This window comes from Ursus americanus, chromosome 30, assembly GCF_024610735.1.
Source record: "Ursus americanus isolate L20-20 chromosome 30, mUrsAme1.1.p, whole genome shotgun sequence".
NCBI classification, from domain to species: domain Eukaryota; kingdom Metazoa; phylum Chordata; class Mammalia; order Carnivora; family Ursidae; genus Ursus; species Ursus americanus.
Genome location: NC_142156.1, coordinates 28,608,822 through 28,678,245, shown reverse-complemented (window position 1 = coordinate 28,678,245; position 69,424 = coordinate 28,608,822). Strand labels below are relative to the sequence as shown.

General features: G+C 53.5%; 2 protein-coding genes across 5 annotated transcripts; one reads left to right on the top strand and one right to left on the bottom strand.

Annotated features, from left to right (window-relative positions):
• Window positions 1-17,647: 17,647 nt before the first annotated feature.
• On the top strand, window positions 17,648-45,104 carry PRODH (proline dehydrogenase 1). Of its 3 annotated transcripts, none has more exons than XM_087857500.1 (14): window positions 17,648-17,707; window positions 23,331-23,539; window positions 28,968-29,002; window positions 29,499-29,648; window positions 31,171-31,235; window positions 31,440-31,556; window positions 32,013-32,092; window positions 32,854-32,935; window positions 34,378-34,470; window positions 34,560-34,706; window positions 35,547-35,722; window positions 36,847-36,945; window positions 40,404-40,492; window positions 40,567-45,104. In XM_087857500.1, exons 2-14 carry the CDS (start codon window positions 23,382-23,384, stop codon window positions 40,752-40,754), a joined length of 1,479 nt encoding a protein of 492 aa, XP_087713626.1. In that variant the 5' UTR covers window positions 17,648-17,707; window positions 23,331-23,381; the 3' UTR covers window positions 40,755-45,104. The 3 variants fall into 3 exon arrangements, with proteins under 3 accessions (XP_087713626.1, XP_045671060.1, XP_087713625.1); XM_045815104.2 differs by lacking the exon at window positions 17,648-17,707 and adding an exon at window positions 18,577-18,901; XM_087857499.1 differs by lacking the exons at window positions 17,648-17,707; window positions 40,404-40,492; window positions 40,567-45,104 and adding exons at window positions 18,577-18,901; window positions 37,775-40,396.
• DGCR6L (DiGeorge syndrome critical region gene 6 like) lies at window positions 42,256-48,515 on the bottom strand. 2 transcript variants are annotated; one of them, XM_045815106.2, is made up of 5 exons: window positions 48,348-48,512; window positions 48,109-48,269; window positions 43,832-43,932; window positions 42,885-43,025; window positions 42,256-42,393 (listed from the first exon to the last, which is right to left on the bottom strand). In XM_045815106.2, exons 1-5 carry the CDS (start codon window positions 48,455-48,457, stop codon window positions 42,310-42,312), a joined length of 597 nt encoding a protein of 198 aa, XP_045671062.1. In that variant the 5' UTR covers window positions 48,458-48,512; the 3' UTR covers window positions 42,256-42,309. The 2 variants fall into 2 exon arrangements, with proteins under 2 accessions (XP_045671062.1, XP_045671061.1); XM_045815105.2 differs by having other exon boundaries at window positions 42,266-42,412; window positions 48,348-48,515.
• Window positions 48,516-69,424: the final 20,909 nt, after the last annotated feature.

Below are 69,424 nucleotides of genomic sequence, written 5' to 3'. Positions count from 1 at the left end.
TTCACGTCCATACCCCTTGCCAAGGAAGGTGGGTGCAAAGCCCAGGCCTAGGGGAGCTAGCCCAGGGTACAGCCAGCTCTCCCACCTTTCTCTGGCTTCCTTCTCTCCATCTGTAAACTCCTGGGGAAGTGCCTGGTTGGGCCAGCCTGCCTGGGGTTGGGGGCAAGAGGAAGGTCTATGACTAGTCACCCTCACCAGAGTTCCAGGATTAGAGCAAAGGGCCAGAGTCTCCCCAAATAAATGGGGCATCCTGCTCCTGGGCCCACACATCTGTGGACATTTGTTAAAGGGTGGACGGCCACTTCCATATGCAGGAGAGGCTTGAATTCCTCCCAGATGTGCCTGAATGCTGCACTGAGTGGCAGTGAATCCCAAATGGCCGCCTCTCCCTCTGCCACGCCAGAGTGGGTGGGAGGGAGTGGCTGCAACCAGCAAATTCTGCTGTAGATTTTTCTAGTTGTAGGAGTCAGAGAAGATGATTAGAGGTGGATTGCGGGGAGATAAAAAGTATGAATGATGCACAGGACGTAGAGAAAGTGAGAGAGCCTCAAAGACCCCGCTATGCTCTCGATGGGGTGACTCAGAGACAGGCTTCACACAGGGAACTTGGAGGAGCGGAGGGACGGGCTTGGTCCCGGATCAGAGGCCCCCCCGAGCCCAGTCCCCTGACAGCCCCAGGTCGTCCAGTGCTGTGGGCATGGAGGAGGGGGCAGCATCTCCTCAGGCCTGTGTCCCAGAGCCTCGGGGACCCTTCGGGACCAGGCAGACAACAGCGCACCGTACAGATGGTAAATTGGGCTGGGGGATGGGGAGGGCACATCCAGAGTTACACAGTCACCATCATGTGGCAGGCTGCATCCTCCATGTGCCAAGCAGCAGGCCAAGCTGCAGATAGACCAAGGGGAGCAAGGTCTCACCAGGGCTCAGCATGTTTCAGGATCCCCATGAGAACCAACTTTGAAGAAGGTCCCTGTAAGAGCATGCCTGTTCCCGGGTGGGCCAGTCCGCCACCCACACTAGAGCAAGAGGTAGCAGGTGCCCTCCCCCTGTCAGCGCCGGGCCTCTAGCTGGACAGAGAGAGGGGACAGCGCCTGCAACCATTCCAGCTACCCCTGCCCCAGGCCGGCCCACCAGGAGAGGAGGGAAGCCTTGAAGTGCCAGGCCTTTGAATCGCTGTCTCCATGGCAACGCGTGGGCACAAAGGGCCGGGCCAACAAGCAGGCCGCGGCTGCGCAAAGCTAGAAGGAGGAAGGGAATCTTTTATTTATGGGGAGGGTGCGTCGGGGAGCTGGGCTGTGCCCACACCCATAGCGAGGCCAACGTCTCGAGGTTGTGCTTTCTGCCCCATAGCAGGCCCCTGACCTAGCACCCTCCAGCACCGCTGAGATACTCTGCCTGGTTAGGAGGATAGAATGTGGGCAAATGGAGGGCAAAGCCAGGGGCAAGAGTCCAGCATGCACCCAGCCCCAGAGGTCCCCCGGGGGCAAGGGAACCCTTTTCTCCACTGTACCCCAATCTCTATAGGGCACACGTGTTAGGGCAGGTGCATGCCAGGTGTTAGGGCAGGCACAGGCAGTGAGGAAATACAACCGAGTGGGATGCTGCAGAGACAGAGCTTGGGGGGTGGGGGGGCTGTTTTACTAGGCTTTCTCAGAAGAGACCAGAAAGAGGCAGCCAAGAGCAGAAGTAGTAGTGCAAGGGCCTGCGTCAGGACAGAGCTGCCAGTGAGAGGGGGCAGGCCCACCCACTGCAGCTTTTCCTTCCCCCACACCTGGCCACGGGCTCCATGCCTCGGGCACCAGAGGCCTTGGGCACCAGGTGCCTTCGGTCCGGACGACTTCAGGTGCAGCTGTCACCCACTCGTGGGGTCTAGGGGCCAGCCCCACCTTCTCCTCAGTTTCTCTGAGCCCCCAAGTTGCAGGAAACTGCACACGGGGTGCCGTGAGAGGGAGTTCTGACCCCAGAGACCCGGGCCACAGAGCAGAAACCACTATCATGCCGCAGAGATGTTCATTTAAAAAAATATGTGAGCCAGATTGAAGAGAGAAAGAGAAAGAAGGGGGGGGGAGAGAAAGTGAGCAAGAGAGAGAGAGAGAGAGAGGAAGGGAGATGAGTGTCATAGCCCCATAGTTGCTCCTCCCAGACCCACCCACAACAGTCCCACTTCCTTTCCTTGTAAATGTCTCGACTGGGGCATTATCTTGTGAAATTGAAGGAACCACACTGGAAATTCAAAACCAATCATACCGTGAGCCACACACACATTTTCTGGTTTGAGCTGAGGGAGGGATGTGGGAGGGGGGCCACCCCCGTGGTCTTCAGAGTTTATTGGGAAGCCAAATCATGGAGCTTGAGAGAGGCTTGTGGGAAATGCTGTGTCCCCTCCACCTGAGACCTGGCTTCAGGATTCTGAGAAGTTGCAAGTCTTTGGGGAGCCTGGAGCCCGGAGTCCGAGAGCTGTGTGGCCGGCCTAAGTTTCTGGGACCTTCTACAGTGTTCCCCCAACTCCTGACTCCTCTGGAGACAACACTTGGCCACTCCCACTGCTGCCCTGTGCTAGGCTGCCTCCCTTCTTGGGGGTCAGTTTGGTCTCTCATGCGTTTGACTTTGGAGTCTGAACCATGCGGCGGGGGAGGGAGAGCTCCAGGGGACCAGGCAGGACCAAGGGGAAAGGGAGAGGAGAAGCTAGCAGACAGGCCAGGGGACACGGGCTCAGCGAGCACAGATCTGCACACAGTGGGAGGAAGGTGGCCAAGGTGGCGTGGGCAGCTAGCCCAGAGCCCATTCTACCCATGGGCACTGTGTCTGGAAGAGCCCCTGGCCCCTTCATTCCAAAGATGGTACCCTCCAGCCCAGGGAACCTAGAGGATGTTCCCCAAATCACACTTCCAGTGGCAACAAATGGTGTGTCCCGGCTGTAGCCACTGCCCACCACTGCAGGGCTCCAGCCCAGACAAGCCCAACTCCTCCTGATGCTCAGAAAAAAAGGCTTGTGGCTGCCAAGGCTCCCAAAAGGCTTGGGGCTTCCCCCCCTCCCAGTTCCCACCCACCCTTCTCCCATCCCCACTGGAGGCTTTCTCTTGCCAGACCACAGATATGGTGGGGGGACTGTCACTGTCAATGCCACCCAGGGCTCACCACACCCCTGTTGGCCTTTGGGTGGCCAGACTCTCCCTTGGACAGCCGCAGGCCCCCCACACCTCCTCTTGCAGAGGTGCTGCTGACGGGCTGCCAGGGTGGGCGGTCTTGCCTCCTCTCCACCCTCCCAGAAGCCACCCTGCCTGGAGATGCTCTCAGCTGCTGGGAGACTGTGGCCACTGCCCTGCACCAGCCAGAGTCCCCTGTTGCCAGGGGCGGTGGAGGACGACCCACTGCCCGGGACAGTGGAGATGAGGGGGGCCAGGAAACCCAGTGACAGGATAAGAGGCCCAAGGCTGGCACCAGGGGCAGAGGGGGACAACAGGGTTACCTTACCTCCTCCAGAGAGCAGAGCCAGGTAGGAGGCCTCTGTCTGCATGCAGAGCCTGTAGTGGGGACTCTATTCAATTTTTTGTATGTGAGAAGTTGTTTCTGTTACTCATCGAACCCTTTCATTACAAAATGCTCTTGTCCTTGAAAACACTGTGCTTTGGAAGGAGCAAGGTGAAGCTGGGTTAGATTTCTACTCCCTGTGGAGAAGGCTTGAGGTGACCACCCTGCCGAGCCCTCACTCTACGGGGCTGGCGTCACCAGGATCAGGGGCCTGGACTGGGCCCCAAGGTGCACCTCAAGGCTCATTTACCACCATGGGCTGTTACTTACTCTGCAAATGTTTGCCCAGGGGCCCCATGTGGGGTGGGGGTATCAATCCCAACACCCCGAGGAGGGGGGCAGGCTTCAGAATTTGTACCCATTCTTAGAGGGAGCTCATAGGTTTTTCAAATTCATCAGAGACCCAGCCAAGGCCATTGCTCCATTGACCTGCCCGGCCACCAAGTGCCGCACACAGGGCACACCAGGCCTGGCCTGTCTTCCTGGTGCTTCCCATGTGGGGTAAGGGGGCTGCAGACTCTTGGTGTGGGCCCAGGAGGGTAGACAAAGGGTGCTGTGGGGCTGTGGGCCCTTGAGGACAAGGGTGTGGACCCAGGTGGGGCAGTGGGAACGGCCAGGGGATGTGGAAGGGCGGCCTTCCCTGGGCAAGGGAGCAGGATGGGGGGGACAGTAAGGGTCCCTCCAGAGTCTGGACCCGAGGATCTGGATTGAGGGCATTCTCCTCTTCTATGCAGTGACTTCCAGATGGATATCCCTGTTGGTTGGCACTGGGCCCTTAGGTGCCAATGGGCACTTCTGGGGCTCGTTGTGGGCCAATGTGATTGTCTTGGGGTGGGCACCACCCAGCCCGTCCCTCGCCTGCTTCCTCCGAAGGCAGAGGACCTCACAAAGAGCTGCAGGGAGCCAATTATCTCCAAGGCAAGCTGGCTGCAGATAATTGGGAAGACAGGCTTTTAACGAGGCAGGCCCATGGAACCGAGCACTGGCGTGCGTCCTCCCAAACTGGGACTCGGGGATTCAGTGGCTCACTGTGCCCCACGGCTAATTGGGAGCCCTGGTGTACCACTGTCAGCCTAGGGAGGTGTCATTTTCTTGGCAACTGAGGTGTGGAGGAGCAGATTGCCCGGGGACCCTGGGAGTGAAGTCGGTACCCCCATACTCTCCTTTCTTCCCTCCAGAAGCCTCCACTCTGTTCTTTGTCAGAGAACTACAGTGATCCTTAAACCAGAGCTCACCATGGCCTAGAACAGCCCCTTTTCTGTGCAGGGGATGTTTGCATTTCACCCTGCAGACCATGGGGCCAGCCGCCACACTCCCTGCTAGGCCTCCTTACTCCTAATTGGGAAACAGAAAAGGAAAAACCAAAACACAAGTTTCCTATTCAAACAGATGGAACCCTCATCCCCTGCCCTAACATGATTCCCCTGAACTGTCACAACACCCCCATGTCCCCAAGAAGAGAGAAGACCAGCACGGTGAATCCCAGGATGGTTGGGGGAACAGTACATTGGGAACCTCTGACTGCAAAACCCGGGGCTCCAGGGTGGGGTGCAGTGCCCCAGCTCCCTCTACCTCTTGGGGGGCATGGCTCTCCCAGGGCAAATCCAGTCACCTCTGACTTGAGAGGGATGTGAGAGATAAATAATGAGTGACCAGCACTCAGCAAAGACCCTGGCCAGAGTGGGGGGAGAGTGGACATGGAGCCAGTTGGGTCTTTGGGCATACTCCAGACAGGGACAATAAGGGCAGGTATTGCAGTTGGAGCTCACTTGCCATGCTGCTGAGGGAAGAAGCTTTGGCCTGCGGTAGGGGTGAGGTGGGGGTGGATGGTGATGATACAACCACAGTGAGCCTTTGGCTCCAAGGAACAGAAAACTCACTGCAAACTGAGTGGGATGGTGAAAGAAACTTGTGGGCTTATGTAACTGGGAGGATTTGCAGAGGGTGGGCTTCAGGTGTTGCTTGATCAGGGCTTAGTTCTGCTCTTTGGGTTCCCCTCTGCTGTGTTGTCCAACTCATCCCAGTAGCCCACAGTCTAGCCATCCAGTAGCCACCTTGGGCTCCATTCTCATTGCACCAACCTGGACCATCACCGTACCCAGGGCAGGACACAGTGGCTTGGCTACCCTGATTTCTCCTGATCTGGACCAACTGCTGTGACCAGGACAAGTCTGTGCTGATGAGCTGAGCCAGCCAGGCCCTGGTCCTCATAACAGGAAAGGGTCAGGCCCAGCTATGTCACAACTGCTGTAGGAAGGGTAGTGGTGGTGCTGATGTGGCTGGGAAGGGGGCAGCTGGGGGCAGGTGGCCCTGGGAGGTTTATCAGGCATAGGTGGGGGCAGGAGGACAGTTAGAAGCTTCTGTCCAGAACAGAGGCCAACCAAGTGTGGAGGGGGGGAGGGAGGAGAAGAGGGGTTGATTGAAGGAGAATGGGGGGGGGGGGCAATGTCTCTAGGGCCAGTAGTGCTGTTTAGTGGCTGGGGAGGACAGGGCCAGGGCTAGTTTTAGAAGAGTCAGGTGTGGGGCCAACTGAGCCCAGAGGTGGGTCTTTCAAGGAGCCAGACTAGAGACAGGACTGTGGACCTCACTAGTAATGGTGGTGGCTCCTAGTTAAGGCCAAGACACTGGATGTATTCACCACCGAAAGAAGGTGGACATTGAAGGGCAGGGCCTAGGACCGAGGCAGGGCCAGCAGTGGAAGCAGGGAGGAGAAGGAGAAGGACTTGAGGGTATTAACAGCAAATTCTGGAACACCATCCCTGAGGCTGAGGGATCTGACAGAGCAGATCCTGGGTTGATGGGAAGGAGCTATGGAAGGTCCTGGAACCAGGAGCCTCAAAAGGGTGAGCTCCCCATCACTGGAGGGTGAGAAGGGACCAATCATCAGCTGAGGCAGCTAAGTTCTGCCTCCCTCAAGATGTTGGGCAGGAGGGAGACTCACGTGGGCCCAGCCGTGCTTACCTCTGTTGGGACGCCCCCTGGCAGAAGTTGGACCCGTGGAGGCTGTCTTGCTACGTAAAGTTGCACCCCTGCCTATGGAGGAGAACCTATGTCTCTCTACAAATACCACTGTTGGTGCCACCGGCTCGCCTGCCAAGCAGAGGTCTCTGTGCTGTGGAAACTACGTGCTTTGGGACGTGTGGTGCAGCAGCAATGCAGATGTGCTGTATGGCCCCAGAGACGTGTCCGTCATGAGCACCACCTGAAACATGCTGGAGCCTTACCCCATCCTCTGGGACTTAGGAGTGCAGGAGGGAAATCCTGAGTGGGGCTCCAGGCTTGGCCAGGACAGGGTCCAGGAAGGTGATCCGCGAGCACGTGTGTGTGTGTGTGTGTGTGTGTGTGTGTGTGTGTGTGTGTGGTGTGATGGAGGAAAGAGGCAGAAGAGGAAAGATACCAAGAGCCTTGTGTGGGGGGCAGGCAGCAGAATGACCTAAAGGGGAGGTAGTCCCCAGCCTAGCAGCTTGCCTGGGAGCGGAAAGGGAAAGGTGAGGCTTGACATCCCCTCGGCAGCTCTGGGTCAGGGTCTAGGTGTCCTGGAGGAAGGACAAAGTCCCAGGGGGCAGAGGGGGCCTGTCAGGGTGGCTCCATAACCCTCTGCTGCCCTCTGCCGGCCGGCTCTGTCATTGTGGGCCTGGACTCTGCCCACTGTGGGCCTGGATCCTTGGAGCTGGAGCCCAGGCCATGCTAGGGGCCAGTTGGGGTTGAACTGCTGAGGTCTGAGGGGGTTGGGAACCTGTGCTAACTCTGTACCCAGCCTCACTCCCACCAGGAGCTCCTGATGGATTCTCTCTGGCAGACAACAGGGGCCGACCTGGCATGTGCAGCAGGAGGACCTCTTTGTGGCCAGAGCCCCGGGACAGGAAACATCACCTTGTGTGCCCTGCACTACGGCTTCTCATTCTTGGTCCTTGAGCGGGGGTCTAAGGGAGGCTGAGGTCATGGCCTCCTGCCTTCTGCCCTCTACTGCACCCTGAACTTGGGCCAAGATCCTCCAGCCTCTTCCCACCACAAGGCTCGCCACCCAGACCCACTGTGTGAAGGGCAGCATATTGAGGGGAATATGTTTGTGTGCCCAGAGCTCTACGCATGAAAAAATGAAATCCATCAATCTTAATGGTGCTTGGTTCATAATTTTAAAAGGCCCGTGGGCTGTTCCAGATGTCCGGTGACTTCGATGCTGACCCTGGTGCCCCGTTGTTGTGCACACTCAGTGGGTGGCAGCTGTGGTCCCAAGGTAGTTACTACTGGTCTCCATCTGTGTCTGTGAGGCTTGGAGGCTCTCAGCAGCCAGATGCTGAGCCAAGGCTGGGTCTCTACCTGTGGGCATGGCGGTGGGGTCTTGAAGGGCTCAGGGGAAAAGCACTGGAACTCAGACAGAACCCATTTGCTGAGATGCTCTTGGTGCCCCAGGACCTCCCTCGCTTTTCATATATTTATCAGCCCCAAGGCTCCTGCTCTTCTAGGACACTACCCAGCGTGTGCCCTGCTCTTTGAGGGGTGGCATGTCATAGGTCCCCCATTGTTACTGTTCCTGATCCCACCCACCCTTGCTGGGTGAAGGCCAGTCCGATGGCAGAGCACATCCCCAGAAGGCTGCTGGGTGGGAGGCAGTGCTGAAAGTGTCTCTCAGCTTTCCTGGGGCCTCTGCACCCACCGAGCTACTACGAGCTGGCACAGGGCTGTCTGGTCCCTTGAGAATTCATCCCAAAGCAGCCCCCCCATGGTGGCTTGTCCTGGGCAGCAGGCAGGCCCCTGTGAGGACAAGGATGCTGTGAAAGCAGCAGGAGCCCAGGAGCTGGGAGCTGGGAGCCGGGAGGCGTGGGAAGCTCCAGAAAGGACGGTGCGTGTGCACACACGAGCACATGCATGATGCGGGGTGAGTGTGCTGAGTGGGCGCGTGCAGGTGTGCGTGCATCTGTGCGTGCAGATGGACGATGTGTATGCACACATGTATGCCATGACTGCAAGGAAAGAGATTGGCGAGAGATACACCCGAATTTCAACTCTGGCTTCTCACCCTGGGTGCTGGGGGCTCAGAGGATGCTGTTGTGTCCGTTGCCTTTCCGTGTATTTATCAAGATGTCTACAAAAAGCTACCTGCTAGCTCTATAATCAGAAAGGAAATGAGCTTTTTCAAAACATCAGGTGGTGTTCAAAGCAAGCCAAGGCCTCTGAGAGGCTGACGGTGAGGCCTGGGTGATCCAGAGCCAGGTTCCTGGAAACTGGGGTGGAGATTAAGGCAGAAGTGGGGTGACACTGAGGGTGGGGGGACCCTGCAGAGCTCTGTTTTAGAACCATGTGTTTGGGTATTACATTTCTCCACCAGCTACCCCTCAATCTCTGGGCTGTCAGTCTCTGCCAGGGCTCCTCCTGGATGACCTCCTCATGGCCTGGAGGTGGGACCTCCCCACCGTACCTCACAGCCCCACTCTGCCCTAAGGCACCCACCCCAGTCCTCCAGACCCACCCCTGGCCCCTGGGGCTTGCCTGGGCTGGGCACCGTCACTCCCCAGGCTCGGTCCCCCGAGAGGATATGGGACCACGGTTTCCTACTTCCCCTTTAGCCTCACCAGCTGGCAGCCTCTGGGCTGGCAGGGCACACAATTCTCCTCCCCCCTGCCTCCCCCTGACCCCCTGCTTTCCCCCCGCCCCATGTGTGTTTAAACATTAATCAGAGGAAGGGGAGGCCTAACTGCACTGCTTTTTATGATAACAGAGTCTGACCCAGACTGCCAGGGCGCTGGGTCGTTTATGCTTTCGTGCTGTTTGCAGCCCCTTCGGGAGAGTGGAAGTATGCACAGGTAGACGTCAGCCGTGTGCTGTGCCGGGGACAAGGAGGCCAAGGTCAGCATGGCTCAGACCTGGAGGTACAGTGTGTACCAAACATCAAAGCGTGGCTGGAGCGAGGAATGAAAATCAATGTTGGGCTGAGAGACTAACCGGGGCTCCAGAGGCACTCGTGCAGGGATAGGAGCAGGGATGGGGGTGCGGATGCTCAGGGGGTGCCAGACCAGCCGGGGCTGCACATGCCCTGAGGACCTTTCCACTTACTCTGGGCACCTGCACAAGGGGCAGCCAGTGAGCAACTCTGGGGGAGCCCATCTTCCTGCTGGGAGTGGCCGGCCCCTGGCCACACGGAGCAGGAGTGCTGACTGGGCACTGGGGCGCTTCCCAGAGAGCAGCCAGAGGCCTTGAACAGCATCCAGAGACATCCTGGACAGAGCCAGCCAATCAATCTTGGATGAGGTATGGAGAGCTTGGGTTGAAGGGCACTGGCTAGGGGTCTGCCTGGTGGCCCACATCTCCAACTGGCCCAAATGATCACACATTAAAAACCAAGCTGTAGGGTTATTTTGTGGTGTCATTACTTTTGTAAAACAAGGGTCATCCCTAGTCTTGCCTTCCTTAGTTTGTGTGTTCTTGCCCCCTTCCCACCGCCCTTGTGGGCACACAACTTCACCTGCAAGGGTGCTCCCTCCCTGTGTATCAGTGGCACGTGCCCAGGTGGCTAACACCCAAACAGATGCTCACGTTATTATCATGAGGATGTCCCATGGTGTTCCCAGCTCTTCAACCCCAGTGGTGACATTTATTTTATTTGTTTAAAAGATTTTATTTATCCCTTTGAGGGAGAAAGAGAGAGAGAGAGCACAAGTGGGGGAGCAGAGGCAGAGGCCAAGGGAGAAGCAGACTCCCCACCGAGCAGGGAGCCCAACGCAGGGCTCTATCCCAGGACCCCGAGATCATGACCCAAGCTGAAGGCAGACGCTTAACTGACTGAGCCACCCAGATACCTCCAGTGGTGACATTTAGCGATGTCCTGAACCATCTTTATCATGGGGTGCAGGGAGAGGCCCTGGTGCCCCCCCCCCCCGCCAGGACCCAGTGGGCCAGGCCTGTTCTGCCCCTGCCTCTGAGTGACCTTCAGCAGGACGTGGGCTGAAATGCCCCCCATGCAGCCCGTGGAGCCGGCCCTACAGGAGGCCTGAAGCCCCTGGGAGGCACTGGGGCAGCAGGCGGGACCAGAGCCCTCAGCCATGCTGTGTGCAACTCCCTTCCATCCCTACTCTATCCAGGGGACCCATGTCAGGGACCGTGGTGAAAGCTCTGATGCACCTACTGGGGAGGCAGAGCAGGGAGCCACTTACCTGCCCCTATGCTCAGAGCACCATGAGAGGCTGTGGTTTGGCACCCTTAGTTTCGGAGCTGGGACCAATGGTGACTGCTGGGGGTGAGTTCATCCGTGCATGGCTGGAGGGAGATGAAGGGCATGGCAAAGGGTCAGAAATCAAAAGCAGAGACTGTGAGCCATCCCCCAGGGCACTCGGCTGTCCAGAAGGGCAGCTCGGGTTGAGTTTGGCTGGTAGCGGAGAGGTACCAGTTTCTCCATCTTCAAGTTTTACTGTGACCCTCTGAGGCCCCAGCTCTCCCTCACCAAGAGAGTCCTCCTTGTCTCAACTCAGCTGTCGCCTCCTCTGGGAAGCCCTCCAGTCCCTGTACGGGTACCCAGGAAACACAGCCAGCACCGAGGCCCTGGCTACCAGCCAGTTTGGCCGACAGAGCCAGACTGGGCCCTGGGGACCCTGGACAAGCTTATCCCTGTACACCAGGAGCCACCCACCTTGGGAGGACAGACTGCCACAGACAGGGAGCAGGACATTCTACCTATGAAGGCAGCTGGCTGGGCGAGAGCCATTTCCACCAGTGTCCGAAGCTATGAAAGGCTGGTCACGTGATCCAGACTCAGGCCAGCCCCTCATGAGTGGCTAGGACTTCAGCCAGAAGCCACAGCTTTGCCTTTTCTTTCTATGGCTGTTATTTAAGCACATTATATATATTTTATCACAGAAGTCATGCATGCCTATTGGGATAAAAAAGCTCAAAGCAGACAGAGGTACGTGAAGTAATAAGTGGCCGTTTCTGTCCCACCACACTTCCCAGGAGACCCTATTGGGTCTGCGGCCCATGCTGAGGCCCACCAGAGCAGCTCGTTGCAGGTGTCTTTTTGTGTCCTGCCCCATGGCTTTGGGGAGAGGCCACGCGGGTCCCCTGGGCTCTACTCCCGGGGGAAGTCTCCACCTGAGCTGGGGTCACCATCACCAGGCTGTAGCAGAGAGGGGGTGGCTGGCCCAGTATTACCAAGCATCCTGGCTCCTGGTCAACCCCACAGGACCCAGGTGGCAAGTCTGTGACATCCTGCCCAGATCTGAGGTCTCTCTCTGTGTGTGGGGCCCCTCAGAAAGGTCTGCAGGGAGGCCAAAGTCAAGCTTCTCAGGATGGCTTTGTCTCCAAGACTTGGCCCAGAACCTGTCAGCCCCTCCAAAGGTCCAGGTCCTTGGTGACCTGCCACCATCCCTCAGGCAAACAGCCACCACACAGGAAAGCTGTGGGGGGGTTCTGCCACATTCATGTCCTCAGGACTAGTGCCAGCAGTAAGTATCTTCTTCCATGTGGGGCCCCCGACCTGTAACCTGCTCATCTTCAAGCCCTGTGTTGACCTCTCCAAGGCAGCAGCCAGCTTTCCCCTGAAGCTCCGGCCAGCTTGTAGGGGACCCGGTCTCCTGAGGCTTCCCTGCACCTCTCAGGTGCCCCACACAGGTGGCAAGGGCACAGCTCTGGTTTGTCAGGTGCTTAGAGGGTGCCAGGCCTGTGCTAAACACCTGTGGGGCCCATTGAATCTTGGCAATGACCCCAAGGGTTGGGTACTGTTACTATTCTCATTTCCCCATTGAAGTCCCAGACTCTCTCTGGTCCTGGATGTCATCTGTGGCCCGGCTCTGCCATCCATGTGCTCCTGGTGCAGGGCTGTGCCCAGGACCTAATGGGAGCTGGGGTGGCCACTGCTGTAATCGTGTTATCCCAGTCTCCATGTGGCACATCCCTATCTGGTCCTGTTACAGGCATCATGAGCCCTGAGCCCGCCACCTTCCTCATGTGCAGAACTCGATTTCATTCACCACAAAGATGCACGTGTTTATCCAGCCTCAACTCTGTCATTTGTGCTTCCCTTCTGTTACCAGGGGCTGAGGGTCCCTCCAACTTGGCCCCCTTTCCAGGCCTGTGCCCATGCAGGGCTCCCACATTCCTGCTTCCCCAGTCACTGCTCGCCAGGGATCCAGTGGGAGGTGGCAGGCTCTGTGGACCTAGCACACACCTGACAATTGGAAAAGGTGGAAGAAGGCTCTGGGGACAGCCACCTTGGCTTCAAAGCCTGCTGTGGGCCCTTGGGAAGGTGGTTCCTCCTCTCTGAGCCTCAGTCTCCCCTGCATAAAATGGGGCAGTAATTGTAGCTCCTATAGGGGCAGGTTGTGATTGCCACACTTGTCAGCATATGGAGTACACACTGGTTTTACAAGGAATCTCGTGGGGGAGGGATCTAAGTGCCTTTTCTCCCACGTGCATTGAAAGTGACCATACAAAGTGGCTGGTGTGGCAAAGTGTGACTGCATTCATATAAACATGGTACAAAGGATCTAGCAGGCAATCTTAACTTCAGGAAATACAATCATGTTTTACTAGCTCTGAAAACAATGCATAACATCCCTTAGCTAAATAAAGCTCGAGCAGAATCTGTGAATGCTGGCGTGGAGTGGATAAGGGGATAATGTGCCGATGAGGGAATTTACACAACAGGGGAGCAAATACTGGCCCGTGTTTGGTGTAGGCTGATAACGGGAAAACAAGCCCCAAATTAAACAAATGTGAATGAATTCCTCTGCGAGGAGACAGAGCAAATGTATCAGTAAAAATGGCTACAGAGCAAGTGGCATAATGTAATAAATCAGAATGAATTCTGACGCGGGGCCACGATTCGGGTAGACAGATATTTCAGGAAATATGGGTAAGAGGCACACGGCAAAATAATATCTTTGACAGAGTTCCAATGTCAAGTTCATGGCTGAAGTGAAAACAAATATTTCACCAAGTATCCATATGAGACAGGACACAGGAGGAATTCAGAGGGAGGGCTGTCTGGGAAGAGCGATGGCACATGACTACAGTAAAAGGGGGTCTGTAAGTGTCCTGAGATGTCTGGGCAGGCTGCCTGTTAAGGTCTGTCCACTGGCTGCTTCCTCCCCGGGAACCCCTGGCCCTGCTGACTGACCCAGCCTTGGGGAGGGCGGTGACCAGCCTGTGACTGCCACATGACCAAATCCACTGAAGTCTGGCCCTCTTGGATCCACCACAGTCTTCCGAGCTGGAGGACAGGAGCCCAGCCCTCTGCCCCCACACAAACTCCCACCAGGATCTCTGGACCAGGGGCCATCCTTCTTTCAAAATGTGCCAGCAGCTATTTCCAGCAGAATCGGCATCTTAGCATTGACTGAGCACCTGTGCAAGACTCAGTTGTTTTATTTATGTTCGTACCTGGCTAGCATCTCGCAGGCCAGCCTTGTCTCTGCAGGCACAGCACAGGTGGATCATCCTCCCTGGGGACCTGGTGCACCTGATGTTCATCCACATCCTGCCTCAGTCTGGAGGGGAGAGGACCATCTCAGCGAACACTGTGTGCCCTGCTTCTGTGTCCTCTCCCCAGGTCATAGGTTCCTTAAAGCAAATGCCCTAACTGTGAATCCTTGGCCTTTTATAACAATTCACATACTATACAACTCACCCATTTCAAGGGTACAACTGAATGGTTTTTTTTTTTTTAAAGATTTTATTTATTTATTCGACAGAGATAGAGACAGCCAGCGAGAGAGGGAACACAAGCAGGGGGAGTGGGAGAAGAAGAAGCAGGCTCATAGCGGAGGAGCCTGATGTGGGGCTCGATCCCAGAACGCTGGGATCACGCCCTGAGCTGAAGGCAGACGCTTAACCGCTGTGCCACCCAGTCGCCCCAACTGAATGGTTTTTAATAGAAATTGGCAAGGTTGAGCAAACATCACCACTATCTAGTTCTGGAACATTTCATACCCAAAGTCCATATCTGTTAGTAACAACCACTAATTTGCTTGCTGTCTCTATAGATTTGCTTATTCTGGACACTTCATATATATAGAATCACACAACATGGCCAGGCCCTTGTGTCTGGCTCCTTCCACCTAGCATAGTGTTTTCTAAGTTCATCCACATTGAAACATGCATCAGCACTTCATTCCCTTTTTATGGCCGGATAACATCCCACCGTGTGAGTATGCCACACTTTGTTTCCCCACTCGCTCATCAGTGGACACTTGGGTTGCTTCCACATTTTGGTTATTGTGAATAGTGCTTCTGGGAGCTGGGATTACTTGTTACTGTCCCCAAGGCTGCTTGCCCCTGGGTGAAGGGTTGGTAGGTGCTGTGAAGAAGGTGAACATTGACTAAAATGGAGTGAAATTTACCAGCTCCTTCATCCAGCTGTCCCCTGGAAACTGCAAGTGGTTTACTAGGCTCCAGAGTCCCAAAATAGTTGCCTAAGACAGTTCAATTGTTCATTCAGTGGAGAGATGGCTTCCTGGAGCTTCCTACTCCACTGTTTCACTGCCACCATCTTCACATCCTTTGCTTTTGAGTCACAGGCTACAGAATGAATGTTTTACTGTAAGACATGAGGTGATAAACCCAATGGGAACTTCCACCTGCATGAGGCTGGACTGAGTAGCCTTAGAGACTGTCCCGGGTGGCTGGGGTCCTGGTGCCAGGATGGGCCCCATCAATGACCACGGCATGACAATGGCCACCTCATCTGTGAGTTTTGCCCGGACCTAACCTTGTCAGCTTTGTTTTGGCTTAGACTCCACTCTGGTATTTCTTGAGTTAGAGCAGGAATGGAGACGCCTGGCATGTCAGGGGAGAAATGCATGGGACCGTTAGACTGTGGGATGACCTGGCATTTCATGTGCTCAATCATTTTGCCAAAAGTATATGTGATATGGATAGTTATGAGCCTTCTCCATTATCAGGGCAGTGACAGGTGGCACGGCCGGTGGTGCCAAGGTGCTCCCTTCTCCCTGCCCCTAATACGAGTGTATCAGAGGGAGATCACTGGGCAGGAGCAGATAAAGTCAACAGCACTATCCCCAAAATGGGCTGAGCACAGTACTGGCTCCTTGGAGGGGGGGAGGGTTAGGTCCGCTCTTCTCATCTCCTCCAGCCCTGAGTTTGCTGGCAGCATGTCACCAGTGTTGACTGGTGTGTGCACCTGTCCACAAGGCAGGACTGTGCCTCCTGCTTAGTTGCACTGTTTCTCCTGATGTACAATGCCTGAGGGGGAGGCTGAGTGCTGAGAACCAATTGTGGTACCTGGGTACAGATGTTCTTGGGGAACACTGCAGCCTGGGCAGTTGGTGTGCACAACAGAGGAGAGAATGTGGCATCAAAAGAATGTCTGCATGGAAAGCAGGAGCCAGGATGCTGGGCAAGGTCTGGGGTTGGTCCAAGGTGATTCAGGGGTCAGGGCAGGGCCCAGAAGGCAAACCTCAAACCAACAGCCAGCATGGAGTCAGGAAGCCAGCAGGGGGAGCTCTCACGCTCAACAGGAAGAGCTGCTTGCTTCAAGCCCAGGCTACTCTAGCTACTTTAGTGCCCCAGCAGGAGAAAGGTTTTTCTCCTCCTCCAGCAACGGCCAGCTAATGAGACTGTCACAACTCAGCCAATGAACAGCCACTATACTTCAGACTCCCTGTTTACTCCAAAAGACTTTTTTGTTTACAACCATTCCTTCCAAGTTCCCCCCTCTGCTCTATAAAAGAGCATTCCATTCCTTTGTTGTCCAGACTTGCCTACGGTTTTGCCACGTCTTCCCTGTCCTGAATTGCAATTCTCTGCTATTCCCGAATAAACCCATTTTTGTTGGTAAAATAACAGAGCTTTATTTTTAAGGTTTAAAGCCAGCAACTAATGCAAGAAGAGGAAGTTGTAGCAAGGTCGATGCCCAGACAGGGACAGGCCTGCCAAATTGATCCTGAGGAGTAGAAGGAAGGAGTCTGGGGTTCAGGGGAAAGGACAGGTACCTGAGAGCAACATGCAAACAGCGGCCTGGAGCTCAGAGGGGGGGCTGGCAAAATGACCAGCGTGGGTGAGAGAGGCATGGTGGGTGTGGGCAGGGGCCTGCCTACTGATGGTGGATGAGCCAGACTGAGCCATGCAGCTTTGTCATGATGGCAGCAGGGAGCCCCTGAAGGGTTTTCAGGAGGAGGGAAGATCATCCATGAAAGGAAAAAGGGGGAGTCTGGTGGCCACGGCCAGCTGCCAAGGCTGACCTGCTCTTGGTGAGCTAAGTTTCTAAGCTGCTGAAGGGACCCCTGAGTTGCTGCCTCTAGGCCTTGACTCACCTGTCTCTTTTGTCTCTCCTTTTTTTCCTCTGCAACCCCAACAAAAGCAAGAGCGGGCAGAAAAACCACGACTGCATCGGGAAGCCTCCCTCGACCTAGAGCAGTGGTGATGGTGTCCCACAGGGAACATTAGTAAGGTCTGGGGGAAGGATGCTACAGGCATCGGGTGGGTAGAGGTCAAGGAGGCTGATAAATATCTTGCAATGCACAGATCCGCCCCACAACAAAGAATTATTCAGCCCCAAACGTCAACAGTGCCCAATGGGTACGTCCCGAACGGGACATCCAATGCACCAAAATGCATGAAGCACACAGTGAGCCAGGCGAACCAGGTGAGTGAGGCCGAGCGAGGCTGCCACCCAGTCAGACCCAGCACCTGTTGGAGTGCCAGAACGTCCTGATGAGATGTAGGAGGGGCCGAGGGGTGAGTGATGGGGAAGAGGGTGCTATGGTTGGCAGTCAAGGCAGGTCCCTCCCAGGAGACGATATCTGGAGTTCCGTTGCCAGGTCACCCACGGTGCTGGAAGGAAGGGCGTCGGAGGCAGAGGGGGAGAGAGTGGGAAGGCTTTTAGGAGTGAAGGGAGGCCTGAGGGAGGTGGCAAAGCAACGGCTTTGCCGTCAGCTCCAAGGGCAGCAGCACCGAGGGCCTGAAGGGGAGGCTGGGGGTAGGAACCGTGGGGGTTGCAGGGGTTCCAAGGGGAACTTGGAAGTCCGTGCCTGTGCGTTGGGTGGGCGGTGGGACTGGGAAGACGGAGAGAACAGAACTGGGCAAGCCCCTAAGGAGCCTCCTTTCCAGGCTCGCGCCGTAGGCCTAGGAATGAGGAAGGGCGGCTTCCCAGGAGAAGCGGCACCGCCTTCCGGCCTTGCTGGCTTCTACACCCTCCCCGCCTCAGCGGAGGAGCCCGGGAATACAGGTGTGCGGTGGCGCTGACTCGCGGGCTTCGGACCCACAGGGCCCGCATAGAGACCTGGGAAACCCAGGGGGAAATCGCACGCCTGGTTGCGTATCCGGTCGCGGGAGGCGCGGGGTCTCCTAGGGGAGAGATGGAGCCGGGGATAAGCAGCCAGGGGGACAAGGTCTCTTTCGGGGATGCGGCCACAGGCTGAGAAGGAGGGTTTCAGGCGCGCTTAGCGCCGCTCGGTGGCCGAGGCTGCCGCAGAACACACTCCATTCAAGAACTCGCAGGGGTCTGGCCTCCTTGGGAGAGGGCGCGGCTTGGAGCGCGGGGCGGGGCCTCCTCCGCGGAGGTCCGCGGTCCTAAGGCGGGGCGGGGCGGTGCTCCTGAGGAGACGGAGCCGCTGGGGGCGCGGGGCGCGGTTTTCCTAGCAAGGGGTCTGGGGGCCTGGGGTAGGGCGGGGCCTCACTAGGAGTGGGAATGACTCGGAGCGTGGGGCGGGCTTTTCCTAAGGCTTGGCGGGGCCTCCCAAGGAGAGGTCGCGCGCGGCTCTGGGCCTCCCGACGTGAAGGTCTTGGCTCAAGGGCGCGGGGCGGGGTCTCCCAAGGAGAGGGCGCGGCTCAGGGTGCGGAGCGCGGTTTCTCGGACCGAAGGCGCGGGCCTGGGGACGAGGCGGGACTTCACTGGAAGACGCGGCGGGAGGCGCGGGGCGGGGCCTCCCTAGGAGAGGTCGCGGCTCGGGGCCTCCCGAAGTGAGGGTCTGGCTCAAGGCGTGGGGCGGGGGTCGGCCGGAGAGGGCGTGGCTCAAGATGGGGGCGCGCGCTCTAGGGCGGGGCGGGGTCTCCGGAGGAGAGGGCGCGGCTGAGCGCGGGGCGGAGCCGGTGGGGCGGGGCCGGAGGGGAGTACTTAAGCAGCCTCGAAGCGCGCGCACGCCACGCCATGGCTCTGAGGCGCATCGTTTCTGTGTTGTGCACCGGCACTCCCCGCCTCGCCCGGCTGTCTACCGCGCCGGCGGCTCGCGAGCCGACTGCTGCAGGCCGGGAGACTGCGCCAGGATGCGGGGCGGCCGAGGCCGCGCGGCCACCGGTGCCCATCATAGACTTCGGCAACACTCAAGAGGCGTACCGCAGCCGGCGCAGCTGGGAGCTGGTGCGCAGCTTGCTGGTGCTGCGCCTGTGCGCTTCGCCCGCGCTGCTGGCGCACCACGAGCAGGTGCGCGGATGGGCAGGTGGGTGGGCGGGCAGGTGGGTAGGTGCGCATCGCGGCGCGCAAGCAGGGGCACGCGCTGGATCCTCTGTGTGTTCCCGGAACCTTCACGAAGTTTTACTGTAAATCGGGGTCCCTTGAGCATCGCTTGTAGCCGGGAAGTCCGGAAGGGAGGTGTTTCCTGCATTCCCTTTTGGGCCTCGTGAATTTTCCTATATGCCAGTTACTACTAACTAAAAACAAAGACCAGTTTCTGAATTTTTAAGCTATAAGCTGCTTGCAGTAATGCAAAGTTGCCACCTGAAAATTAAATTGAGTGTCTTCCATGTTGCCCAAAGGGAAGTCTTGGTCGTTTTGAAGGGCTTATGGCCTGGGAACCCAGAGTTCTCAGAAGATGTGACTCCGGAGCTCACTAGACACAGCCATTCGGAACGTGTTGGGGAAAATGGGAAGCCACTTGAACTACAACTTTTATTACTTCAACATAGTAACTGTGAAAAGTGTGAGGGCTTCGGGGAAGTAAAAAGCAGAACACCGTCTTAGCCACTGTCAGTCTGGACTTGTGGAAAAGACAGTTATTTCAAGGTGATCCTGGGAACAGTTTGCAAGGGTGCAGTTGTTGGTGCTAAGGGTCTGGAAGGCTCTTCATGGGGGCGGTGTTGATTTCTCAAGTGAGGCGGTGCTGAGCGTATGGTACTGCCTCCCTTGGCCCCTGGAGGAGGCTGGGGAGGCGGAACCAAAGAAGAGCACCAAGCCACACTTTAGGCTTAGGTGAAGGTGAAAACACGGTGGCTGGGAGGTGAGGGTACAGGCCACAAAGTCAGAGTCAGGTGGGTCTGAGGGGACGGTGAGGCCAGTGGAGTGTTGGACTGGGTCTCTCCAGAAGTTTTACTCAGATGCAGCCTAGGACTGTTGGTGGCAGGAGTGGAAGGGGAATGCGGAGGAGGAAGGGGTGGAACTGGAGATGTGGAGGCTACTGGGAAGCTCTCTGTGTTTGTGGTAGATGTGGATGCTCTGTGGCAAATTTGTGGCTGTGGAGCGCCCAGGCCAACTGGAAAGGAGGGTGGAATGGGACACTCAGGGGTCAAGGAACCTGGTGGGGGTTGAAGGTGATGAGAACCCTTTGGGGAGCACCAGAGTCTGGGGCACAGCCTGAAAGGAGCAGCAAGTTCTGGAGGTGCAGCAGTCAGGAGGGAGAAGGCAGCTGGGGGGCAGGAACGACTAGGGGGTAATGGCTGGCCATGAGGTCTCTGTGGAGGGCAAGGACAGGGACCTGGCTCCTGCAGTTGGGGCATCATGGGACTGCTGGGTGGAACTGGGATGTGTGGGGCAGGAGTGGTGCAGGAGCCCTGCCTGCTGCCATGTGGCCGGAAGGGAGGGAGTGAAGGCTTAGAGCCATCCAGGGCATATTTCTGCCATCTCAGCACTGAGCTTTCTTCCTTGGGATCAAAGCCAGAGGAGAAGCCAGCAGAGCTGGAGACCGTCGGGTACTGTGGGTGACCATTGTCCACATGCCAGAAAGTGCCGGAGTGCAGGGACCACTGAGGGTGCCTGGAGGCATGGGGAGGCTTCTCCCAGGCTTCCCTCCTGTCCCATCTGTGCCCCGAGGACACCTTCAGGGAGCCCACTAATGGTGCTCTGTGTGCCCCTTGTGGCATCTGTTCCATCACAACATTGCTAGTGGTCACACTGGTGTCAGTGGCCTTGGTGCGTGGCACTGGAGGAAATGGGGAAATGGGGCAGAGGCCAGGCTGCAGGGCTGTGGACTGCTCACCAGAACCAGTATATACTTAACTTGTCCTCTGGCCTGGGGTGGAAATTCCTTCTGCTGAGCAGTGTGGATCTGCAGCACCTGTGGGGGCAGTTGGGGATCCTCAAATCTGTTACCAGGGAGTGTCAGCCTGAAGGAGCCCCAGTTGAGCTGCTGCATTGGTTTGGGACCCAGTAGGGTTCCTCCCTTGCCAGAAGATAAGGGTTTAGAAAATTCAGGTCTTCCATGACAAAGCCAGTGCAGAAGGCGGTAACAGAAGAGGAAGGGTACAGGATAGATGGTGATGGTGGCCTTGGGGGACAGGGAGGAGAGAGAACTGGCTTTACCCCTCCTTGCTCTGCACACATCTGTTTGAGTCTTTTACAGTGAAAACAAGTATATGTGTTCCTGGGGCAAGTTGCTAAACCCACGAAGGATGCCCCCACTTGGAGAAGAGTAGGGGCTGCCTTCATGTCAGGCTGGGCCACCCAGGGATACACCTGATGCCAGGATGTTTTTCAAGGGGTGGCTTTGCTCTGGCGTTAGCTTTAGAATTGCCAGCCCTGCCCCATGTGCTCCATAGCCCTCTGTGACAGGCTGGCTTTTGCCAGAGTGAGAGGGTGAGTGACCGGCTCGGTGACCTGGGTGGCCTTCCCTGCCATTCCCTCTGAGCCCTGCCTCCCCTTGGGGAGCTGGTCAGCACAAAGTGCAGGGTGTATAGGAGGTTACCAGCCCAGGGCTCCCCTGGGCCAAATTCCAGCATCTGCCTTGCTCCTGCTTCTTTGATTAACATTGGCCGTGGCTGCTTTCGTGCTTGACTAGCAGGGTTAAGTAGTTACGACTGTGACTGTGTGGCCCACCCGGCCTACGTTATTTCCCATGTGGCACTGGACAGGAAAATTTGCTGGCCCGAGAGTAGATGGCTGGCCTCTTTCCACACGTGTTGGTTCCTGACAGTTCTTAGAGCTGACACATGCGATGTCAGGGTTTTCCAGAGCCAGAAGATGGTTTTCAGGTGTCCGATTCTGCCCCACCTACTACTGGGGAGATCTTTGATGTAATCAAGACCCGGCTTTTCCTCTGGCAAGGCTGCTCTGGCCCATGGATTCCCTGACCGCTGGCCCGGGCTGTGTGGGGCCAAGGCAGCCTGGCCCATTCTCCCTAGTCGGTCTTTCATTTTCCGTTTCTTATCCTCTTTATAAAAACAATGAGATGCAACGAAAACCGAGTGCTACGGAGAGGCTGTAGCAAGGCAGAGGGGATGGCCTGGAGAACCTTGTCCTCCGGACGCCCCGTGGCGCCCTCAGGTTTGTTCCTGAGGCGTCTCCACCAAGCACCAACCTACGATTCCAGGCATGTCTCCCTTCTGGCCAGTGTGGGGATGCTCAGGATTGGTTTGGGGATGAGGCTGTTTGATTTGCTCATATTTCTGCTTCGACTAGATTGTCCCCGAAACCCTGATCCCAAGAGATGTTCCTCACACAAGGGGTCCTGCTATCCACTGGGTTTGACACACCTCAGGCTTTCTCTGTCTTGGAGCTAAGCGTGGGGATAGTGGACACAGAGGAATTCCCAGACAAGTGGCAGATGTGCCCTCCCAGCAGCTTTCCTTTCCAGCCTCGGGGAGCCGCTCTCTTCATTCCTTCCTGCCCTGGCTCCATGCACGGGCTCCGTGCCACCTCCATGTCTTGGCAAGCCCCCCTCTCTGGATCTAAGTCACCAAACATCTCCCATCCATCACTCCCTCACCCCTGTTCTGAATCACTCTGTGGAGGAACCTTGCTTCTTCGAGGTCCCTCCCCTGCTAGGATGTAAGCTCCTTATCTGTTTTGTTTAGCTTAGAATTGCACGAGGCACAAAGCAGTGGCTCTGGACTTGGAAGGAATGATGGCAGAAATCGGGGATGTGGCAAAATGTGATTGTGAGTGGTTTATGGGCAGCTGTCTTCCTCAGGGGCACGTGCACTCGAGCTCTGGGTCTGCTGTGGCCCTGGATGACTGTACTGAGTCCCCCCTGGTCCCACAATGGGCTCTCATCTCTCAGACTCTGTAGATGCTTACCTGGCTTATTGTTAGCCTAAGGCTTGCTCGAGCTGAAGTTAGACTCCTTCGGAATTTACCATGTGTTCATCTGCTCAGCAACCACTGGAGGACCGGCCCCTTGCCAGGCACTGTGTTAGGGACTTGGAATAAGCAGTGAACAAAACATTGCAAAATCTGGGTGCTCGCCTGCTAGGAAGTTGTACCAAATCGTCCTCCTACCCGGCATAACCCACTGAGGTGTGGATACAGAGAATGTTATGATGAACATGCCCGCTGCTCTTCCTAGAGAGACCTGCTATTCATTTCTTTATCCATCGAGTGATGGTCAGGCACTTGCTTTGTGCCACTGGGGTCATCCGTGAGTGTGCAGGGCAGGGAAGTGAGTGGCTGTTGTTGGGGGGGTTGGGGGGGGGCTCTGGGATCTCTGCCCTCCCTGAGGAGTGGATTGACAGTAGCTACAGGCTGAGAAGCAAGCTGCTGCCAGTGGTGTCCACTGTTAAACCAAGGCCAGGAGTCAAGTTTGGCCCTGGGAGAGTGTGTCAGGGCTTTATGGTTGGAGCAAAGGGGGCGGGGGAACAAGGGTGACCTGCTGGGGACAGGGGAGGCCGGGCAGCCAGGACAGCCCTTTCCTTTTGCCTTTCAGCTGCTGCATCTCACCAGGAGACTTCTGGGGCAAAGGCTGTTTGAAAAGCTGATGAAGATGACCTTCTACGGGCAGTTTGTGGCCGGCGAGGACCAGGAGTCCATCCGGCCCCTGATCCGGCACAACAGGGCATTTGGAGTGGGCTCCATCCTGGACTACGGGGTGGAGGAGGATCTGAGCCCTGAGGAGGCTGAGCGCAAGGAGATGGAGTAAGGCCCACCTGGGCATCTGGTTGTAACCCCAAAGCATCCTGGGGTCAGCTGGGGCTGGGTTGGGAGGAGGCCCCCCAAGGCTAGGAGAGCTTGGTCAGCCTGCTTACCAGTGGCCTTCCTGGGGTTCTTGCAGTTTTGTTCTGTGAGAATGACGACTTTCACAAAAGGCCTTGTATGCACAAGGCTGGAGGAGGGGCAGAGACTGGGGACAGCCTACCTGCCCGGTTTTGTGTGGTCTGCAAGCTGAGATTGGTTGTTACTTTTTTAAAAATGGTTGAGACAAAACAAGAATAGTATTTTGTGACATGTGAAAAGTGTATGAAATTCACATCACTTTTGCCCTAGAGGGGCAGAGTTGAGTAGCTGCGACAGGTGCCATATGGCCCACAAAGCTGGAGATAGACGCTACCTGAGGGTTTATAAAAGATGTTTGCTGACCCTGGCGTAGGAGGTGCTCTGGCTTCCTGTTGTGCTAAAGCATCTCTTCAGAGGGATTGCCAACCTGCTGGACGGGGCCCCACTGCCTCACTCTTGCCTAGCTCCTGGGAGGGTTTTCTTTTCTATCTTTCTTTTTTTTTTTAAATTTTCTTTAATTTATTTTATTTCATTTTTTAAGATTTTATTTATTTATTTGACAGAGAGTGAGCACAAGCAGGGGTAGCAGCAGGCAGAGGAAGAGGGAGAAGAAGGCTCCCTGCTGAAAAGGGAGCTCGATGCGGGGATAGATCCCAGGACCCTGGGATCATGACCTGAGCTGAAGGCAGACGCTTAACCAACTGAGCCACCCAGGCGCTACACCCCCCCCTTTTAAAAGACTTTATTCATTTATTAGAGAGCGAGAGAGAGCATGAGCCGGGGTGGGGGTGCAGAGGGAGAGGGAGAAACAGACTCTCCGCTGATCCCAGGACCCTGGGATCATGACCTGAGCCGAAGGCAGGTGCTTAACCAAATGAGCCACCCAAGTTCCCCTCCTGGGAGGATTTCCTAATCAGCAGATAGGCTCTGCCTGGTGAGTGTGGAGCCTGCCAGGCCTGGCGCCCACCCAGAGGTCCCAGAAGGGAATGGCAGCCAGGAGCAGTGTGGCAGGCTGGCCTAGGGTCTCTTCTTGCTGCAGGAGCTGTTCTCCGCACAGTGAGAACAGACAGATGGGTACCTCCCTGACCCACTCTTTTGGGCCACAGAAGAAAATTAGAGAATGAGGCCGCCCTCTGCTTCCCGGAGAGGTGGCTGCCCAAGAGATCCAGGCAAGACCAGCCCTTTCTTTACAAAATGCCCAGTTCTTATGCTGGTACCTGCATCCCTCCATGTCAGGCCTTTGCTTGCATTTAGGACCCTTAGTTCTGACAGCAGCTGTGCCTGACCACGTGAGGCTTGGGACAAGCCTGCTGAGTAACCTGCCCTGTCTCAGGCTGGGGTGTTTGCTCTGGCTTGGGGACAAGAGAGGAGGGGAGGAAGGAGAAAGGCATCACATGAGGCTCCTGCCCTGGGAACGGAATGTCCAAGCCAAGCAGCAACAGCAGCAGCGGATTGGCCTGGGGAACCCAGCCCCTGCCTAGCCATTTGCTGTCTTAAAGGCGGGGTTCTCCAGCTTGGCACCCCTCTGTGTATTCCTTGTGGAGCTGCAGCCTTCAGTGGGGCTGCCTGTTGAATGACTAATGAGCCCTGTGTCCCTGCTGTGCCTGTGTTGAGGGCTGAGTGGTTTCACAATGGGATTTTCTCCCTCTGGTAGGAAGACTCTTTTCCCAGGGTGATCTGGCTGACTTCCTGCCTGTTCTGCAAGGAGAACATGGGGAGGTGGGCTGGCCTTGCCCTGTCATGGAGCCAGGGAGCCTGTGCCCCAGGGCCACCCTGATGTTTGTGCCTCTGATGCTGTAAAGAGCCCCGCTTGTGGGCTTTGGGATGTGAGTGTTGGTCCTTCCCATCCTAACATGGTGACCACCATCCGATGTCAGTGACAGGTGTCAAAGACTCATGCCTTGCTCTGCTGCCAGGTGGCCCAGTGCCTTTGGAGAGGCCTGGGCTGAGGGGGCAGAACCAGGCTTGCAGGTGCTGATTGAACATCTATACTGTCAAATAGCCTGCCTGGCTTACTGGGTGTTCTTGGTCAGGAGTGGCTCCAGCCATGCAGCCCCCATCCTTACAACCCCCATGCAGAGAACTGCTTCTGAGTCCTGGGGGGCGGGGATCAGAGGTCTGTCTCACTAGTCTTGTCATGAGCCCCATAGACCCTGCTCTGGGGAGTGATATAGAGGCCACTACCCCAAATTAAGGCCTCAGGAATTGGGGAAGGGAGGGTACAGGTGGTGCCGGGCCTGCCCTGGGCATAACCATGTGAGGCACAGAAAGGATGGAGGTGGCTGAATGCACAGGACACCCAGCAGGTCTCCCAAGGGTCTGAGTAGGGGGCCCAGGAAGGATTCCCTGGGGTAGGAAGCAGGAGGTGGGAGGCTATAGGTGCTGGAGGGAGAGAGTGGCCATCTAGGGCTGGGGTGGGATGGTGTTTCCCAGAAGACCTGGCAGAAGGCAGAGGCCGGGGTCCTGGCTCTAGGAGAGGAACCCCATAGAATCTCCCCAGCAGGCTGGGAGCTGTGGGGATAAGGGGCTAGGGTATCTCCCAATGATTGGCTATGATAAGGACACCCAGGGACAGTTTGGATGGCAGGTGCCTCTGTCTTGGCTATGCAGACCCAGGGCTGGCTGGAGGTGGAGCCCCAGGGTGGTGGCAGCTCTACCAGGACTGGTGGTGCAGAGTGCACAGAGGACTTGGGTGCTGCCTGGAGTCAGGGCCTGGGGGGCTAGGGAGGTAGGTATACAGATGGGAATGGGCTCCATTGGACTTCTCGGTGCTTCACTCCTTCCTGCCACCTGCATTTTCCCAGGAGAGAGCCAGAGAGGGCTCCCCTCATTTTCTTCTTTTTCCTAAAAGGCATCCAGCCAACATATCTGCCAGTGCAGTGAGCTGAGCTTGGAGGCGGCCAAGAGGATGGTTGGGGCCTTCCTGCCACCTCTCCCCTGGGCCACTGATGTTCACCTTCCTCTGCCCTCTGCCCCTGGGCACACTCTCTTCCCTCTTCCACGTCCAAGTGTGTGTGTGTGTGTGTGTGTGTGTGTGTGTGTGTGTGCGCGCGTATGCACAGGATACTTCCTTTCCCCACTGGTGACATGACCCTCCTCCCCTCCACTGTACTTGGCAACTGCCATCTTCATCTTCTCATGACCCACCCACCAGGCCTGGTTGAGAGTGTGACCCTGCTCCTTCCTGGTGCCATCTGCTCAGAGACAGGCTGTTGTCCCCTGACCACATGGCAGTGTGGCCAAGCCGGCTCCTCTGCTCAGTCCATTGCTAAAGTGCTTGCTGTCTTGTCTGTGCCCAGGAAGCTTCCCGATGGAAACAGCTGCAGCCTCTGCCTTCCTGCTGCTGGGCCTGCTGGCAGTGAGGAAGGGAGTGGCCCGTGCTCCCCTGTGCCTTTGGAGCCTGGCTGGGGCTTGGAGGGTGGACAGGCCAGCTGTGGAAGTGTTGAGCAGGAACCTTACACGGTGCTGGGCCACTGGGGGATTTTAGATAATGATTTCCCACGTGAATGGAATGCACCCTGCCTAGAAGGCAGGAACCTTGGAGACATGAATAGTCATGTTTCTCTGAGCCATGGGCTGTGTGGTTACAAAGCAGGCCCGAGTCCCCAGCAGCCACCATCCTTGCTGATGAGACCCATGCCTTAGTGTAGATGGTAGGGCCCAAATCGTGCTTTTTCCTGGTTGTACCTGGGCCACAGCCTGGGGCTGGTCTTACAGGTGTTCCTTGTTCCCAGTGGGGATGTTGTTGTACGGGGCCGACCCCTCCCTCATGTTACAGAGTCAAATATTGTCACGCAGTGATACCTCACCCTTCTCTATGCATCAGGCACACATGTCTAGTTGGCACGAAGTAGCTCCTGTCCCCTGTCCCCAGGTTGGGGCCTTGTGGGCTGTGCGGCAGTATGCGGAGCCCCCAGCCCCTGTGGACTGGCCTAGCTACGGGGACTCCTGGGTCCTGACCTGGGTATCCTGGCTCAGAGTCGCCAGTTATGGGCCCTGGGGTCACACAAGAGCCGGCGTCCAAAGGGAGGGCTCCCTGGAAGGTGACCAGCAGCCCCCCGACTTGCTGTAGGAGCAGGGAGGTCAAAAGCTGCCTTGGTTCTTTGACTTGGCTTGAGGCCACTGCAAGTGCAGTTCCCTCTCGGCAGCATGGCTGGCTTTACCTCTGTCTCACGTGTGGGGTGGGGGTAGGGGAGTATCGCTATCCCTTTCCTGTGAAGTATGGGTGGAGCTTCAGAGGCCCCCAGGGGTCTGAGCATTTGGGAGGTTACTGGATAGCAGCAGGGCTTTGGCTGAGCTCTTTCTCTGGTAACCGATTTAAGAGGCTTTAAATACAGAGTCAGATGATGGATGAAGCCACTCGAATGCCACCCCCAGGCCTGGGGCAGAGTGATGGTGAGCAGCCCTTTCATCTGAGTAGGCTTAGCTGATATTTGCTGTCCCAGATGGCACAACCACTGAGAGGAGGATAGTGTCTACTGTGATTCTGGCAGGGGTCTAGGGTAGGGGTGACATAGGGCGGGGGCCGGCCAGACAGGGGTAGTGAGGGCACAGCCGAGGGACTGCAGAGAGGCCAGGGTGGCTGGGCCGAGCCAAACATGGTCTCAGGCTGGCCTCACCGTCCTGTCCTCATGAGGACTGGGGGTGTTTATCAGGTAGGATGGGAGGGCTTGCATTTTAAAAGAAAAATTCTGGTTGTTGCTTGGAAGACACACCTAAGGGGCAAGAATGAAGCAGGGGGCTGGCAGGCGGTGGCTGGGGGTGGAGCTGGGTGTCCGCCCGGGCGGGAGCCCAGAGCCCGGCCTCCTCATGGAGGTGCCGCATGTAGGAGGCATAGAGCAGAGCAAGGAGCCTTGCTCCTCAACTCTGGGAATTTTGTGCACTGGTAGTTGCCCGGGTCCTTTCCTTATCAGCCCTGACTGACCCCAAGGCTCTGTTGTTTCTTCAGAAGGAATCCCCCCATAGTAGCCTTCTTCAAGCAACTATTCCATGCCTTGGGCTATCAGCTATCAGTTTTACTCACTCCTCACCTACCCAAAAGGAATCTGAGGCTTCTCCAGGGTGTAGAGCTTGTAGGCCAGGTTGGTCTGTGAGGCTGCTGCCCCACCCTGCTCAGGGGAGGTGACCCTGCAGGCCCAGGGTGGGTGGTGAGGAGGGAGGTGGGGCACGTGAGTCACTCTGACCTGCCTGGACTAAGCCAGCCCTTCCCCTACAGCCCTTCTTGTCAGGTCGGGTTCAGGGCTCACCCTCTGGCTTCCTCCCACCTCTGCCTGCTCTCAGGGAACCCATGCTTGTCACTTGCAGTCTGAGGTAGTGTGACCGACCCTCACCCTCTTCTTCCTTCCCACAGGTCCTGTACGTCAGCTGTAGAGAGGGAGGGCAGTGGTGAGTAAGAGGAGGCTATTCAGGAACAAATATTCTCTCTACCTGTCCCCTCCCCCGCCCCCAACCCTTCCTTGGGAGACCTTGGTTCAAGGGCACAGGCAAGACTTGGGGCCAAGGCTCCTCCCTTTGCCCACATGGCTTCTCCCTGTATGCACCCAGGCCAGTGCTTCAAGTCTGCTGACATCCCAGGACGCTCCCAGGGGTGCTGGTCCCCTTGGCCCTCAACGGGTCTGGGCTCTGCCTTTTTGGCCGGGTTTGCCATGTGACTAGGGCTTAGCCAGGGAGAAGGAACAGTGAGTGTAGGAGCAGGGAGTGGTGGGCAACACAGTGTAGGGAGGCCATGGCCGCCAAGGAGCCAGTCCCGAGGGCACGGGGCTGTGGGCCATACGCAGGTCTTGCTGGATGCCGGGGGAGCCCTGTGTTTGCCCAGAGTTGGGCGGGAGGCAGAACACAGCACACAGCCTGTGTGTGCTCAGCCACGTGCCTGCCCTTCTAGGTACAAGTAAGAGGGAGAAGCAGTACCAGGCCCACCGGGCCTTTGGAGACCGCAGGGACGGTGTCATCAGTGCCCGCACCTACTTCTATGCCAATGAAGCCAAGTGTGACAGCCACATGGAGACATTCTTGCGCTGCATCGAGGCTGCAGGTGGGGCCCGCTCTTTGCTGGGTGTTCACCTGCCAGGGAGGGCTGACCCCTGTGTGTGGAGATGCTGATGGGTGAAAGCGCGCCCTGGAGCACTTGCCTGGGGCTTCCTCTCTAGGTGGCCCAGACAGTCATGAGGATGACTATAGGTGACACTGGGGAAGCCATAGGGTGGGCTCAGGTCCTACCGGGGTCATGCCTGAGTCCAGCCCTGCCGAAGGAGCCTGCCGCCTCCTGCCTCTTCCCGGATACCGGTGCCCAGATGTGAACCTCAGGAAGGCTGTCAGCGGGCTGAGCAGCCTTCTGTCCGGGTCAGGGGCTCGAGCCTAGCCACACGTGGCACTTGGGTTTGCCAATGGCTGCGCTGTTCCAGGAGCTGGTGCCATGGAGGATTCCTCCCCACCTGGCCTCTGGGTGGAGTGCTCGCCAAAAGAGGCGAGTCAGGTGGGCCTCACCCAGCCACAGCAGAACTCCACCGTGTGGCCCCAGCAGCCCTTCCATTAGTGGGCTCTGTACCTGCTGAACACGGGCGGGGTAGGAGTGAGTGGTGCTCAGAAGCATCATTCTGAGAGCAGTGCCGGAGAGATGCCAGGTGGTCAGGCAGAGACTCGGCCATTCGGGTCCAGAGCAAGGGGGCGCCTCCTCACCTCTGTGCCTGCTCTGCCTAAAGCAAAGGTCACAGAAGTGAAGACGGGTCATGGGTTCCTGGAGGGAGGAGAGAGGCAGGTGTGGTTGAGCACCTTCTGTGTTCCGCCGTCTGTTCTGCTGGGTGTTTCTGTGTTCTGTGAACCCTACCCCTGCCCCCCCCAGCCATGGGCAGCCTGCGGTGCCGGTGGCATGGGCGAGGACGTGAAGCAGGGACAGAATGGGCCGGTCTTGTCGGCTCCTTTGCCCACCGGCTTACTGGATCCACGTGGCTAACAAACCCTGTGAAGTTGCCTGTTTCCGCCTCCGAGGTGGGGTGGGCATGTGTATTTATGGGCTCAGTAGGAACACTGTCCTTCTGCCCATAAGTGGTTAGCCAGCCAGCCCAGCATATGTGGCTCCTTGGTGGGCTCTCCCCTTCTGTTTGGGGGGGGGGTTCCTGGCAGGGGCCCCTGGTGCCACTCACCGTAGCCTGAGATGGCCGAGCTGCCACTAGGGCTGTTCCAGGGATGGTCAGGCAGGCGTGCTGGGGAGCAGAAGGCCTGTGCAGGAAGTGTGGCTGCCGTGGACATGGCTGCAGCCCCTGGTAGGGCCGGGTGGGGAAAGGAGGAGAGATCTGCTGGCGCCACTGCACTGTCAGTAGTTTGGCACTGGGTCATTCGAGGCTCCATGGTGGTCTTGGGACCCATCTGTAGGGGAGACCCAGTACCGTGTATGTTGTAGGTAATTGGTAGGAAGAGGGGCTGTGCCAGCCATTCGTTCCATCACCTGTCTGGTGAGGTGAGTCTAACTCTTGAGTGGCACAGATTCTGGGCACAGGCTCCTGGTCCTCCTCGTTCCCCTCTGGAGCCCTAATGGTTCTTCCTGTGGCTTCTGACAGGCGGAGCCAGTGATGATGGCTTCTCAGCCATCAAGCTCACTGCACTGGGGAGACCTCAGTTTCTGGTAAGTGCCAGAACCTTCCAGTGCAGAGTTTGTAAGACCTTGGGGGTGCTGTGAGCATTAAGTGAAAGCTCCTGTGCTGGTACCTTGGTGCTGGGCGCCGGGCACACAGGCGGAGCCAGGAGGGGACCCAGGGGCTCGGCGGGGGTCCTGGGGGCGGGAATCTGGGCCTGTGCCGTAGATGGTGGCTCAGGCCTGCACTTGCAGCTGCAGTTCTCAGATGTGCTGACCAAGTGGAGACGACTCTTTCACCAAATGGCTGCAGAGCACGGGAAGGCTGGTCTGGCTGCCATGGATACGAAATTGGAGGTGGCTGTGCTGCAGGTGGGACGTCCTTGCCCTGGTGGGTATGAGTGGGTGGGCACTGTGGGGCTCGGGGAGGAGCCCTGCCCAGGAAGAACTGGCTAGGTAGTCTTTGAGGTGGGTTCCCAGAGGCCTGTAGCACCCCCCTCTGCTCCCCACAGCAGCAGCTGGGGTCCACTGGGAAGGAATCTGAACAGGGGCCGAGTAATGCGGGGTGGGAGGGCTTGAGGAGGGGGGTTTGCTCTGCAGGTGGCAGAGTACTGCAGAGCTTTGGGTCCAGGAAGGGGAATCAGGGCCAGGTAGGAATAGACCTGTCTGTGAGGCAGAAACACAAACCAAGACTGTACCCTGTTCGCACTAATGGTGTCATAAAGTCAAAAGAGCACTGCAGATATGTGGGGGTGGGCTGGGGACAGGAGATGTTAGTGAACGGGGCTGGGGCAGGTTCATGGGACTGGCAACTTCTTACTTCTCAAGGAAAGTGTGGCAAAGATGGGCATCGCATCCAGGACGGAGATTGAGAACTGGTTCACTGCGGAGACCCTGGGTGTGTCTGGGTAAGAGTAGCCCCCAAGCTGGGAATTTGGGAGTGTCTGCCCTGATTCAGCTGTGGTTCCAGCAGAACCCCAATGGCTTCTCCCAGTCCTGGTTGCCCTTCTGGAGAGCATGGGCCAGGGAGGACAGTGCTGAAGGACCTTTTCCTTGAGACACACAGCAGGAGTTGACAGGGAGCCTGGAGTCCACGGGGCTGGGGCTGCAGCTAGCCCAGGGCTAGTCCAGACTATAGCTTGGTAGGAGTGCCTCTGAACTGGCAGGGCTGCTCACAGAATTATTTGGGTCCTAGAGTAAGGTTGCCACACTCAGCCCTTCCTGGGACCCACATGACAGGAGGTGGAGGGTCAGGGCCCCTGAGATCCTGGAGGGGCCCACACCTCATCCCGTGGGGTCTGGAAGCTAGGACTGAGATCACCAGGGCCCCTGGGCTGGTAGCAGCTGTCCCCTTACATGCAAGGTCTGCCTCCTTTCTGGCCTCCCGTGTTTGGCTCTTTCCCAAGCCTGACATGGCCCCTGGTGTTCTTGGTGTTCGCCCTGGGTTTTTAATAGCTGCTGTCGCTCCAGTGCAAGAATGGCCTGGGTTTGGTTTCCACTTTGTAAACAGAGGACAATGTTAACATTTTATCTGTCTTTTAAAACTGAAAACTGAGGTGGGTTTTGTGGGGGTTGGGCTTGGGGTGCTCTTTTAAGGCATGGGCTGGTTTGGGGACTTGGCCCCCCAATAGATCCTAGTGCCCCTGTGCTGATGCAACTTCTCCCACAGCACCCTGGACCTGCTGGACTGGAGCAGCCTCATTGATAGCAGGACTGAGCTCTCCAAGCACCTGGTGGTCCCTAACATGCAGGTGACCACCCCTCACCCCTGAGCTCTATCTCACTGGGGTGCAAGGTTGAGAGGGGAAATGTTCCCTGTCCCTTACCCTGGGGCAGCAGCCGGGGACACAGCTGGCTGAGATCAGTGTCCTTCCTGGCCGCAGAACACCCCTGTGGTCCGGAGGAAGAAGACAAATCCCTGAGTGCCCCACAGAGGGGGACAGAGACCCACGTCATCTATCCTTGCATGCTGGGTCGTCCCAAACCTCTGTGGCCTGAAATGGCAGTAATCCTGTTATCCCCCATCGCAGTTCTGGACTGACCAGCTGGGTGGCTCTAGCTCAGGGTTTCCCTTGCAGTTCTCAGAGGGTGGCGGGAGCTGGGGTCATTGTGGGGGGGTCCTGCTCACACGGCCAGCAGTTGATGCTGGCTGTGCATGGGGCAGGGCTTCCTCACCATGTGGTGGCTGGGTTGCCAGGGTGAGTGTCCCCCGAGAGCCAGGCGGGAGCACTGTCACCTTGTCCAGCCTAACCTCAGATGTTCCATAGCATCACTTGTGCCCAGTTGTGTGCGTAGAAAACAAGTCACTAGGCTGGCCTGTGTTCTCATTCTCACCAGGGAATGAGAACCCCCTTCCCTGCCCATCCTGCCTGTGGGAAGTGCCAGGACTGCACTCTGTTTGAAACCACCCCTCAAGCTGGTTGTAAAGCAGCAGCAGCACCTCGGGAAAACATCCCACAAACAGTGCCTTCCACAAGCATCTGGCCCCGGCTGACTGAGGGCCCAGCCCCCAAACAGCCTCTGAGGGCCAACAGAGGGCCATGCTCCAGGCCCCACCAGGAGTGCCCTGGGCGGTGTTAGCGGGCATGTGGTGTTAGCAGAGGGCCCAGTGCCCTATGGGCTTCCAGGATAGGTGCCCCCTGCTGCTGAGCACCAGCCCTCTGCTGACCTGCTGGCTCCCCGAAGGCCACCATCTGGGGATGGTGCCTCTGTCCCCACTGCTGTGTTGTCAATCTCCTGCAAGCTGTCCCTGTCTGCCTGTAGCCACCGTTCTTCCTCCGAGCCCTCTCCTTGCTAGGGGCTGAACCCCTCTGGGTGATTGAATGGGTCAAGGGTTACTTCCTTACCGTTGTGTGGGAGCAGAAGGGGAATGCCCTTCCAGGGTCCTGGAGAGGCTGTGGGAGCAGATACTTTGGGTGCAGGCCTGACCTGGGGCAGCTAGCCCTGTGAGTCAGAGGGTGCTGGTTGGCAGCAAGGTTCTGGGGTACCAAGTAGCCAGATGGCCTCAAGACAGGGCACTGATCTTTACTAAAAGCAGGGAAGGGGTGGGGATGAAGTGGCCTTGTGGGTCCTGGGGACCATGCACTGAGTATTGGTAGGCCCTGCACAGAGGGTGCCCTTGGGCAGTGGGAGTGGTAGCTTTGAGAGGTGCGGGCTTAGAGGCCTGCTGTGGCCTGACTGCGTGCTGCTCCAGACAGGACAGCTGGAGCCTCTGCTGTCACGGTTCACGGAGGAGGAAGAGCTGCAGATGACGAGGATGCTGCAGAGGATGGACATCCTGGCCAAGGTCGAGGACCCTGGGATGTGCCCAGAGAGGGGGGCACCTGTCTCACCTGACACCAGTTAAACCCTCTGTCCCACCCCTGCACCTCTTAGAAAGCCACCGAGATGGGCGTGCGGCTGATGGTGGACGCCGAGCAGACCTACTTCCAGCCGGCCATCAGCCGCCTGACCCTGGAAATGCAGCGCAAGTTCAATGTGGAGAAGCCACTCATCTTCAACACATACCAGTGCTACCTCAAGGTACGGCCCCCTCCTGCCGTGTCCCGCCGGCCCTCGGGTGAGGGGTGCCGCCCTCCGAGTCCCATGCTGGAGTTGGGAGAGGCCTCTAGCTGAGTGTGATGGACTCTGAACAGGAAGAAGGGCCCGGGGCCCTGTCACCAACTGGGTACCGGCCCCTTCTCCGGGCATCAGATCCCAGACGGGGTGTAGAAGGGGTAGGAGGAAGGCGAAGGAGCCTTTTATCAGTTTGTTTCATGCACCTTAATCCCCACATTTTGAAGGCCTCATGAGTCACTTGTTTTTGCTGCCATTTTTTAGTTCGAGTCCCATCGGATCAGATGAAAGCTCTGGTCCCCTCCCTACAAAAAGACTTGCTCAGAATTTTGCACGTACCGCAGGGAGCCCAGAGTGCTTCAGGGTGGGATAGCTGAGCACAAACCTGGGCTGGGGTCCTCTGGAACCAGGCAAGTATTTGGAAGACATGGTGTAGGATGGGTATCCAGGCTTCAGGGGGTGGGGGGAAGTGGGTTGGTTGCGGGGGAGGTCCAGTCAGGTGCCCATAGCATTCAACATCCCTGCCCCTGAGTCAGCCCAGGGAGACTCTGGAGTGTACCATGGCTGCTGGCACTTAGTCTGTCCCCCAACAGGGTTGTCCCAGGCTACACAGAAGAATCCCCATATCTAAGGGGCCTTCCTCACTCCTGCTTGTCTCCCAGCTCCCCTAACCACCCACAGGTCAGGCAGCTGCTGCTGGCCCTGGTGTCCCAGGGTATAGTCACCCTGGGTCCCTGGGCCTCTGGGGACACAGGCTGCAGGGGGCCTCATCCTGGTCATCATCAACTTTTGGCCCTGGTTCTACAGGACGCCTATGACAACGTCACCCTGGACGTGGAGCTTGCTCGCCGCGAGGGCTGGTGCTTTGGGGCCAAGCTGGTGCGGGGTGCATATATGGCCCAGGAACGTACCCGTGCGGCACAGATCGGCTATGAGGACCCCATTAACCCTACGTACGAGGCCACCAATGCCATGTACCACAGGTGTGCCAGCCCTCCTTGGCCCCCAGGGCCTCATGGCTTCCTGGGAGGGGGAGTGAGGGAACAGGGCAGGGATGCTGGCACTGAGCCCACACGACTCCCATCTGAAGGGGCAGCAGCCCTGCGTATCAGAAGCCTCTGCAGGAGCAGGAGGGAGACTTATGCTTGAGGCCAGAACTAATTCCTCTGCTTTTAATTTACTGTTTATTTTTTGAATCCTCTGCTTTTGTTCTACCCTTTCCAAAAACTATTAAGGTGCCTTTTTAGTACAGAAAAGCCCCCAGCCAGCCCTTGGTGACCCTTAGGACAAGGGATATGCCCTGAGTGGCCCTCCTGACTTGTATATAGTCCGTTTGCTTTCCCTGTTACACACTGGGGTCATCAACTGTCTGCATCTGCTTTTGGTCCGTGTATCTTGCTGACTTGTCATGCAGCAGGGACAGGCGGAGCCTGTGATTTTTCTCTAGGAGGCTGTATGTGTGTTGCAAATTCAGACCCTGAGCATCTCCCTGGTTCCCGCTTCCTCCCCGGCAGAGCTTCCGAGTATGGCATGTGTGTACCCACATCAGCTTTGGCCTTATGCATTCAGCCCTGTGCCCTTGCTTTTCTGTGTAACACCCATCTGAATTGTCCCATGTCCGCGTGCAGGCCTACGGTGTTAACCCACCAGTTAGCAGCGTGCCCATCCAGGTCATTACAGTAGTGACCCATAGCACACCTTGCCCCCATGTACTCACAGGCGAGGACACAGTTGTGGCACCTTCCTAGCAGTGGAGTTGGTGGGTCCGAGGACATGCACCATTGCTGCCAGATGGTAGCACCCTTACGCTGTGTGCAGAGGGAGGCCCCCCACCTCCAGGCCTTTAATTTCCTTGTGGACACCTTCCCGGAAGTGAAGGTGCATGTGTCACGGGTGCCTGGGGCACTGTGCCCCAGCTAGTGCCCTGTCGAATGTCTAGCCCTGGGTGCTGCTCCTGTTTTCTCTCTTACCCACGAGGTGCTGAGGAATGACAAGTGCAGCCTTGGTCCCACTGCTGTGGCCTCACTTGGGAGGAGTGGGCTGGCTGGCTGGCCCTGGGCCTGCCGGTGGCCTCTGCAGGTTGGGGCTCATGTGGCACTCCCCTCAGGTGCCTCAACTATGTCCTGGAGGAGCTGAAGCACAACACCAAGGCCAAAGTGATGGTGGCCTCCCACAATGAGGACACGATTCACTTCACGCTGCGCAGGTAGGCACCCCCAGTGGGGGAGGGGGAGGGGGGAGTGCTTTGGAAGCATGTGCACACTGACCGGCCAGCTGCGGTGGTGTTTGCGGGGTAACGTCTGTGTGGTGAGCTGGCGTGGCAGCTTTAGCGTCCTGCAGGCCCCCTGCCTCGCAGGCCCAGCTGGGCATTGGCACTGCAGTAGCAAAAAGGCTATTTGCAGTTACGTTGGTTTTTAAAATTAATACCTGACTTATTAAAGTTGCAGACTCAAAAACTAAATTTCATTCGGTGATTTATGTAGCTTCCTGAAATGCACGGTGTGTAACGTCAGCACTCCTCAGGAGGCCTCTGGCGCGTCACCTGATTTATAAATAATTTCTCTTAAATGCTTTAAACTGCATTTGGAATTTAATATAGTCTGTTTTCTCTTTAAATGCCTTTCCTGTGGAGCAAAACTTTGGTAGAATCCATACAAGTCAGATATAGGAATAAGGTGAAGTAAATTCTTAAATACTCGTGTCATTACCATGTTTTCGTGTTTTCTGTCTTAACCCAAGCAGCACCACACGGGGGGTTTTAGCCCCAGCCGCCACCTTCCTGGGCTTGAGGCCCCGCAGAAAGCACAGCGGCGGCAGCCTTGCTGGACCCAGCCTTTCCCAGGAGCAAAGCAGAGTACCCAAGGCTTGTGGCTGAGCAGGGCTCTGGGAAGGAGGGGTGAAGGCACAGCCAGGGCAGGGCACAGCCAGGCTGGGCACCTGCGGGGCACTGCCTGATGAGTGGACTCTGGTCCCTCCACACCCATTCAGTGACGAGGCATTTATTCTCTGCTTGTGATGGCACTGCTTTTTTACAGCCTGAAACTGCAGCTGAAAACCGTGATTTCTCATGCACAGCGGTCATGGCCATCAGGGTGGGGACAAGAGCACCGAGGCCACTAGTGCCACCTGGGCTGAGTGCAGACTGACGAGGCTCCCTCCCAACAGTCCCTGCCAGGGTCATGTCTGACTGCTTCCGTGGGATGGGTGGGGGGCCGAGTGGAGTCCCAGCTGGACAGGACTGTTCCGCGTTCTTCTCTCCATCCCTAGGGACTTCCCAGGTGCTCATTTCCTGCCTTGGATGCCCCATCCTTGTCATTGGATGTCAGAGGGCCAGGGGCACCTTTTGTGCTCAGTGCAAAAAGAAAAAAAAAAAAAATTAGGTCTAGCCCGACTTTTAAAACAAACACCTGATTAAATTGTAAATCTTAAAATCTGGTTTTCCCTTAGACTTAAAAATATTACTCTGTGATGGAAACTTGATCAAAGCTTGAACCCTCGAGGGCACCAGGGTCCTCCACTAGACGACGTACACCAAGAGCCTCCCTGCACCCCTCGCCCAGCACTTGGGGGCCTGCACCCCTGCACAGTGGCAGGCCCCCGTGTGGGTCAGTGGTATGGAAGGTGGCGCCCTCCTAGGTTTCAGTTACAGGCTCAGCAGGCTCTGGTTGGCCACTCACATTTAATGCAGGCATCACAGGTAGTCCATTCATTCACAGAGGACAGTGGAACTCTGAAAGGTGTAACCTGTCCTCAGAAGGGCTTTCTTCCTCCTGTCTTCTGAGTCTTCCCACCAGAACATGTCTGTTTTCACCATCTTAGCAGGGGCAGCCTCCTGCCGTGGACACGGCCCGCCCCCATCTGGAATGCCAGCCGAGCATGCTCTCCTCTCTCATAGCCTCCTGGGCCTGTGCCAGGCTCTACAAATACCACTGTCGTGGAGGAGGCTCAGCCCCTCCAGTCCGTGGTTCTGTGCTTCTGCTCTGGGAAGCCCGCAGCAGTTTGGGCTTGCCTTCCCTGAGGAAGCGGTAGGGGTCTCTGGTGCCACATCAGGGATCTCAGTCTGACAGCCTGAGTCAGCTTTGGCAAAGTGGCAAACCAGCGCAAAACTCAGAGGCCTGGGGTCTGTCTTGCATCTGTGGTCAGCTGAGGCCTGACTGGACCTAAATGGCTTCATTCGTTGGCAGGGGCAGCACAGGGAACTGCATCACATGTCCAGTTTCCAATAGGCCAGCCCAGGCTTTGCCACATGGTGGCCTCATGCTTCCAGAAGCCCTGGAGAAGGCAGGACTCTGCCCACATCCCATTTGCTATTGTCTTGTTGGCCAAAGGAAGTCAGGAGGCCCAGCCTAGATGGCAAGTGGAGAGCCCCCATCTGCTGGGAGAAGCTGCAATCACGTGGCAGAGGGCGTGGAGAGGGGTCAGCAGCCATCATTGTGGGAGCCACCAGAGTGTCCCTACCATCAGTAGTCAGGCAGGCAGCAATATGGTGGCAGCCCTACTCTAACAGGGTTCATGTTCCAGTGGGGAACAAAGATACCTAAACTGGAGACCAGGGCAACGTGGTAGAGATTGTGGCCTGCTTCAGACTGGGTGGCCCCCACACTGGAGTCAGACTCTGAGGGAAGGAGGGGAAGGGCTTATGGGATGACCCTCATGCCAGGGTGAGGTGTCCTCAGTGCTCTGAGAGCCAGGGGCCTGAGACAGAAGAGGAGGACCCTGGAGACAGGGAAGCACACTCCTGGCCGACAGCCTGGGTGGGTGTGAGGGGGACCCAGGCTGAATATACCCTGAGGGAGGTGGAAGGATGAGGGCAGGTTCCAGAGTGCTGGTGCAGGTATGTTGAGTCTGGACATGTGGATACAGGAAGCTGGAGGTAAAAATGTGGGAATCCTCAGCAAGTAGACATTTCGAACCCTGGGAATTTTTGTAAGATCCTACCAGAGGAGGTGTGAGGACAGGAGAGGAGGCTGGACAGAGTTGGGGGCCACCCACCCCAACATCTGAGCAGTGCTAATAGAAACGTGAGCCTCGTCTACTCTAAATGTTCCATTAGCCACACAAAAAAGATAATTTTAATAATACCTTTCAGTTAGCCCAACATACCCAAAATATTACCTGTATTCAGCACTTCAGAAAAACAATGCATTCTTTTTTCCACAGTTTTCAAAATTCCATATGTGTTTGATACTTGCAGCCCATCTCAGTTTAGGCCAGCAGACTTCTAAAGGCTCCACGGTCACCAGTGGCTAGTACTGCTATATGGGACAGAGCAGCCAGCAAGGGGAGGACAAGAGACCGGGTCAGGTCGAGGGACTGAGGATGTGGCACTGAAGCAGAGGGGCTCAAAAAGGGGCAGGGGAGGGCCTCTGGGAGCCTCCCCAGGCCACACCTTGGGGCAGGCTTGCCTTGCTGGGTCAGGGTACCAGAACAGAGGTCAGGGCAGACAAGAGGGAAGGGAGAGAGAGCACAGTGGGAGGGGGAGGAGGGAACTTGGTAGCCATGGGCTGAGGTGGGAAGCAGAGGGCGAAGGCTTAGTTGGGCAGCACAGAGCCTACAGCCATGCCCATGCTGCAGGGGATGGAGGCTAACATGTATGCCTGCAGATCTGGGAGTGGCAGCCGGCCGGGGTGGCGGGGGCTCACCTGCCGCACTGTCTGTCTATAGGATGGAGGAACTGGGCTTGTACCCTGCCGATCGCCAGGTGTACTTTGGACAGCTACTGGGCATGTGCGACCAGATCAGCTTTCCACTAGGTGAGCTAGGCCTCCCTGGGGAGCAGGGGTGGGGGTGTCCAGGGCTGGGACTCACTGCTTCTGCCTGTGTACAGGTCAGGCAGGCTTTCCTGTGTACAAGTATGTGCCCTATGGCCCTGTGATGGAGGTGCTGCCCTACCTGTCACGCCGTGCCCTGGAGAACAGTGGTGTTGTGCAGGGCGCGTGGCGGGAGCGACAGCTGCTGTGGCAGGAACTCAAGCGGAGGCTCCGCACAGGCAGCCTCTTTCACCGTCCAGCCTAGTGTTCAGGGGCCACCATCGTCACCCACCTTCAGACTCGGCCTCCAGCCTTTGCCTGGGAGGGGCTCTAGGTGGCTCCCGGGCCAGTGCCACAGCCATAGCCCAACCCCAACCTCATGTGGATTCACCTTTTTATGACCTTGACTGAGACCTGCTGGAAGTGGGGCCTCAGCACCCCTCTGGCCCCTGCTTAGGATGTGGGTGCTCAGGCTTTGTCTGATGCCTGCCAGAGCCACTGGGAACTGTCAGGAATGGCCTTTCAGCAAGTGGGCACGACTCCCATCTCTGCCTGCCCCCATGACCTTGGACCCGAAGGACCACTTTCTGTCAGGGTTTGTCTAACCTACACCCCCTGAGCCCCACAGGCGGGCAGTCACCAGGCTGGGGAAGCTGGCCTGGTCAATAAACCACTACTTTTGCAGCCCTTAACCTCACGCCTGCAATGCTCTTTCCCTTGCACCATCATACGGGGTCAGCATCAAAGATGGAGTGGCTCTGACGGCTCTGCCTCTCTGGCACCATGTGTCCCTGGGGGCCAGGCCCACTGTGGGTGGGGTGGACCCACCAGTCCCTCCCTTCAGGCTGTATCACAGATTCGGCTATGTGGGGTGCTGGACACTCCTACCCCTTAACTCCACAACCCATGACGACAGGAGGGTCCCTGGGCTCGGACCAATGCAGACAGGATGCTCCTAGGAGTAGGCTTGGTGCTTCTCTACCTGGGGGCTCTTTCCCCCAGACTTCCTGATGTTCTGTGCCCTTTGCCCCAGATGCCCCATTAGGCTCCTGCTGTTCTGACAGGAGCAGATGCATGGCTGCCTGCCCCCACCTCCAGCCTCCCAGAGCCGACTAGATGTGATGTGGTCCGAGTGAGTTGGGGCTTACCCCGGGGGAAAGGTGGTGTGGCTGAGCCTGCAGCTCCATGAGGGAGCCCCAGAGGGGGTGCCCGTGGGAGGAGCCTCTGTGACAAAGCGGGGTGGGGGCAGATATCTGCTGGTTCCTTTGTAGGCCACGGAGCTACAAGGCGAGGGCTGTTGTTGGGCCCTGGTCGTGGCAGATACCACAGAGCTATCACACAAGCCACATGCAGGCCACACTGAAGTACCTTTATTTCTCTGGGCCTCACAGAGCTTGGGCCTTGCAGTGTCTTCCACTAACTTAGCGGGCTGCACCTGCCAAGGGAGGGGTGGAGACCAGAACATGGGGCATGGCAAAGGTCAGGATGTGCCCAGTGGAGTGGGAAGGTGCTAGGACCTCCAGCCCCACTCTCCCCTGACTATGGGGCAGCCAGCCAGCCAGAACAGACCCACTCTTCCCTTTATCACACCATCCTAGCTTTGGACAAAACAAAATCAGACAAAGGTGGGTGGCAGGTGCAGCCAGGGTCCACCTGGCCTCTCCTCAGAGGGTCAACCCCTCCTGCAGGCAAATGGGTAGGTGGTGGCCAGGTGTTGGGAAGATAAGTTCCACTCAGCTTTCTGCTGCTTGTGGTGACAGGAACAGGGCTGTCTTCTCAGCCATGATGGGCAGCAGGTAACTGGCAGAGACCCCACCTGGTCACAAGGCTGTCTTCCCCACCTGGCAGCCCCTCTGCTGTAGCTTCCTGATGAGTTCCAACAGGTTCATCTGCAGTGTCAGCTCCTGGGATGCAGAAGGGCTGCTGTGAGACCAGAATGACACCTGGTGTCTCCTGTCCTGGCAAAAGCCCCCTTTTCCCAAGGGCCCAGAGGCAGATATTGGGGTCTACAGAGTGCCAGGCAATGAACCCATAGGACTGACTTCCAGTGAATCCTGGCCACGGCTTGCCAGAATGGGACAGAAGCAGGGACGCTGCCCCGCAACAGGGCCTGCCGTTGCCCTGGCTCAGTGCAGAGGTGTATGTAGGGGAGGAGCAAATGAGGGCCCTGTGAGCAGCAGGCCTGGGGAAGGTAGACAACACTCCCACAGCCAGCTGGCTTGCCCTCCTATGGGCAGAGGCAGTGGGACTTGCCTTACTAATTCTTCCCTCCTCCCCTCCCCCCACACACTCTGGGCCTGGCTCCCCAGGGACCAGTGATAAAACCCCAGAGGGAACTGGGCCTCTGGGAACCAGCATCCCCTGCGATGTGCTAGGGCAGGCCTGAGGCACTGACCTGTGGGTTGGTGGTCACATAGAAGCCAGCAACCCCAGCCTTCTCCAGTGTGCTCTGCTGGTCTGCCACCTTCCGGTCCAGCTCTAGGACGATCTTCTGGTCCATTGCCCGCTGCTCTTCACGGATCCGGTGCTCCACTGCCTGCAGGGTGAGGGTGGCTCAGGGGCTCAGCCCCCTGACCATCACACACTGCCTCAAACACACACTGGTCGCCGGCCACTTCCTCCAACCCGTTCCCCATTCCCAGTGGCTCCAAGACCACCCATGGTGCCCTTACCGCACCCAGGTTACTCCTTTCTCGGCCACACTGAACCCTGCAGAAGGGCTCAGCTGCCCTACCTGGAATGCTCTCCCTTACAGAACCCCCAGCCAGGTGTCCTCCCTTTGCTGTGCCAGGCCTTGCCCAGCACGACTGCTCGAGACCACCATGAGCTGGCCAGATGCCAGGTCCACTTCTGCTTACTATCAAGTTGCCAACCATCTCTGGGCCTTTGTTTACGTTCCTCCCCACTGGGGCTGCCTGCTGATTCCAGCTTGGCACCTCTTCCCTGTACACCCAGGCTCCGGGCTGCCTGGGGCCCTGCATAAGCCCTTCCATGCACCCCTACCACCCATGGCTTCTTGGTTACATATAAGTCTGGTTGTCCTGAGCAACCTGGGAGCAGACTGGGCCTCTGCTGGCTGGCCCCATCATCCCACCACTGCCCTGAACAGGCCCAGCCCTTGAAGAGCTATGGTCTTGGGAAGCAGGGGGATCAGTCTCTACCTGGTCCTGCTACACCCAAACCTCCATAGTGAAGAGCCACATTTGGGGACTCATCAGGCCTCCAACGGCCCACCCAAGTTGAGGCCCAGAGCAGCCAGCAGCTCCCAAACCACCCTGAGCCCTCTTCACCACAGCCCAGTCAGCAGAACCCAGGTGATACCCACCTGGCTCACAACCCTACCTCCAGCTCACGCTGCTGAGCTGCCTGGAGCACGGGCAAGTTGTGGGGTCGGCAGGCCTGCTGGGCTTCCTGGTGCTTCTGTCGCAGCGCCTGCCTGAGCACTAGGAGATGAGACCAGAGAAGTCCAGCACGTGGCGGGGGGGGGGGGAGATGGAGGGGGACAGGGAACACTTCTTGCCTTGGCACCTACCCTGGCTGGCCCACCATGGGGCAGCCAGGCCAAGGTGCAGAGGTGAAGCCCCTGCCTGATGACCCAGCCTGCCTGAAGCCCTGTACTAGAAGCTGGGTGGAGTTCTGGGGGACACCTAGTTCCCTACCCCACTCAGTCTTGCCCTCACCCAGGGCAGGGCCTCTCTCCAGCAGTGAGGATCCAGGGGACTCTGGAGGGTGCAAGGCAACTGAGACCAAGAGAAGTGGGAGACTGTAGTCCAGAGGCTTCTGGGCTCAGATGGCCAGAGGCCAGCAGTCCTAGGTGTGAGCTGCCCATCACCCATGGGACGTTCATTGAGATGTCCAAGAGACCACCCAGGCAAAGTCTGGAAAAGGAGGGCGAGGAGAGGAGTCGTTGTGCCCAGGTATGGCACAGCCTCTGCCCATGGAGGCGTGGTGGTATCATTCCCTCAGTGCTGCCCTTTAGGGTGGGCAGAGCTGCCCCATCCCATCCATAGCTCCCAGAGGGAGTAAGGTGGGTACGAACCCTGGGAGGCCCAAGGATGGGATGAGCCATCATTAGAGGCTCTGTGCTGGGGAGTCTGTGTTGCTTGGAGTGGGGCTCACCATGGCCACTGAGAATAAGCTCCCACAGCTGCCATTAAATGACACCATAAATATAAGCAAAACTGTCCACTCTCCTAGGACTGGACAGAGGAGAAAGGTACCATGGAATGGAAAGAAACCAATTATAAAACAATACTCAAAACCACACAGCCCAGGGCCACCTGGGTGGCTCAGTCCGTTAAGTGTCCAACTCTTGATTTTGGCTCAGGTCATGATCTCAGAGTCATCAGATTGAGCCCCACATCAGGCTCCACACTAAGTGTGGAGCCTGCTTAAGATTCTCTCTCTCCGGGGCGCCTGGGTGGCCCAGTCGTTAAGCGTCTGCCTTCAGCTCAGGGTGTGATCCCGGCGTTCTGGGATCGAGCCCCACATCAGGCTCCTCCGCTATGAGCCTGCTTCTTCCTCTCCCGCTCCCCCTGCTTGTGTTCCCTCTCTCGCTGGCTGTCTCTAACTCTGTTAAATAAATTAATAAAATCTTTAAAAAAAAAAAAAAAAAGATTCTCTCTCTCCCCTCTCCCTCTGCCCTTCTCTCCCACCCACCACTCTCTCTCTCTCAAAAAACAAACAAACAAACAAACAACAACAAAAAACCCACTCAAACTACACAGCCCAAATCCTAGACCATTTTCAAGTGGCCAGATCTCCCCTATAAGGAGTGGTCTCTGGTCATAAGGAAACACAAACCCAACACTATGTCTTAAGCAGACACCTCTTAGTAGTTTGGCACCTCCTATGCCCAGAACCCTCCCAATCTTCTGTTTCTTGGCATTCTGTGCCCACCTCAACAATGGCATTTATTACATTAAATGAGTTTGAAACCAAGAGCCACACTTAAGACACAGGAAGACAGGAAGATGCTCCCTGGTTAATGCTTACACCCCGTGGAGGCAGGAAAGGAGGAAATAGATAAATGCAGGGATATGTCATCTCCTTTACTCCATTTATGAAATATTGCTGCAAATCCCAGAGACAACTCCCAAATTCCACTGGGTAAGCAACCATAGGTGAGAAGAGAGCTGTGGCCATTGCCCAGGCGGAAGGGGCCTGGCTTTAGCAATGACCAAGGAAAGCAATGGCAGCCAATCACCACCACCTGCTGAGTTGGAAGGAAAGGGCAGAAAGTCACAGGGAGCTCACCCGCTGCTGGTGGCATTAAAATGTGCCCGAAACTTCCAAAGGACAAGTAGCAAAGTGTCTAAAGGGTTATCAAAAACTCCTCATTAAAAGGAACCAGGATTCTATGAAGAAATTGCTGTCCACCTCCCACTTTTATTATTCTGAGTGCTTTACTGGCTCCCTGAACTAGTAACCTCTTGTGGAGATAAACACAGATCACCCACAGGAGAACAAGAACTACTTACTGACAAAAAGAGACTAAGTGACCATCACTGCCTGCATTTGGCAGAGACTCAAGCACAGGCAGGAGAAGTGGGAAAGCTTTATGGTGGCCAAAGGGGAAGGTGCATCCTGACGGGAGGCTGCTGGAGAAGCTGGAGGGGGGCCGAAGCAGGGAAAGAACTGGAAAAGATGAGCTTAAACACCTTCCTGCACCAGAATGCAAGGAAGTGCTTCAAGAATGATGGGGACACATCAAAAGGACAGAGGAGCCAGCCCAATAGCTCTCCCACTGACCAAATGTGGCACAGTTTGAGCACTACAAAGAGTAATGAGCTATGTACTTTGGATTTGTGACTGTATGCATCCTACCCCTCAATAGAAATGTTTACAAAGACAACCACTCCAACGGCAGGGAAAAGGTAATACCAATTCTATAAAAACTCTTCTAGAAAACAGAAGAGAACTCTTCCTCAACTCACACTCTATGAAGCCAGCCTTACCCTAATACCCCATCCAGACAAAGACATTACAAGGAACTACAGATCAACGTCCATTATAAACACGGAGGCGATATTCTTAACGCGATTTTAGCAAATCAAATCCAACATAAACAAAGGGTAATACATCCTGACCAAATGGGATTTATCCCAGGAATTAAAAAATGACTAATTCACCCAAGTTAACCAAAAAGCCATGTGATCATCTCCATAGATGCAGAAAAAGGGGTTCAACAAAACCCCATGTCCACTCCTGAAAGAAACAATCATTTTTGCCACAAACGTTTAAGCTGTCTATCATCGTGCCTGGACCTGCTGTCCAGTGTGCAGGAAACACAGAGGGTGGAGAAACGGTTAAATGACAGCATGAGGAAGTAATCTGACAGATCCAGAATGGGGGCATTCTACAGGTAGAACGCCCCAGACTCTTCGGAAAGAAAAGTCAGTACCACAGTGAATGGGGCTATTCCAGAAGCAGAGAGACCAAAGTAACCAACGGCAATGCATAAACCTACACTAACCTCACAAAGTGAGTTTACGGCAAGCTGGATAACATAACTGTGGACTGAAGGTCAGAAGACACCCTGGAATGATTGTTTTCAGGATGCTGTCCACCGTGCTCGTACCGGAGAGTGTTCTTGATCTGAGCACTGGTTCTCAATCCTGGGCCAAGGTTGATCCCCAAGGATGTCTGAAGACATTTCTGATTGTCACGGGGGGAATGTACCACTGTCATTTAGTGGGTCGAAGCCAGGGATGCTGGCTAAACAGCTTGCAATGCACAAGACATTGTCTTACCATTAAGACTTGTTCACAAATAACAATGCTGCAGTTGAAAACCCCAGTCTAGAGGAATGCTGCAGACTCATGGTGAAGCCCTGTGGTGTTGCATATATTTAGGGGTATTAAAGCTTTGGCAAAATGTTAATTATTGAATCTAGCTGGAGAGGATATGGGTATACACTACACTATTCTTTCAACTTTACTGTATGTTTTAAATTTTTTTTTTTTTTAAATAAATTAGTTGGGTGAGAAAATAACAAAGGTGGGAAACTGATGGGGCAGGGAGAGCTGCCCAGCATACCTTGCACTTAGGGGCTCCGGGAGACCCTTGAGTAGGGATGCCTGGGTGGGGCCAAGGCTCACGAGGTTTTGGCTGAGGGTGTGGCTCAAGCGAGGAAGTTTTCGGGTCCCAAGGGTGCCACAGGGCATAGTGCAGGGGAACTCAAAGTGCGGGTGGTGGTGTGGCCCTCTGCTCTGTCGGAGGGGGAACTGACCCTAAAGGGCACAGCAGAGCTGTCAACACTTCGGGGCATCACTGGGGGTGGTCAACCGCTACCGCTGACCACCACCACCGGGATCCGTCGGTGGACTGCCCAGGGAGGGAGGCCTTGGGCCATCCTGCTTGGAGGAGGGTGGAGACATGGGCAAGTCCGGGCAGAGAGTCTGGATATTATGCTAACAAGGGGCCGTGCAACTGAAAAAATTAAACTGCCTTAACCCCTTTGTCACCAAAAAAACCCCGCTAGCAGTCTCCGAGCCCTTGGCCTGGTCAATTTTAGGGACATCATCTGAGCGACACCCAAGGAAGGGCTCGGTCTGCACAGAGACTGAGAGCTAAACTCCCGGAGGAGAAGCGTGCGTCGTCCCGCCGCCCCCGCGCACCTCGGTGCTCATTCTGCAGCCGCAGGCGCTGGTTGTACAGGCTCTTCTCGGTGAGGTGCTGGATCTCCAGCAGCCCCTGCACGATCTCGAACACGGTGCCGTCGAGAAGCGCCAGGGCCAGGTCGCTGAGCGTGGTGTAGGACAGGCGCTGCTGGAAGGAGCTGCGGGCAGAGGGGCGCGGTGAGCGCGGGCGGGACCAGGGCCACTTCAGCCGCCCGTTCCGCCCCGCGGCCGCGCACCTGGGCAGCTCTTTCACTAGGCTCTGCAGCGCGGACAGCAGCTGGTAATGCCGCTCCTGCTGCCGGGCCCCATCTACCGCCTCCTCGAAGGCGCCAGTGTAGCGCTCCATGGCGCCCGAGCCCGGCCAGCCACCGGCCTAAGCAACGCCTACGTCAGTTCCTAGTGCGGCGCGTCCCGCCCATTTTACGTCCGTCTCCAACGCGGTGCGTCCCGCCCCCTTTTACGACAGTTAGCCCCGCTCGGCCCACTCTGCACCGTCCAGAAAGAGGCTTTCTCCACCCCTCCGCGGGCGTTCGTAAGGAGGGTCCCTCATTGTCCCCGCCTCTTACCATGCCATTTTGCCCACGCGACTTCAGAGGCGTAAAACCACAGCCTCGAAATCGCGAGATTTCGAGGAAGCTCGCCCTGCCTGCGCAAGGTGGGCGCGAAACGAGGCCCCCCCCCCCCCCGCACTGGTCTGGGCTGCATCCTGGGGGAAAAGGTGGGGGGGGTTCTCGTCTAGCGCCTGAGCCTGTTGCGCCTTGCGGGCCCCGGGTGGTCGCTGCTGTCACAACCTGTTTGCTCCTGTTTGCTCTCCGAAAAAGCGCTTGAGTCACTGATCCCTCAGTACAAGCGGCGTGACCTTGAGCCGTTTTCGTCACCTTCAGGCCTCAGTCTCCTTGTCCTCCATTCATAGGACGTTTGTCCGGGTTACCTGTCAAGAGAGCCCCCACCCAAACATACACACCTGTGCAGGCTCTGGGAGCTCCAGCAGCGGCGGTGCAGTCAGGTCCTGCAGGAGGCGTCTGACTTCGGCCGGCCCAGGGTGGTCCCACAGCCTGCCCCAACCCCAGCACTTTTGGGGAGGAGTCCCATTCCCCACCTCGCTTCCGCTTCCGCTTCCACGAGGGTAGTCAACATGTCGAAGAAAACCTAGCCCAATGTCTCAGTCCAGCCTTGAGAAAAAAATTTCCTGGAATCCACAATTACGGTTTTCATAAGCCACAAAAATCTACAAAACAGAGTTTGGATTGCTGAATATCCTGCTGGGCTCATGGGGGCGGGGGATTCCCGCCATGGAGAACCAGCATTGTGTCTTCCTCATCTTAGTGGGAGGGTATTCAGTCCTGCCAAAAATTGGGAGGGGGCTGCTGTATAGCAAAATGCAAAAGTAGGTAGACTTCTGAAGAAGTCTACCAGAAAGAAGGCTCGTGTGGCCAATTTGAGCAGATGAATCCAACTGGCCATGGATTAGAATGCCTAGACCTCTGGAGAAGAGGGCATTCTGACCCCCGGGGAGCTCTGTAGGGTTCAGGCCAAGGAGAGGATTTAGCCTAACTTAGGGCATTGCCCAGGATGATGTCTTGACAAAAGACTCCTTGACCAAACTTTGGGCAGGCTCCTCTGAGCACTCTTCTGACTAGGCCTCATGCTTGGTGATGTGGGAAACAAAGGCAGAAGGAAAAATTATTAAATTTCCTCACTACTTACAGCCCATTGACAAGTCCTTGAAACAGACAGAGTGACATTCCTTTAGCGACTCAACTGCCTCAATGTTAATACTTTGCTAAGGGCAAAAAACAATCGTAGCTCCCCCTGCCCCCCCCCCCCCGATCCTGTAGGTCTACTTTAACGTATAAAAATTGCTTTAGAAATTTCCTTTATCTCTACCCCCCCTCCCGGATACGTGTTGGCAATCACCCCTGCCCCAAGCGTATGGCTGGATGATATATATCTGAAGGGTCTCATGACTAAGGTTTTATTAGACGGTAATATATGACCTTTTCCCAATAATAGCTAGCCCCCTCAAGGTCCTGGAAGCCTTGTTTCCAAGTTCCTTAGAGACTTTCACTATTCCTAACCTTCTCCCAACTTGAAAGTACATAATGGGCATGCCTCATGACCCCAGTGCAGCTCTTTCTGCCTATGGGTCCTGTCCCCGTGCTTTAATAAAACCACCTTTATGCACCAAGATTTCTCAAGAATTCTTTCTTGGCCGTAGGCTTTGAACCCTAGCATTTTTTCCTATATCACTTGGGCCCTGTCTTCAGCCTGCCTGGTCCACTTGTAGCAAGAATCCTGTTAAGTCAGTTTAGAGAGAAGCCCCTAGCCTTGATATCTGATTGACCTTGAAACTGATCAAATTCCTTGTCCCCTACTCACGTGGATCCATGTGGTTGGGCTGCAGCAGCCAAAGGGAGAGTGTACTGGGGTACGTGTTACAGAGGCTCCTGAGGGCTTGTCCTAAGAGCAGTAGAGAGATCTGAAGGTTTAGGGACACAGGCGATCAGATTTGCCTTTCACAAATTACATGGTACCCACCGTGGTGGGATTTGAGATGACAGGGCTTCAACAGGGGGAGGGTGGAGGGAGGGCAACACAGGGAGGTGGGAGGGTTCTAGAGCCATCTGGGGTTGTACTGAAGTCCCCACATGGTCCTCACAGTTTTTTCTAGGGTGTTTCCTCAGTCCGGTCAGGGTTGGCTCTCCCTTCCGCACATGTTCTTGTGATCCCTCTGGACCTGGAGCCAGGAATGAATAGAATGAATGAATGACACGTGGGCACAAGCCACAGTGGAGAGCACCCTGGCACCCTGCACCATACTCCTGGCTGGTGACAGAAGCTGGAGCTGCCATACGGAAGCTGAGCAGCTGTGAGTGGCTGCAGGAATGGTCTGGGTCTAGTCCTGGGCACTGTCACCTCCCTGGAGATCATAGGCAGTAGGTGGTCACAGCATCTGGGTGAGGGTGCCCACCCGAGTCCTGGAGGAGACCTAGATGGCAGGAGGTGCTGGGGTTTCAGTCTGGGCTCACCTCTCAGTTCCCCATCTGTGAAGGGCACCCGCATGAAGCCTAGGTCTGAGATAGAGATTCATGCTCTGGCCAGGTGGGTGACCACAAGGCCCCTCTGCCCAGGCAAGCTCTGTGTACCTGGTTGCTCCAAGTCCTGGGAAGTCTGGGTGGGCAAAGTCAGGCAGGCCTGGGTTTGGAAGCTGCTCCACAGTCTTGCTCTGCAGCTGGAGCAGGAAGGCCCCCTCTGGCAACCCTGGTCTGACCTGCATTAGCAGCACTCCTTTGTAGTGTGGATGTAGGTAGTGGGTCACTCAGGGCTGCGGACTCCTGGGCCTCCTCTGGGTCACTGAGGGCCTAGTCTGGAGGGAGGGGTTCTGACCCCCTAGATCCCTAGGGCTGGTAGTGGTGGCACCCTGGGAGATATGTCTGCAGAAACAGGAGGCTGGCATGTAGATGGGACACGCAGTGGGGATACATGTCCCCTGTGTGTGTGGACTCAGTGGAGCCACACAACCCTCACGTGCTGGGTAATGTGTACCATGGACCTTCACTCTACAGCCACTGTCTGTTTCCTCTACTTGGCCTCCCAAGCCTGAGAAGCTGGCTGATACCACTTCGGTGACTGGAGCACACTGGACTGGCTCTTCGATATCAGGTGGGTACGGCTGATTGTTTTGTGTGTTGGGGAACTGCAGTCCCTGTCTCTGACTGCACGACTGGACAGGCACCGCTGAGTCTGTGGCATGAAGGGGTGTGCATTTATGTGTGGGGCTAAGGGCTTCACTATGGTTTTTATAGGGGTTGGTCCTTGAGTGTTGTGTGTGCCTCTGTTTTCTTTGAGTATTTTTATGTGAGTGTCTTGCTGTGTGTATAGAGACATGGTTCTGCTCTGGTGTCCTGGTGCCCTGCACACATCCACATAGGCCATGCAGACAAAGGCATGAACCACAGCTGCTATAAGTCTTGGCAGAATATCTGTGATCCTTCTAGAGCACTGGGGGAGGCCTGTGGAGGCCTCTTTCTAGGCCACTTTGCACTCACCCCCTGAGAGCACTGGGGGAGGCCTGTGGAGGCCTCTTTCTAGGCCACTTTGCACTCACCCCCTGATTCCCCTAGGGGCTCTTCTGAGGTGGGTGCTCCCTGCCCAGTCCGTCAGAACAGAGTTGCAGATGACAAAACCCTCCACTGCCATGGGGGAATGGGCTTCTCAGTGATGGAGTGTCCCACAACCCATGCTGCACTTCTGGCCCTTTTGTTTCCTTGTCATCCTTTTTGGTGTGTGGGGCAAGGACAAACATGTGATTGGTTTGTCAGTATGTGCTGTAGATTTTCATGAAGTGAGTATGTGGAGAGCTGATGGTGTAATTTGGTGTGAGTCTGAAGGTCTGAGAATGGAGGAGCCAATGGTGTAAAGCCCAGTCTGAGGGCAGGAGATGTAATGAGTTGTTCTAGCTCAAACAGCAAGTCAAGGAAAAAAGGGTTGAATTCCTCCTTCCTCCGCTTTTTGCTCTTTCTATTCAGGCCCTCAGTGGGTTGGATGAGGCCCACACATGGGGGGGGGGGGCAATATGTTTTGGAATCGGTTGATTCAATGGAAATGCTGCACTGACCTGGAAATGCCCTCAGACATTTCCAGAAATATTGTTTAATCTGGACTCCCCATGGCCAGTCAGGTTGACACATAAAATTAACCATGATAAGTCTACCCCTTGTCAACTTGGCACCCATACACATCTCTTTAAGCCATAAGTAATTACTTATGGCCAAGTAAAGAGGTCATGCTTCTGTCTAACATGATACAACCTTTGTACGACAGAAAAGGCACTAACTCCTTCCCTAGAAAAGGAGGTAGGTCCTTGAGTGATGTTTACTTCTCCCCTTGATATCATGTAACTTAAACACTATGATGTGAAATTGGCTATGCTTAAATCCTATGATAAAAATTGGTACATCTTATGTTATATGATAAGAGCATAAGAGAGGGAAAAAAAAGATACACACAAATGTATTCATAGTTAAATAAGGAGGAAATACTCGTGACGATTATGGCCCTTGTTTCTCTTTCTGTACCTGATCATGTGGCCGTAGCTGGGATTTACAGTTACCTTCTTTCACTACCCCTTCTGTTTTCCCTTTGCCTTCAGTAAGCGCTTCAGCTGGTTTTGTTCTTTACCTGGTGGGTTGACGTAACCCTTCATTCCTGCCTATTACTTGGGTCATTGTAGTTTTACATTAACCTTGATCACAGGGTATGGTAAAACTGAGAGGGGCCCTAAGGGATCTCTTGTGCTCCAGACATATTGTACCTTACTTCTGTTGTGGACTAGTTGTCCAATTTTCCCTTGGTAGTCAGGATCAGTCACCCCAGGAAACACCACAATTCCCTTCCTTTGCTTATTGATTCAGAGGCACAAAGAGACCAAAGTGGCTGAGTGGCAGTCTTAACCTCCAGTTCTGTGGAATCATCTTGTCTCCTGGTGGGAGCCTTTCTCTCTCTGTGTTTTAAGACCTTCAGGCCAGCAGAACATGAGGCTGTGGGACTAGGAATCAGAAACTTTGCTAGTGGGTGCCATTCCTATTTACATCCCGTGCTTCCTCGATCTATGACTTCTGGCTGTTGGAGAAACAGCACCATATGTTGGTCGCTAATTCAAAGCATATACAACCTTCTGGAGAAACTTGCCTTAGCCCCACAAGCTATTGCCACCTAGACTGTAACTGAGTCTTCAAAAGACCACTCTATCATTCTGTCAAGCCAGCTGGTTCAGGATGGTGGGGAACATGGTAAGATCAGTGAATTCCATGAGCATGAGCTCATTGCTGCACTTCTTTGGCTATGAAATGAGTTTCCTGATTGGAAGCAATGCTGTGTGGAATACATGATAGTGGAGAAGACATTCTGTAAGTCCACGGATGGTAATTTTGGCAGAAGCATCGTGTAGGGAAGGCAATCTGTATCCAGAGTAACTATCTATTCCAGTAAGGACAGAATGCTACCCCTTCCATGGTGGAAGGAGTCCAGTGGAATGAACCTGTCACCAGGAAGCTGGCTGATTACCGCTGGATAGTGACACGATATTGGGGCTCAGTGTTGGTCTCTGCTGCTGGCAGATTGGGCACTCAGTGGTGACTATATCCAAGTCAGCCTTGGTGAGTAGAAGTCCATTGTGCTGAATCTATGTATAACCTTCATCCCTGCCACCATGGCCACTTTGTTCACAAGCCCATTAGGCAATGACAGGGCTGGCTGGTGTCCAGAGAAGAGATCATCCTGTCCACTCGATGACTGAAATCCTCCTCTGCTGAGGTCACTCTTTGGTGAGCATTCACAGTGGACAAATGTATCTTCATTTTTTTTTTTTTTGCCCATTCAGAAAGGTGTATCCACACACCTCTTTCCCCAAGTTTGTCACTAGTTTTCCAGTCATGTTGCTTCCAAGTCCCTGACTATCCAGCCAAGCCATTGGCCACAGCCCATGAATTGGTAATGGTACATCTGGCCGTTTCTCCTTCCAAGCAAAGTGCACAACCAAGTGCACTGCTGGAAGGGAGGATTTCCCTTCTCCACTGTCCTTTGAGGATGCCCCAGAGAGGGGCTGTAGTGCTGTTGCTATCCATTTCAGGTGGTGCTTGCCAATCGTGCAGAGCCACCTATAAACCAGGCCCACATCATCAGAATAGGACACTCCCCATGTAGGCCTTAGGTGCAGGCTGAGAGGGAAGGCAGTATAGCAGGAGTGGGGACCGTGGGCATTTGGGCCACTTCTTCATGTAACTTATTGTGCCTTTAGGGCCTGATCAGGCCCAATGACACCTGCACCCTTACTTCCACATGATGTTGAAGTGCTGGTGTGCATGCCCATTGTTATGGCTTGGTGGATCAGATAGCACCCAGTTCATGATGGGCAGCTCAGGTGGCATGGTGAGTTGGTGGCCATAGTCAAGTGTTCAGTCTCTACTAAGACCCAGTAGCAGGCCAAGAACTGTTTCTCAAAAGGAGTGTAATTATCTGCAGATGATGGCAGCCCTTACTCTGAAATCCTGAAGGCCTGCACTGCGGTTCACCAATAGGGGCCTACCAGAGGCCGCAAATAGCATCTGTCTCTGCCATTGATGCTTCAAGCACCCTTTGGTCTGCATGGGTACTGGCAGGAATCAGAGGTGAACACACCTTAGGTGATAGTCACTGTACCTCCTGAAGCTCTTTGGGTGACTGCCAGCCTCAAGGCATAGCCTTCTTGCTCTGGCCAGCCCGTGCATGGCCACCCTCCTGTGGGGGGGCCACCCTCCTGTGGGAGGGGCCGCCCTCTTCCCCAGAGCCTCTCTGGGTCCTTCTCCTTTAAGAGCACTCCTTTTGGATACTCTTGTGAAAGCCCACCCAGGAGGTCCTAGGCCAGCTGGATGGGTGCTGTAGAGCTTTCTGAATCAGGGTAACTGGGCTGGATTGGTGTCCTCTGGGCATGCTGGTGGCTCCAGGAGTGTGGAGCAGGTTAGGTCTGGGGAGGCGGGCAGTACTTAATGCCACTGTGATGTAAGCTGAAAAATGGTTACAAAACTAAATGTAATGTGGTATGCATTTTAATATATATATATATATATATATATATATATATATATAGTAAATAATGTATATATATATATATATATATATATATATATATTTGTGGTAGCATGTCGGGGAAAATGTCTTAATGGCTTAGAGTGTAAAATTATTAGGTCAAACAAAGGAATGAATCACTGATATATAATAAAGCATGGATAAGTCTCAAAGATACGATGCTGAGTGTAAGAAGTCAGACATAAAGGCTATATATTGTACGGCTTCATTTTCATGAAATATCCAGGCAAATGCATAGATACAGAAAGAGAGCAGATTGGTGGCTGCCAGGGCCTGGGAAGAGGGTGGAATGGAAAGTAACTATTTAATGGGAGGGAGTTTCTGTTTGGGGAGATGAAATGTTCTGGAATTAGGTAGTGGTGACAGTTGCACAGCTTTGTGACTAGATTATAAATCACTGAATTGGTCAGATATAAGAGGGTGAATCTTATGGTATATGAATTATGATCTCAATTTTTTAAAAAAGATTTTATTTATTTATTTATTTGATGGAGAGAGAGACAGCCAGCGAGAGAGGGAACACAAGCAGGGGGAGTGGGAGAGGAAGAAGCAGGCTCCCAGCGGAGCAGGGAGCCTGATGCAGGGCTCAATCCCAGGGACCTGGGGTCACACCCTGAGCTGAAGTCAGACGCTTAACGACTGAGCCACGCAGGTGCCCCTATATCTCAATTTTTAAAATTGTGTGTTAAATAAATAAATGTGTACGTACATTTTTAAAAAGAGTTAACATGGGGAACAGGTATGACTCTCTGTTTGGTTCCCCCACTAGTGAGATTAAGAAAGACCTCCCAAGTGAGAACAAGCACCATTTATTCAGCACCTGCTCTGCCTGGCACAGGGGTCAGCCACCAGCACTTGCAGAGACTCCAAGGCAGGCAGAGGAGTGGGAAAGCTTTCTGGTGTGAAAAAAAAGGAAGGCATGTCCTGATGGGAGGGTCAGGCTGAGTTGAAGAGGGGTATGATTTGTGAGGGGGAGCAAATTTGGCTTTCTCTCATTTGCTGTGTTGAAGACAGGGCAAAACTGAGGGAGACTGTCAGCTCTTGATCAAGTCCTGACTGCTTGGGGCCAGTTGTTGCAGAGACTGTGGTCTGACCTTCCAGGCTGGGTGCTGCAGCTTGTGGGTCAGGGCCTTGCTAGTTGGAGCAAGCAGGCTTCTGGGCTGCTGAGTGGAATTAGAAAATTCTGTAGACCAAATAGAATGTTACTCAGCTATAAAAAAGAATGAAATTTTGCCTTTGCTGTTGCAAGGTCCATGGATGGACCTTGAGGGCATTATGCTAAGTGAAATGTCAGGCAGAAACAGATAAATACTGTATGACCTCACTATATGTGGAATCTAGAAAAACAAAACAAAAACAAACTCATGGATATAGAGAACAGTTTGCTGGTTGCCGGAGGAGGGAATGGGGGGACCCCCAGGGGGACCAAATGGGTGAAGGGAGTCAGAAGGTACAAGTTTCCAGTTATAAAAATGAATGACATGGGAATGTATTGTACACCACAGTGAGTATAGTTAATAATACCATATTGCATATTTGAAAGTATCTAGGAGAGTGGACCTTGAAAGTTCTCATCACAAGAAAAAAATTCCGATAACTGTGTATGGTGACAGATTTTAACTGGATGGTGGTGATCTGTTTGCAAAATATACAAACATCAAATCATTACGTTGTACACCTGAAACTAATATACGATGTTATGTCAATTATATTTCAATTTTTAAAAAATTTCATGAACCGGAACCCATGCTTCATCATTTTAAGTCAATCCATCTTCTTGGATAGAGAAACTTCAATGTTTTTACAACTACAATTAACCAGAAAAAAACAGTAACAATTATGATAATGATGAATAATAGTAACCTCAACAGGAACAATCATCATTCCTATAAATCTCAGGATTTCCAGTCTCTATTCCAGTAAACTCCTTCAGTCACCTATCTAATTTTCATAACGTATTTTTCCTCCAGGTTGGCTATGGGTGCTTGGCCTCCTCCCAGCCCAGCTCAGTATTTCTCAGCAAGGAGTGTCCTCCCCAGCCACCCCCGTGGCAGGGGCTGATCCGTGTCCCTGGAGTGAGACTTGGAAAATTCCCCAGAAGTTGTGTCCGAAGAATGGGCCCCAAAAAGGACAGCGGCCATGCTCTGGGTTCCCTTCCCAGTACTCAAGGTGGCCCTGTGAATGGGGTCTTGGAAAATTTTCTGAGCAGCACCTCCAACGACTGGAGCCCAGGTGGTACGCAGCCCAGCCTGTGGACCACCTGCAGTGAAGGACACCTTGCACTGGTTGATCCTTAAAGCGCCAAGCCAGCCAGCCTCCTGGGAGGGTGGTGGGAACCGGCGCTGCCCGCCCAGAGCTGCAGGTCCGATCTCCGGGCTCGTTCCCAGTCGGCTCCGGGAGGCCACTTGAGCGATCCCGCCCTCGCTGATGGCATCTGGGGGCTTTGCTTCGACCATCGTGCAGAGTCAGATCCCTTGACCATTGCAACCCCAGCTCCGGGAGTAAACTATATAAAAGGGGCCACCAGGTGGCGCAGTACCACAGAGGTGGACCACACCGGGATGGATCTGGGTCCCCAGAGCCATGAGGGAGCACTGCCAGCCTTGTGGGCCTGGCCTCATCGTGGTCCCTAATGATGAGATGACGGGAAGCAAGACGTGGAGGCCCAGTAAAGCCTTCCGCAGGCCTCCTCGCATAGGTCATCCTGGCCAGGCCACAGTTCAGGAGAAGGGACTTGGAATATTTGGGGACGTTCCGAAGACCGGGTCCCACACAGACCCGCACAATGGATGGGGCGTCCTACCTAGACTCACCCATAGGGCTCAAGCTGTTCTCCACCTCCAGAGCAGGACTCGGAAAAGTTGATGGGAAAGTCTGGCGACGGGGACCCACGCAGGCCTGCCTTCAGACCCGGATACATCATCCCAGACCATCTGTGTGGGTAGGGCCGATCCGTGTCTCTGAAGGGGAACTTGGGAAAGCTTGGAGGCACCTCTGACCGCCGGACCTCGCGAAGGACTGCGGCCCAGCCAGGGCCCCGTTCTGTCGCTCTAAGATGCCTCCTGCCGGTGTGCCACTAAGATGGGGAACTTAGAAAATAATTTCAGCAGGTGCTTCTGACAGCTGGGATCCATGCGGGCTTGCGGCTGAGCTTATGATGTGCAATCTGGTCCTCTCCTAACGGCCAGGTCCCACCTCCCAGCGGGAGAGGAAAAAAAAAAAGGACAGCGTGAAGACCGGAAGGCCGCGTCACACGCTTTCCCGTTATCCTGCAGCAACTATGGTTGGTTCTCCAGGGCGAAGAGGCACCAGCAGGTTCTGGTCCATACACGCACCTGGGAGGACAGCGACAGTCACTCTTCCCAAACCCTGTCTGTCCATTCTCCAGCGAATGGATGATGCGCCAACGCACTGACTCCCAGTAGGACTGGGAAGATTCTGCTAGCACCACCGGCCTTCTGGAGTTCAGCCTCGCGCGCCTTGGCCAAACCCCATCCTGGCAGATTTCTCTGGAAATCTGGAAAAGCAGCCACCAGAAGACAACCGTTGTTAATGTCAGAGGGAGGGCGCCAGATCGCCGGCCAGCAAGGGTGCACCGCCGCCACCCAAAGGCACGATCTCCTCAGGGCACACCCTGGATCTCATCTCTCTGCCAGGGGTGGGGGCGGGTGGTGGGCGTACAACGCATCCAGGGGCGTCTTTCTGGGTGTTCCTAGCCCGCAGGGCGCGACCCGGGAGCACAAGAGGAACTTGGAACATTTCCTGGAGAGGCTAGCAGGTGGGGGCACGCTTTCTAGGCTCTCCAGAGCAGCTTAGGCAGTTCCCGGGCTCCTGGGAGACTTGGTCAGTTCTGCAGGGGGCTCAGCGGGGCAAGGACTGAGAAACTGAAATGTTGAAAGTACTCCTAGAGAACATGGATGAATCATTGTTATTTATAATTATGGAGTGGGGAAGGTCTTTCTAAAGCATACCGGAGAGCCCAGAAGCCATAAAGCAAATGATTGATAAACTTGACCTCACAAAGTTTAAACAAAACAGGTCTTTGCACATAGCACAAGCAAAGTCAAATGACAACGGGCTGGGAACATTTGTGCAAATACATGTAGAATACGGTATTGGTTGCGGCATTACTTATTATAACAAAACTGGGGAAGAAATACAACCCTTAAGAGGGACCAGGTTAGATAAATTCCAGTACATTAATACCATGAATTTGTGTTTTACTTTATTTTTATCTTTACTGTTTAGAAGAGGCAGATCTATAGGTATTGACATGGGAAGATGTTGATGATGACCTGCTAAATGAAAACAGCAAGTGGTAGAACTTCTCTTGAAAAAGAAATGCCCTTAAAAAAGTACTTGGGTGGGGGCACCTGGGTGGCTCAGTTGGCTAAGCAGCTGGCTCTTGGATTTAGCACAGGTCATGATCTCATGGGTGGTGGGACTGAGCCCTGCCTGGGGCTCCATGCTGAGCCGGGAATCTGCTTCAGATTCTTTCTCCTTCTCCCCCCCTCCTCTGCTCCTCCCAGCTCTTGTGCACTCTTTCTCTCTCTCAAATAAGTGGATAAACTCTTTTAAAAAGATACCTACATGGAAAGGCAAAGGAATTAGAATAGCTAAAGTGGAAGTTAGGGGAAAGATGGCGAAGGAGTAGGGGACCCTATTTCAACCGGTCCCCTGAATCAAACTGGATATCTATCAGACCATTCTGAATACCCACGAAATCAGCCTGAGATGTAAGAAGATATATCTGGATCTCTACAAACAGAATTTCTGCGGTGGTTGGCCTTGAGGTATGAAGTGGGGAGCCAAGAATCTGCAGGCAGATATCAGAAGATAAATGGAAGGGGGAGGGAGCCTCCAGGAACTTGTGCCGGAAAGGCAAAAGCCTCCCGTGCTGGGAACGGGGCACAAACTTGCAGACCGGTAGCAGCGGGGAAAGGTCTTTAGGATACCACCCCCCAGACTGAAACCTCGGGAGCACACATGTGAACTGGGGGCGGCTGGCGGTTTTAGAAGCACAAAGGGCAGAGACGTGCCCGGCCTTGGGAGCGAGGACTGGGAGAGCAGCTGTGGGGCACACAATCCAGGACGCTGCAGGTTTTTAGCAGTGCTGACAGAAATGGAGTCAGTGTGGCCTTGAGAGCTCAGTGAAGAGCAGACTGCAATCTCTCTGTTCTGAGACAGAGGTTTGGATACGGTCACTTCTGCTCTGACTCTCAGAAGAGACACAAAGCCACCAGGGAAAGCCGCCAGAGAACAAAAGCCCCCAAAACTGGTTCTCACTGAGCCCATCCCCCCCCCAATAGGAGGCAGGGCAACTCTGCCCAAATAGGGTTGCCTGAGTATCAGTGAAGTAGGCTGGAAGAACAAGAAGCCCATATCCCAGGGGCGCCTGGGTGGCACAACGGTTAAGCGTCTGCCTTCAGCTCAGGGCGTGATCTCGGCATTCTGGGATTGAGCCCCACATCAGGCTCCTCCGCTGTGAGCCTGCTTCTTCCTCTCCCACTCCCCCTGCTTGTGTTCCCTCTCTCGCTGGCTCTCTCTATCTCTGTCGAATAAATAAATAAAATCTTAAAAAAAAAAAAAAAAGAAGCCCATATCCCTAAGGTACCTATAAAACAGGTGCAACTTACTTGGGTCCTGGTCAATAATTTGGACCCTGTACATTCCCACAACCACACCTCATCAGAATGACAAAGAGGGGGAACCCCCAACAATGGAAAGAAAGAGACACTGCGGCCTCTGCCACAGAACTAATGGATATGGATATAACCAAGATGTCAGAAATGGATTTCAGAGTAACAATTATCAAGATGATGTATAGGCTTGAGAAAAATAATGAAAATACAGAATCTCTAAGGGCTGAAATGAGAACTATCTGGTGGAACTTAAAAATGCTATGAATGAAATGCAGTCTAAACTGGTTGCTCTAACTGCCAGGGTAAATAAGGCAGAAGAATGAATTAGTGAGTTAGAGGATGAGATGACAGAAAAGAAGGAAAAAGAGGTGGCATGGGATAAACAAATCCAATTTCAAGAAACTAAGCTGAGGGAGGTTACTGACTCAATGAAATGTTCCAATACCAGAATTATTGGGATCCCCAAGGGGGTGGAGAAAGAGAGAGGTCTAGAAGATATATTTGAGCAAGTTGTAGCTGAGAACTTCCCTAATCTGGGGAAGGAAACAAGCATTTGTCTCCAAGAGGCAGAGAGGACCCCTCCCAAGATCAATGAGAACAGACCGACACCATGACATATTATACTACAATTTGCAAATCTTAGATCCAAGGAAACAACCTTGAAAGCAGCAAGGGGGAAGAGATTTCTTATGTACAGAGGGAGGAACATCAGAATAATGTCAGACCTGTCCACAGAGACCTGGCAAGCCAGAAAAAGCTGGCAAAACCTATTCAGAGTACTAAATGAGAAGAACATGCAGCCAAGGATACTGTGTCCAGCAAGGCTGTCATTCAGAATGGATGGAGAGACAAGACGCTTCCAAGACCAGCAGAAACTGAAAGAATATGTGACCACAAAGCCAGCCTTGCAAGAAATATTAAGGGAAGTTCTATAAAAGAAGAAAGACCCCAAGAGTGATACAGAACAGAAATTTACAGAGACAATCTATAGAAACAAGGACTTCACAGACAATATGATGACATTAAAATCATATCTCTCAATAATCGCTCTCAATGTGAATGGCCTAAATGCTCCCATAAATGTCACAGGGTTGCAATTTGGATAAAAGGACATGACTCATCCATATGCTGTCTACAAGAGACTCACTTTGAAACTAAAGATACATCCAGACTGAAAGTGAAGGGATGGAAAACCATTTTTCATGCCAATGGACCTCAAAAGAAAGCTGGGGTAGCAATTCTCATATCAGACAAATTAGATTTTAACCTAAAAACTATAGTTAGAAATACAGAAGGACACTATATTATTCTTAAGGGGTATATCCAACAAGAGAATCTAACAATTATAAATATCTATGCCCCCAACATAAGTCAACTGTTAACCAAAGTAAAGAAACATGTAGATAATAATACATTAACAGCAGGGGACCTCCACACTCCACTCTCAGCAATAGACAGATTGTCTAAGCAGAAATCAACAAAGAAACAAGAGCTTTGAATGACACACTGGACCAGATGGACCTCATAGATATATACAGAACATTCCACCCTAAAACAATAGAATACTCCAGAATAGACCTTATACTGGGTCACAAAACAGGTCTCAACTGATACCAAAAGATTGAGAGTGTTCCCTGCATATTCTCAGACCACAATGCTTTGAAACTGGAACTCAATCACAGAAAAAAATTTGGAAGAAACTCAAACATTTGGAACCTAAGGACCATACTGCTTAAGAATGTTTGGGTAAGCCAGGAAATTAAAGAAGAACTTAAGCAATTTATGGAAACCAATGAGAATGAAAACACCTCAGTCCAATACCTATGGGATACTGCAAAGGCAGTCCTAAGGGGGAAATACATAGCCATCCAAGCCTCACTCAAAAGAACACAAAAATCTAATTTACAGTCCCTGTACTCACACCTAAACCAATCGGAGATGGAACAAAAGAACAAGCCTAAGCCACGCACGAAAAGAGAACTGATTAAGATTAGAGCAGAGATCAGTGAATTAGAAATCAGAAATACAGTAGAGCAGATCAATGAAACTAGAAGCTTGTTCTTTGAAAGAATTAATAAGATCGATAAACCACTGGCCAGACTTATCCAAAAGAAAAGAGAAAGGACCCAAATTAATAAAATTATGAATGAAAGGGGAGAGGTCATGACTAACACCAAGGGTATAGAAAAAAATAATTAGAAACTATTATCAACAACTGGAAGAAATGGATGCCTTCCTGGAAACCTACAAACCACCAAGACTGAAACAGGAAGAGATTCACATCCTAAATAGGCCAATATCCAGTAATGAGATTGAAGCAGTGATAAAAAACCTCCCAAAAAACAAGAGTCCAGGGCCTGATGGAGTTCTTGGGAAATTCTACCAAACATTCAAAGAAGAAATATTGCCTATTCTCCTGAAGCTGTTTCAAAAAATAGAAACAGAAGGAAAACTTCCAAACTCATTCTATGAGGCCAGCATTACCTTGATCCCCAAACCAGGCAAAGACCCCATCAAAAAGGAGAATTACGGACCAATATCCCTGATGAATATGGACACAAAAACTCTCAACACGATCCTAGCTAATAGGATCCAACAGTACATTAAAAGGATTATCCATCACGACCAAGTGGGATTATTCCTGGGATGCAAGGGTGGTTCAACATTCACAAATCAATCAGTGTGATAAACATATTAATAAGAGAAGAGACAAGACTCATATGACCCTCTCAATGGATGCAGAAAAAGCATTTGGCAAAATACAGCATCCTTTCCTGATTAAAACCCTTTGGAGTGTGAGGATAGAGAGTACCTTCCTCAATTTCATAAGAACCATCTATAAAAAGCCTACAGCAAATATCATTCTCAGTGGGGGAAAGCTGAAGCCTTTCCCTTAACATCAGGAACATGACAAGGATGCCCACTCTCACCATTATTGTTCAACATGGTACTAGAAGTCCTGGCAATAGCAATCAGACAACAAAAAGAAATAAAAGGTATTCAAATTGACAAAGAAAAACTCAAACTCTCTCTCTTCACAGATGACGTGATACTTTATGTGGAAAACCCAAAAGACTCCACCCCCAAATTACTAGAACTCATACAACAATTCAGTAATGTGGCAGGATACAAAATCAATGCACAGAAATCAGTTGCATTTCTATACACTAACAATGTGACTGAAAAAGAGAAATTAGGGAATTGATTCCACTTACAATAGCATAAGATATTGGAATAAACCTAGCCAAAGAGGTAAAGGATCTATACTCTAGAAACTACAGAACACTGACGAAAGACATTGAAGAAGACACAAAAAAGATGGAAAAACATTCCATGCTCATGGATTGGAAGAATCAACATAGTTAAAATGTCTGTTCTACCCAGCACAATTTATGCTTTCTGTGCCATCCCAATCAAAATACCAATGCCATTTTTCAAAGTGCTGGAACAAACAATCTTACAATTTGCGTGGAACCAGAAAAGACCACGAATCACCAAGGAAATATCGAAAAAGAAAAACAAAAGTGGGGGCATCACGTTACCTGACTTCAAGCTATATTACTACTCTGTGGTCATCAAGACAGCATGGTACTGGCACAAAAACAGACACATAGATCAATGCAACAGAATAGAGAGCCCAGAAATGGACCCTCAACTCTATGGTCAACTAATTTTCAACAAAGCAGGAAAAAATATCCAATGGATAAAAGACAGTCTCTTCAATAAATGGTGCTGGGAAAATTGGACAGCTATGTACAGAAGAATGAAATGTGACCATTCTCTTACACCATACACAAAGATAAACTCTAAATGGATGGAAGACCTCAATGCAAGACAGAAATCCATCAAAATCGTAGATGAAAACATAGGTAATAACCTCTTCGACATCAGCCACAGCAACTTCTCTCATGACACATCTCCAAAAGCAAGGGACACAAAAGCAAAAATGAACTTTTGGAACTACATCAAGATAAAAAGCTTCTGCACAGCAAAGGAAACAGTCAACAAAACAAAGAGGCAACCCTGGAATGGGAGAAGGTATTTGCAAATGACACTTCAGATAAAGGGCTGGTATCCAACATCTATAAAGAAGTTCTCAAACTCAACACCCAAAAAACAAATAATCAAGTCAAAAAATGCACAGAATACATGAACAGACACTTCTCCAAAGAAGACATACGAATGGCTAACAAACACGTGAAAAAATATTCAACATCATTAGCCATCAGGGAAATTCAAATCAAAACTACACTGAGATACCACCTCACACCAGTTAGAATGACAAAATTTGACAAGGCAAGAAACAACAAATATTGGAGAGGATGTGGAGAAAGGGGAACCCTCTTACACTGTTGGTGGGAATGCAAGTTGGTACAGCCACTTTGGAAAACAGTGTGGAGGTCCCTCAAAAATTTAAAAACAGAGCTACCCTATGACCCAGCAATTGCACTACTGGTTGTTCACCCCAAAGATGCAGATGTAGTGAAGAGAAGGGCCATATGCACCCCAATGTTCATAGCAGCAATGTCCACAATAGCCAAACTGTGGAAGGAGCCGAGATGCCCTTCAGCAGACAAATGGATAAGGAAGATGTGGTCCATATATACAACGGAATATTACTCAGCCATCAGAACAGATGAATACCCACCACTTGCATCGACATGGATGGAACTGAGGGGATTATGCTAAGTGAAATAAGTAAAACAGAGAAAGACAATTACATGGTTTCACTAATATGTGAGACATAGGGAATAGCGTGGAGGACATTAGGAGAAGGAAGGGAAAACTGAAGAGGGGAAAATCAGAGAGGGAGATGAACTATGCAAGACTATGGACTCTGGAAAACAAACTGAGGGTTTTAGAGGGAAGAAGGGTGGGGGATGGGTTAGCCCAGTGATGGGTTTTAAGAGGGCACGTATTGCAATGAGCAGTGGGTGTTATACGCAAACAATGAATCATGGAACACTACATCAAAAACTAATGTACTGTTTAGTGGCTAACTGAACATAATAAATAAATAAATAAATAAATAAATAAATAAATAAATAAATAAATAAAGCTTTTCCTCCTTGAGAAAGAGTTTTGTATTTGCCAAATAAAATGAACTTGAGAAATATTCCATGAAAACCTCAAACCTTTTTCCACACATGTCCTCTTTGTTTTGTTTTGGAACCATTGGCTCAATCTCTGGTTCTCATCTATTTTCCTAAAATGAAGAAAAGACCTGTGACAACAGTATATAGGGTGATGTCATCCTCATAGTGTTTTCACTCATAGTGGATTCAATAGGAAATGAAAACTTTCAATTTTTTTATAATCATTTGCTATCTGAGAAATATAGGTGATGAGGAAGGTGGAGCTCTCTTGTCTGCCTTGGTCTGGAGAACCACTCCGATTCTGGTGTCCTGCTGAGAATGGAGGTGTAGTGGGAAAAACAAACTTCCCAGTAAAGAACTATGACCATGTTCTACAGGCCCTAAAGCAACCGCGTCATTTAGGTTGTGTGGTTTGTGTGTGAGAGTTATGGGGTGTCTGTGTAGTGTGGTTGCGTATAGTTCTTCAAGAGGTAATTCCCACCTACACAGCACAATGCAAGTGTCATCTTTCCGAAAAATCTCAACACCACTGCACACTTCATATATAATACTGAATTCTTCCATCGCCAAAGCTGTGCCCGGACATTTGTTTAATATTCCCTTTCCTCAGATGGATATGGAATGGAAATGAATAGCCAAAGGTCTTGACATTCTAAGTAGAATAGCCCAAATGTGGACCTAGTCCATAGGTCCCTATGTTGACGCTCTGAGCTAGTGATCAGCATTTATTATTCAGCCTCAGGATTATTAGTCACAGAGCAGGGGAGTCCAGTATCTGTGTACATGACTGGAAGTAATGGAGTCTACCCAAGTCCCAAACACTGACAACATTACAAGGTGGCCTCAAGGGTCACATAACCTGGGCAGCTGTAAGTGCATTTAACAGCTGGCATTGGCATAGTCATTAGTGTTAAATACACATAGAAATCCCACATGAATCCTTGGTCAACCCACAGAATCTGAGACACGTAAGGCCCGAGGTAGGACAATGGAGATCAACATCTGTCGGTATTGGGGTGATTTCGTATACATGGCCAAAAGCAGATAAGAATCAGGAAGATAATTTGGTGTATTTGATAACATTACCATAAGCCTGAGAAATGCTCAAATACTGTAAGCACATACCCAAGAGACAGTGGCAAATAGGAACTCAAAATTTGGTTGTTAGCTTGGTGCCCATCACCCCTGTTGCAAATCTCCTGAACAGCTGGGTTAGAGAGTGTCAATTTTCACTCCAGGCCACCTTTCCTTTACACATTGTCTAGTCTTGACACTCTTGTCAATGGTCATTTATCCACGTATGTGTGAGTTTTTTGGGGAGCTCTCTATTGTCCCATTGGCTATCTGCCTGTTTTTATGCCCGTATAATTCTGTTTGATTACTGTAGCTTTGTAAAGTGTTTTAAAGTCAGGAAGTGTGAGGATTCCATCTTTGTTCTTCATTCTCAAGACAGTTTTGCCTATTGGAGGTCCTTTGTGGTACCATATGTTTTTCAGGGTGTTTTTTAATTTCTATGCAGTGACATTGGGATTTTGACAGGTGTTGCATTGAATCTGTAGATTGCTTCTTTTTTTAATTTTTTTATTTTTATTTTTATTTATTTATTTATTTTTTAAAAAGATTTTATTTATTTATTTGACAGAGACAGAGATAGCCAGCGAGAGAGGGAACACAAGCAGGGGGAGTGGGAGAGGAAGAAGCAGGCTCATAGCAGAGGAGCCTGATGTGGGGCTTGATCCCGGAACGCTGGGATCACGCCCTGAGCCGAAGGCAGATGCTTAACCGCTGTGCCACCCAGGCACCCCGAATCTGTAGATTGCTTTTTATGACCTAAGTGTTGAGCCTACTGTTTTGGTGTTTCAGGGTCTCAGGTGGTGCCTGACACATGTGCATGAGCTCAGGAAATACCTAACAAGTGAATGCTCTTATCAGGCCAGTGATTACTCTGAGAGGAAACCAGAGGAGGGGAGGTTATGTCTTTTCATTTTTGGATTCTAGAGCTGTGTTTCCAGGGTGGTAACCACTTGCCACATGTGTCTGCTTATAATTAATTTTATCCAATCATTCAATAACTCAGTGATTTAAAATAAAATAAAGCACATGATTGTGCTCTGTCACAATAGCTACATTTCAAGTGTATGCATAACAGTCGGAATTTTAGGTGGTAAGTTTGGAGGTGAGAGCTCTAATAGGCCTGTATGGGTGAGAATGTGAATGGTGATTCCTTCAGCATCTCTGTGTCATATGAAGGTTTACAACCATGACAAATGTCTTTTTGAGGGACTGTGACTCTACCAAGCCCAGCAAACATCTGAGAACCTACAAGAAAGGTCAGGGAGATGCTGTATGACCCACCAGAACCTCAACTACAGCAGGAAAAATGGTGAGCTCTTCTCTCTAATAAACTGATTGCTCATGTTTGTGTTTCTGTAGATGTGTTTGTGGAGAGTATACAGGACTCCAGCGCTGAGCAGAAAGAGTCTCCAGGTAGGAAACAGCACTCAGGTAGGAACCAATGGGAGAGGATTCCTGGAACAGTTGGGTTGTACCAGCTGCTGTGGAGACTGAGGAGGGAAGATATGAAATCAGAAAAACGAGGGAAATATGTGTCAAAGTATGATTTGTTCAGTTCATATTTTAATGACATAATAGAAGAACTGTGTTCTTAGGTGTTCACTGTGCTGTATTTATAACCATATTTTCTTGCTTTGCTGTACAAAAATTATCTTTGAGAAGGAGGGAAGATGGCAGAAGAGTAGGGGACGCTCATTTCGTCTGCTTCCTGAATCAGCTAGATATCTATCAGGTCATTCTGAACACCTGTGAATTCAGCCTGAGATCTAAGAAAAGAATTGCTGCAATTCTACAAATAAAAAAGCGACCACTTTTTGCAAGGTAGGAGCTGTGGAACAGTTAATCTGAGGGGATATATCAGAAGATAAATCATGG

Bases quoted from the DNA above. Each gene is read 5' to 3' on its own strand.
- PRODH (XM_045815104.2), top strand. From the start codon at position 18,629: ATGGCTCTGAGGCGCATCGTTTCTGTGTTGTGCACCGGCACTCCCCGC. The intron at 34,707-35,546 runs GTACGGCCCCCT...CTGGTTCTACAG, and splicing joins CATACCAGTGCTACCTCAAG to GACGCCTATGACAACGTCAC. The intron at 35,723-36,846 runs GTGTGCCAGCCC...CACTCCCCTCAG, and splicing joins ACCAATGCCATGTACCACAG to GTGCCTCAACTATGTCCTGG.
- DGCR6L (XM_045815105.2), bottom strand. From the start codon at position 48,457: ATGGAGCGCTACACTGGCGCCTTCGAGGAGGCGGTAGATGGGGCCCGG. The intron at 43,933-48,108 runs GTGCGCGGGGGC...CTCATCTCCTAG, and splicing joins GCTGCAGAATGAGCACCGAG to TGCTCAGGCAGGCGCTGCGA. The intron at 42,413-42,884 runs GTCAGTGCCTCA...CTGGTCTCACAG, and splicing joins ATGTGACCACCAACCCACAG to CAGCCCTTCTGCATCCCAGG.